Below are 72,089 nucleotides of genomic sequence, written 5' to 3' on the forward strand. Positions count from 1 at the left end.
GGCGTTTGTATATATCTCGACATGTTCGGTTTGATGAACAATGTTTTCCATTTTCAAAACTATTTCCTTCTTTCGCTACTGCCTCTTCTTCTAGTTTTTCCTCTTCTATCCCAATTGTTTCTTCAACTCCTGATTGTAATTTTCCTTCCTCTTCTTCTTCTCCCTCTGCCACTCCTCCTTTAATATCCAATCCTTCTATACCTGCTGCACCTATGTCTCCTACCAGTCCTATTCTGCCACCTCCACCTCTATCTCCACCTCCACCTTCACCTCCTCCAAACTCTAATGTTCCAGTTTTAGAGACTGCTCCTTCTCTGCCCCCTTCCAATACACACACTATGGTTACTCGATCCAAAAATGGGATATTCAAACCCAAGGCATTTTTTAGTCAGTATCTGGAAATTGAACCTCCTACAGTCAATGAGGCTTTACATTGTGAACACTGGCGGGTAGCTATGAAAGAGGAATATGAGGCTCTTCTACGTAATCAAACGTGGTCTCTAGTCCCTCGCCCCATTGATAAGAAAGTCATAGGATGCAAGTGGGTTTATAAGATTAAACGAAATTTAGATGGCACAATTGCTCGCTATAAGGCTCGTCTTGTAGCCAAAGGATTTCATCAGGCAGCTGATATTGATTACACTGAAACGTTTAGTCCAGTTGTGAAACCTATTACTATTCGGGTATTACTGACTCTTGCTCTCTCTAATGGTTGGTCTTTGAGACAGGTTGATGTCAATAATGCATTCCTTCATGGTTTTCTTTCGGAAGATGTCTTGATGGCCCAACCATAGGTGGAAGTTTCTGGTACTGTTCCTTTGGTTTGCAAGCTCCATAAAGCTTTATATGGGTTGAAGCAAGCACCACGGGCGTGGTTTGATCGACTAAGTCAGTTTTTACATACTCTGGGCTTCTCTAACTCTCGGGCTGATACCTCACTTTTGGTTAGACATACTGCTTCCTCTCATTGCTATGTTATGGTTTATGTGGATGACATGATAATAACGGGTAGCTCTCAATCTGATATTGATAGTCTTGTGGCTGCTTTGCATGCTCAATTTTCTATTAAGGATCTTGGAATTTTGAGTTACTTTCTGGGCATCGAAGTCTCATATCCTGAGGCTGGAGGATTATTTTTGTGTCAATCTAAATATATTTCTGACCTCCTTCATAAGACAAAAATGCATGAGTCCAATCCAATTGCTACACCAATGATTAGTGGCAGTGTTTTGTCTGCTTTTAAAGGTGAGAAATTTGCTGATCCGCATTTGTATCGTAGTACGGTTGGAGCTCTACAATATGTCACCATTACACGTCCTGAGCTGGCATATAGCGTTAACAAGGTGTGTCAATTCATGCATGCTCCAACTACTCTTCATTGGCAAGCAGTTAAATGAATCCTTCGTTATCTTAAAGGTTCATTTGATCATGGACTATATCTTCGAAAGCCTATTGATCTTCATCTTCTTGCAGATTCAGATTGGGTGTCGGATCCTGATGACCGACGCTCCACATCCGGGTTTTGTATATACTTGGGAGGCAACCTTATTACTTGGTCTTCGAAGAAACAACCTATTATCTCCCGTTCCAGTACTGAGGCTGAATTCTGAAGCCTAGCACATGCTGCTACTGATTTGATATGGGTTCAATCCTTATTTTCTGATCTGCACTTGTTTCTTCCTCGATCCCCTACGCTGTGGTGTGATAATCTAGGGGCTGTTCACCTCAGTGCAAATCCAATTCTCCATTCCCGAACCAAACATGTCGAGTTGGATATATATTTCGTTCGGGATTTGGTTCTTCAGAAGAAATTGCTTGTTTGTCATCTCCCAGCCTCAGCTCAAGTTGTAGACTTGTTTACAAAGCCTCTCTCTGCTGCTAGTTTTTTGCCTCTTAAATCCAAGCTCAATGTAGTGTCTCCTTGCTCCATTGGCTTGAGGGGGTATTAAGACAGCTCATTAAGTTGCAAATTAGTTACTGAGAGGATAGTTTAGTTAAATATATCAGTATGCTGTTATGAGTTTAGTAATTCTGTTTTGAATAGTTTGGGAGTCTCTGTATTTATCAAACTATATTTTGGCAGAAGGATATAAATACTTCTGCTTTGGATCACTAAAATAAGATGAGATTTATTTTGTGATCATCACATGAGAGTATTTTTTTTGTCTTATGATATGATTCGAATATGGTGTGACTTAGGATTGATTTCCATTTTTAGGGGACAAATATGGTGTGACTTAGGATTGATTTCCATTTTTATGGGACAGATCCATCTTGAAATGTTATATTTCTTCTTTATTTTTGTATAGTATTTTTGTCCTCTCTAATAAATTATCAAGTTTTCGAAATTTGATTATTATTCTTTTATATAATTTTTAATTTAAATTCGTATCCTTAAACAAAAGTTCCGGATCCGTCCGTGGTCAATGAGTCGATGACCATTTAATCGAAAGGATTAGATTGGGACCATCCTGCAGCCAACATTTTCGACCTGAAATCAATAGGCTTATCTGCGTTGAGGTTTCCGGCAACGATAGTGTTCGTCGGAGGGTTCAATCTGTTCAATGATCCGTATAAACGGTACTGCTAAGGATGAAGAAATGCAGTATCAGAGAAGGAGGGAAGAGAGAGACGAGGGAATGGAAAAACATGCCACATCAGCTAAAAACAATATAAGAGGAGTAAATATTGTAATATCATATAAAATTTGTCATCTTACTATTGCCACGTCATCATTTCGTTGGTCACATTAATGGACAAAAGTCAAAGACCAGACTCTTAGTTTTTTAAATATAGGAATTAAATAGAAACATATTCCTAAATTCATTTATAAAAGTAGATTAAATCATAAGTTTATTCTCTAAAACTTGGAGTATCGTGTTTAATAGATTTTTGAACACTAAAATTGTCTAATAAAGACATGAAACTTTATTTTGTTTGTAGTGGATTTCTAAATTTTAAAATTGTACATCAGGTGTCTAAATTTTCAATTTTGTATTTGGTCTATAAATAATTGGAAAGTAAGGAATCAGTCCAATAAATCCAAAATTCACTAGAACTTTAAAAACTTACTAAAAACTTTTTAAAAGTGGATGTAATTACTTTTTATATTTCAAAGGTGTAGTCATGCTAAAAATTTGTTAATTTGATTTTTAACATGTTAATTTTATTCGAATCTAAGAACATTCTTTTTTGATTGATCTAATAATAATAATAATGTAATATATAACGAATAATTCACTCTATTTATTTTAACAAAATAAATAATCATTTATAGTGCACAAAAAATTAATAATATATATTGGTATTACATAATTTTTTTTCTTTGAGGCAACATGCTATTTTTTAAACAACTTATATTTTATAAGAAATATAATTAAATTGATATTAAGATTTATTTTATTATAAAAAAATTGCATGTGTATTGCAACGTGGCAACAAACTTCCCAGGACACCTATAGCATGGGTGTTTTTTATTAATAATGTTAATAATAAAAGTTATTTTAAAAATATTGTATTTTAATTAAAAATGTTTAAAATATGGTATGTTTTGAAACTTTTTTTAAAAATACAGTAGTTTTAAAAAAGTGAAGGGTGGTCAGAGACGACCAACCAACATGGTCGTCTCTTCAAGAGACGACCATGCAACGTGGCGCCACGTAAATCTGTTTTAAATTTAGGAGGTGGTCGTCCATATGGGATGGTCGTCGTCTCTACATCCGGTCGGTTCATTTTTAGAAAAAAATAAATAAAATTTGTTATATTATATATTATTTAGTAGTTTAAATATTATAAACTACTTAGTGGTGCAGTGGGTGTACTGTTACCATAATAACATGGTACATCCACTACACCACTAAATAGTTTTTTTAAAAAAATTTACGTGGCGCCACGTCTAAACAAAAGACCAACCTTCTGTTTTTTAAAACTAAAATATTTTTAAAATAAGTTTCAAAACCTACAATATTTTTAATTAAACAACTGTATTTTTAAAATAGGTTTCATTTGGAACAATATTAAAAAAGAAAAACCCCTGCAGCATTACCGAAAGTTAACAATTTTACTATTGCCTATTGGCATGTTTTCTTTGAACATGTGATATACTTTTTTTTTTTCTTTTTGGTGGTTGACTTATTAAATATTGTGACAAATAAGAAAAATGGCTACCTTTGGTAAATCCAAGGACATTTTGAGAGATTAAGCCAAATTATTGCATAGAATGAATTATAAAGACTAAAATTATAATTAAAAAGCAATTTACAAAAAAATAATTTGAGACTTCTAAAATATTAAAAACAAAATTATTAAATTATATATTTAGCATAAATAAAAATTATAAAAATAAAAGAAAGGAGAAATTCGTGTAAAGAAACAGAAAATTGAACATTTATTGCTCTAATAAATTTTTTTCCGTTCAACATACTAGGGCAGAGATTAAAAGTTCTGGTGTTTTAGTTAATCACTCGAGCTCTATTCAAATTGGTTTTATAGATGACTCTTAGAAAGCCCTTTAGCCTCATAAAAAAACGTCTAGCTGTTTTGGAATTTATAAAGTCCAATATAGTAAATAGAAATATAAAAATTACGGTTGACCCATGTTTTTTTTAGTATAACATGTAGAGGTGAGAATTCGAAGTTCAGTTAAATTCAAGATAGAGGTTGACCAATGTTGATATCATAGCTCCACGATAAAGAAAAAAAAAAGAAAAAAAAAATTAAAGCTTTCTTAAAAATGATTTGATTTGTTGAACAAACAGCGTTTGTCCACTTATTATTATTTCATTTAAATTAATTAATAATATAAGTGATTATGTCTCTCATAATTTTGGGTTAGGTGCATGTCTTAAGATGGGTGGGGAACAGTTTGTGGAGAAACTTTTATTTAAATTTTTTTAGTATGTTGAGAAACTTTTAATTAATTTATATTATAAATTCTTGTTAGGTCTCATGGAGGCGAGGTTCATTGGAGTGTTTTGAGCTCTATACCATACTAATATACATAATGTTTCAACTCAAAATCAATTGACTATGAGAGGGATAATTTATGTCTATTATAAACTCTTGTTAAGTACTCATCTTTTTAATGTGGAATCTCTTGGATAATCTGTATACTATTATTGGATAATTTAGAATTTTATTTTGTTCAAAGTTAATTAATTTATCATTGATTATAAATGCCAAACTTGAACCCATAATATCATAGATTAAAATGAAATATTTTACTTATTCTTTTATAACATTATTATAATCTTTTTTTATATCGTTGAACAAATCCATTTGCAAACATTCCACTGCCAACAAAATAATGAAAATTTGGCATTCTTTATTTCTATTCAACAATGTACAAATAGTTCTGTTAAAAGATAGAGTATAGCTCAACGGTAATTAGCATATATCTCCAACTAAGAGATTGCGAGTTCGATCCTCCACCCCACATATTGTACTAAAAAGTCTATTCTTAAGAAATTTCGAACCAAACTATTTATAATTGTTTAACCATAAAATCCTAAAGGACACGTCATCCGATAAAAACAGAGTGATTACTTGTTTTTGCAGGTTCAATTCCACGAGTGTTCTCAGGATTAATTGTGACTACCGATCATTTTTTGGTAAGAACAATAATTACTTCAACAAAGGATGTGGAAGCTTCTTCAAAAGAAGAGTTTTTTTATCTCCATCCCAATTCAACAATAAAAAAATTCGAATCAATTGGAATACTTTGTGTCAGAAATTTCTTGAATTAGTTTTGTTCGAATGTTCACTCCAAAATGTTGTTGAACTAAACCTGAATGTTTAATATCATCTAACTAATAAATAATTCCATTGGTTATTGGTAATAAATTACTATTAACAACATCACCTAGGAGAGAGATTTATAAAAGATAAAGAAAAAGAAGACAACGATCCAAAAATATCTCTCCAAACTTGTCCTTTTCAATAATATATAGTATTAAATCGGCATAGAGGCTTAGAATTTAAAACAAAAAACAAGCAAGTGTCGGCAAATATAGCAATGATTCTAAAGAAAACCATCACATATTTATATATATATATATATAGCTCACAACTGTACAAAAGGAAGCACTCTTGGAATCATTTGAAAGACCCTGAAAAGAAAAAAAGAAAAAAAGGTATAGACTTTACTCGTCATCGGCCTTCATCGACTTTAATTGAATGTCCAACATGAAAATAGTCAAATTGATTAAGATATATATTTTCGATATAGATGTTCAAATCTTCCAATCTTACGTATTGTTGAACTAAAAAATGGTCCGAAAAAGTTTAATTCGATGTCTACAACATAATACGAGGCATTTGATTGAATGTGGTTTGTTGGTTTTGTTTAGAGTTATTCAACTCTTCAGCACATCGTAATGTCCTCTCTATGTGGTAACCTCCTCCAATGCTAACTTCTCTCTCTAAATGGCAACAATAGCTCTCAAACACACTCACATTTACATGGCATTTGAATCCCATCATAAACAAAAAATCCAGCTCCAACTGGTTCATCTCCTTCCTTGTCAATCCCCCAACTCTAGCAAAGTATGAATTTCTGTAGTTCCTGTTCCAAAAACATGTACATTAAAAATGTTAATACACCACTCAGCCCAAAAACTTCTCTCCCTTTTAAGTACTTAAATTAATTCAAATCCCAACCAGTGATAATCAATATAAACGGGTTTTTTGAGAATAGTCCTTTTGGCCAAAATTCAAATTTTCAAATCCTCCGACCTAAACATTTGTTTTACTACAACAAACAAGACTGATTCAAGACTGATTCAGTTGAACTATCTCAAGTTGGCACTAGATACAATGAGATCATCAAAACACTTGAATTCAATACAAAACCCCAGAAGCTGAAGCCTCAAAAAGCAACATGAATCCAATTTTAAAGATCCCAAACCATGAACAAAACACAGATCATATATAAAATAGTTAAAAACTTACATGTCTTCGACATATTTAGAGGCGACCATGATGGTGGTAATAAGCAGCCTATGAACATTCCTAAGAGTGATCCGAAACTCAGGATTGAGCTGACAAAACCTATCAATATAAACATAAGCCACAACGTAGACAGAAGGGCCAGCTCTGGTGTAGCAAAAAATTCTTTCCAAGTACGACTGAATCGACATGTCGGGAGCCTCACCGGAGTCGAAAACGAGCGCCGAGTGTCGGCGGGAAGCCCATTTGGATTTGGTACAGTAGTTTTTGGAAATCCGATGGTTCCGAGCCATACTCCTCTCGATAAGGGAAGAAAGAACAGTGATCACTAATGGGGTTTCGGAATCTTGGCCGTAGGAATAGGAGTAGAGGTCAGATCGAAGCTTTCTTGGGGAAATTATTGCTTCCGACTGGGAAGAAGAAGAAGATGATGATGATGAAAAAAGTGCCATTTTTTTGAGAGAAAATTGAGTTAATTTTGATGGGGATTTTCATTTTGGGGTTTGAGGGAGATTTATATATATATTAGAGATTAAGAGTTTGATTTTTTTTTTTTCCTTTTCTTTAGGAAGGTGTGTGGAAGGAGAGGGGAGGGATAATATCGAGAAATGAGATACGAGTGCCGGCTGTTTGGAAAGACAAAGTACAAACAAACACAGCTAAGCTTTTATGAATTGAATATTACTCAACATAAATGAGATCTCTCTCTCACTCTCTCTCTAGGGTGTCGCCGACAGTGGTGAAAAGGGATGGTGAAAAAGGTCTTCTTTTCTTTTTTCTTTAGTTCCAGAGATGATTCCAATCTCGGATTTTATAATCGAGACTCGTTGTGATCAGTGCACGGCTTGAACTTTAGATCTTAAAGTAGATTATACATTTGTTAAGGATATCACGCTGAAAAGACAATAGATCCAACAAGAATTTATAATATGAGTGGACTACTATTTTATTGTCAATTAGTGTTGAGATAGAACCCACAAATATTGATATGGTATTAGAGTCTAAAAATTCAAACAAGTATCGGATAAAAAATGGGATTCCACTCAAATCGATGAGCTTAAAAAGTCAGGATCTTGAATGGCGCAAGCGCCATTCTCCAGAGGACTTAAAAAATATTGATTCATATCAATAGTTCACCAATATTTTTCTTGGCATTGTTAAATTACCAATCAACCCCATTAAAATTACTAGATAGGAATAGTATTACCGTAGTTCGAACACTGTTACTGTGATCTCAACTAAAAAATGAAAAGTGGATACTTCTCTCCGTAATTATAACGGAGAGAGGGATTGAGAGAGATATTGTAGAGAGGGCATTAATGATTTGACTCGTAAGACTAGAGATCTGTGCTGTGATTCCTGAGTGGAAATGACTAAAAAAATACATATATATGGTGGGGTTGGGGGTGGTACGAAGGTACCAGAGTCACACGTGCAGTGTTCTTCACTCCCTCTCTCACCATTTTCGAGTAATCTTGGTTTCTGATACTGCTGCTGCTGATGATCTTCTGAGCTGGCTGGCGGAAAAATCGCTGTTCCAAGACACGACAAAAGTCGGTCAGGTTGGTCAGGCAGAGGAAGGATGGATGCATGAACTACTTCTACTTTGTTTTCTTACTTTTAAGATTGATTGTGATGGAATGATTGGGAAAATTCATGTTGTTGTGTGGATGTTAAATGTCAAGATTTATGAATCAAATGAGTTTCTTTTGTTCATTTTCTTTTAACTGTATTTGATTTTGATTTTGAGCTTTTGGATGTCTTTTATTTATATTTGATTTTCAATTTGTATGACTTTTCTTTTAGTTGCATTTTTCTATTGTCTTGTGTATGTGTTTACTGTTTAGTGGCTATATTTATTATTTGGAAATTCCTGTTAATTGATTCTTTCATTTCAATTTGAGGGAATTGTGGTTTAATTAGATTTTATTTTGCTTCTTGTATCAATATTATTTGTGTTTATATGGAGCATAGCAAATTAGATGAATGTTCATTTGAAATTTGACTGTGTCGATTTTCAAACAGGACCACTTAAATTTTGTTCGATTTTTTAAAACTTAAGATTTCTATGCTTTGGTTATCTCACTTTAACTTTAAATTTTTACTTATTTTCAAATCACTATTTCTTTTCTCTCTTCCTACAATTATTCTTTTCTTCTCTCTCGAAACTTGTATGCTGCAAACCAATTATAAGGTCGAGAGAGAGGAAGAAGTGATTTTTATTAATATCACCACACTATCTGTACAACTTGTTTCTCTCGTATAAATACAAATATAAGAAGTAATCATACCGTTAACTTAACTAAACCAATAGATTTGAATAACCAATTGCAGTTACATAATCTTAATACACCCACTCAAGATGGAGTGTGTAAATTGCAAAGACCCATCTTGAACAAAAAAGACTGCAAAACAGTAGCGGAAACATCCTTAGTAAATATGTCGGCGAGCTGAGAAGAAGTCCGAACTGGAAGCAGTTTCAAGAAACAAGCATTAATACGATCATGAACAAAGTGGCAATCAATCTCAATGTGTTTAGTACGTTCGTGGAAGGTAGGATTCGAAGCAATAGACATAGCAGCTTGATTATCACAATAAACCAAAGCAGGTCAAGGGAAATCAATACGTAAATCCTTAAGAATATGACTGATCCAAATCAATTCACTTGCAACAGTAGTAAGAGCACGGTATTCGGCCTCGGTAGATGAACAAGAGACAGTGGCTTGTTTCTTGGATTTCCAGGCAATCAAAGAATCGCCAAGGAAGACACCAAATCTAGAGAAAGACCGCTGAGTGTCTAAACAAGCTCCCCAATCAGCATCTACAAAAGCCTTGAGCTGAAAAGTAGAGGAAGCACGAAACAAAAGGCCTTGCCCAATAGTACCTTTTAGGTATCGAAGTAAGTGATGCATAGTGTCACGGTCGTACATTTTTCAACCGCGCGGCGCCATGATCTAAGCTCGACCATGGCCAACCTTACGAGGAACTCTAGCCCCAATCTACTTTTCGCGCCCTTTGTGGCTTCATCGGACCTTAGACGAGGTTCTTTCTTCCTCGACTCGGCTTCATTTCACTTTTCCAACCATCTTGGTTCTCGGCCACTCGGCCGTCCCGCTCCTACGATGAGCCAGGACCTTACCGGGATGAGTTCTGACATATAACGAGGTCAGAACGAGCTTAAAACGCCAACCGGGTACAACCGGGACATTCTTGCCGCTTAACTATGTCAAAACTAGCTTATCGGACCTATCGGACGTCTCTAGGACCATTCCTGCCGAGAAACTAGTCAATAACGGGCTAAACGGCCTTACCGGGTACTGCCGGGATGATTCCTGCCGAGATCTGGACAAGGAATGACTAAACTTGGCAACCGGGATGAGTCTTGCCGCTTACCGGGCCAAGACTAGCTTTTTCTCACTTACCAGGTGCCCACCGGTACTGTAGGATGCCACCCCGAGCATCGAGATGTCATCGGGCTTCGCTGAACTCTTGGGCACGCATACCGAGAACCGACCCATGGACTTATATTTATGATCGGGGCCTTTCGGACATCCATCTATTCGGACATAATCGTGGCACGTCGACTCCCGCGGTCGTGCCTTGTCGTTCGAGCATACTGTACCGCATAACGACCCCTATGTGCAACCTCCAGCCCATGGGACGAGGCGCAATGCCGGCACACCCATGCCGTCCGACACTGTCCTTGAGATTCCCATTCTCGAAGGAAGACGCCCAAGACCTTGGTCTTGCAACGCTCGCCCACGCCATGACACACGCATGTGCCATGGGGTAGTTCACTTAGGCCACAGGGCCCAGGGGTGGTGGAGAGCTGACATCATGCCTCCCCCTAAGGTACATTCTAAAGGCATTCTTGGTCTGGCAGGCGTGTACGTGCAAAGTGGCGAGGAGTCACTCGCCAACGTAGAGCGCACGTCTGAACTCCGATTGACACGAAACTTGGCGTGCTTACATATCTCACTAATATGCATCTAACTCTAAAGCCGCTCGTCCAAACTCTCGACGGAACCCCGACTTCTAGGGTCGTGGCCCGGGGCCCCAACTGGCCCCCGTTGAGCTTGTCACCGACACCACTGACATCGCCTTCGCCTTGCATTCTGCATATGCCTTCTCTAGGCATTCTTGAGCACATCCATGGGGTGTGATAGGTGATGCACCATCCTCCTTGGTCGCATCACGACACTTCTCTCTCGGCCCTCAACATGGCTTGACGGGCGACATATGCATGTCGCCACCACTTGTCCACTACGTGGGCGTCACAACCTACTCTCCACTAGTATGGTTGTGACATTCTCCCCCACTTAAACTGTCATCGTCCTCGATGACATACTTGTGGGGTACAATCCAAAGATAACAGTTGGGATTATAACACATAGCAGCCAAATGACCCGTACAAGGTCGTTGAAGAAACTGACTACGGCGATGAACTGAAAAAGATATATCTGGACGTGATATATGAAGATATAATAAACGGCCCACCAACCGTCGATAAGAAGTGGCATCGTCCAACGAAAGAGGAGTACCTGAAGTAGCAGAAAGGTGTAAATTGGGTGCCATAGGAAACGAAGCAGATCGAGCACCAAAAAAGCCGGAATCTTCCAAAATCTGGGAGCAATACTTACGCTGCGACAAATAAATACCATGGGATGAACGAGGAAGTTCAAGGTCAAGAAAATACTTTTCATGTCCTAAGTCCTTCAGCTTGAAATGAGATTGTAATGTAGCTTTGACAGAATCAATGACATAAGAAGAAGGGTCTGTGATAAGTATGTCGTCAACATAAACCAGCAAAGCAACAAAGGAAGAACCAGAGCCCTGAGGGAAAAGAGAGTAATTGGCCTTAGACTTAGAAAATCCAGAAGCTAGAAAACTTAGAAAACCACTGTCTAGGTGCTTGCTTTAAGCCATATATAGATTTATTTAGCCGACAAACTAAAGGTGAATAAAAAGTCTGTGAATCACGATAATAACCCAAAGGTAAAGATATATAAACTTCTTCAAACAAATCCCAAATCCAAAAAGCATTGTTAATATCCATTTGTGCTAAGGGCCAAGCAAACGAAGCCGAAAGAGCAAGCAAAATGGAAGAGGCACACGAGACTGAAAAAAGAGTGCCCGAGCCACATTTAATAAATGCTGATGTTTACCTTCAACCATCGAATTTTGTTGAGGCCGCTCAACATGAAAATCGATGAATAGTACCTTTTGAGGCAAAAAATCAGTGAACCGGAGTTCAGGTGCGTTGTCTAATTTAAAAACCTTGATTACGTCACAAGAGAGAGAGGAAGAAGTGATTTTTATTAATATCACCGCATTGTTTGTACAGCTTGTTTCTCTCGTATAAATACAAATACAAGAAGTAACATACGGTTAACTTAACCAAACTAATAGATTTGAATAACCAATTGCAGTTACATAATTTTAATACCAATGCCTCCTCGACGACGCCGGTTTCTATTTTTCTTTTAATCAGTCGGACTGTGGAGTTTCTAGCTCCTTTGACTGGTGGCCATTGGGGTTCAGAATCGAACCCATTGCATAGTTTTCTCTGTCTTCCCAAGACCCAACTCTATTTTCTTTCCCACTACTTTCATTTCCCTAGATTTCTTCGCTCTATCCTTTCTCTCTCTAGCAGCAGAACGTACTATGGTGTGGTGGTGTGTACTAAGAAATCAATCTTCAGAAACAAAATAGGGTAAAATACATTCTTGGTTCGAAGACAAAAGTGTTAGTGACAGTTTGATCTCTGAACTTTGAAAAATATTTCTAAATGGTCTCTAAATATAATTTGGCCGTTGGTTGACTAACGAAAAAGATGACATATAACTAATTATTGCCTATTAAGCATGTTGACTTAGCAAATTATATTACTATTATATATCTATATATATATACACTTTTTGGTGATCACATGATGAGTTGGCATCTTCATCATCTTCCTCTCTATTTTTTCTCTTCTTCCTTCCCTCTTTTCTGTCTGGTGACCTTCGCCGGTGCTGCCGTCTCCTTCCTCTCTCTCTTCTTTCTTCCTTTTCTTACAAGGTTCTCTCCCACGAACTTGGCGTTGACTTCCGAATCTGCAGATTACAGAGCACCCCTCTGACGGATGAGGCTGGAACACATTGAAGGGAGAAGCGGACAGAACTGGAACGAAATGATGGAGCGTTTCTCCCAAAAAAATATTTGATGAAAAGCAACCATTGGAGCTCAGAATACTCTTCTTAGAAATAAAAACAAAAAAATTCTGGTTCCAAAATTGGAACACTCAAATAAAGAGAAAAATCTAAATCCATTTATAAAACGAGAACGGTGGGTTTCTGCATTTATTTCCCTTTTTTCTTTCTTCAACAGTGGATATACTCAGACCCAACTGAAACACCACAAAATATGTTACTAAGAAATCCACGATTTGAGGGACTGAATCGGACTTGTTGGGACAAACAATGTAACTATGCACAAAATAAAAAACAAAAGCAAACTAATAATATAATGAATCAAATGCTTAGTTTTATTCATTTGAAAATTTGAAAAAGGATGATGTTGTGCCTGCTATATAGGCTTACTGAAATTATTCTCTTAATGATTAGAGAATATGCTTCTCATACTACCGTTATTACATCAGTATATAAAGATTTCATATACAACTAAAACTTGTAACAGAATACAGCAATAATTAACCACTTTATAACAAATACAACTCATTAGTTATTAGTTACAACAATCACAAAAATAGCATATATTCGACCACTAACTCCACTAATAATAATGTAGTGCTACCTCATCATTCCACTAACTTAGTGTCATCATAATTGGTGCCACTAAGTATGAATCATTCCTTCAATAGGATTTGCACTATCGTCGAAAAATTATTGTCGGGGGTGGTTGATGTCGCGCCTGAGTATAGTAGTAATCTGGCGGAGTATGGGGGTGGGGTTCTAGATCTAGAATTAACAGAGAAGCAAGGCGGGGCGTTCTATATTTGGTACGAAAGGAGGAGTACTTCTCCCTTCGTTCCAACCTTCTCCCACGGAAGGTGCTCTCCAATCCGCAGACTTAGAAGTGGACGGCGTCGGCTATCTTTTTTGTCGGAAAAAACATGTAAGAAAGGAAGAAAAAAAGAAATGGTGGCACCGGTCAGAATGCCAGCATCGGCGAAGGTCACCGGAAGATGAAGAGGAAAAATAAAGAGGAAGAAGATGATGTTAATTCATCGTCTAATCTCAAAAAAAATTTATATATAATATTAATATAATCTGTAAGTCAACATGCTTAATACGCAATTAATTGTCATGTCATCTTTTCCGTTAGTCAATTATGGATCAAATTAACTCTAGGGACCATTTAGAACCATTTTCTAAAAATCTGAGATCAAACTATCAGTTTTTGAAACTTAGGAACCAAATAGACACATATCCTCGTACTCAGGAACTAAAAAGTATATCTTGCCCAAGAAAATATTAATTCCGATGGTGGCATGTGAGTTGGTTCTACTTGACTTGGCGGCGGTGGCAGAGGTAGGTTTTCCTGGTGGAAGAAAAATAGAGAGACGAAGAGGAAGATTGAAATTAAAGGTTGTGTTATGGGTTTCTAGCACCAAATTATATTTTCTTGCTAGCGTATGAAAAGCAGCGAGACTGAGATTGATTAAAGAGCAAGAGCGAGATTAGAGAGTGAGATGGAGAGGGAGAGCGAGAGCGAGCAATTTGGACGTGGAGATAGCGATGGGTATTCTAGCCATATTATTGTTTAATTGTTAGTTATTTTTTACAAAAATATCGCAATTTATATATATATATATATATATATATATATATACACACACCTCAAGTTGCTGGTTTGAACATGTATTTAATAAGTATCTCATGTTTCCTAATTCGAAAATGGTGATGGATTAAATATGGTGATAGATTTCTACTTAACATTCTACCACTCACTGTCAGCTCATGGCTAGAGTGCCTTGGGTGGGTCGTGTCAATAAGAGGCCTGAATAATTATGTAGCTTCAACATTTAATTATTTGAATGATGCGATACCAAGACCAACCATTGAAACAAATTAAACCATTTTGAACTAGTTAAACCATTTTGAACTTAAACCAGTGATGTTTCCGATGATAAATGCTGAGCATGGGACAATTTGGAAGTCATCTTACTGAAAGTCACACTCTCATTTAAAATCCTTCATGGAAGTGTGTGACTCATTTGAAATTCAAGGAGTGTTAGATGAAGTATTGAGACTAAAATTATTAAGAAAGGAGAATGATGAAGCTCAACTTAAGAAATTTTTTAATGTACTGAAGCAGCTTCAAATAAATATCCCGAAGCTCTGGAACAAATGCTCATCTATGTAAGTTCCTTAAAAGACATTTTGACAAACAACTTGACAGACATTTTGACAAACAAGAGAAAGGTTGGGAAAGTTGAAACTGTGGTCTTAACAAAATAATGTTATGATATTTTGAAGAGTAAGCTCCCCAAAAGCTATGAGATCCAGGAAGGCTTCAAAATTTCGTGCAATATAATGTATGTTGGCAAAGCTTTATGTGATCTAGGAGTAAGCATGAATCTGATGCTCCTCTGAATCTTTAAAGCAGCTGGACAAGGGAGAAGCACGACCAATGAAAAAAATCTATGGATTTAATCATCCTGAACTATGAAACAGACGTAAATAATGTACCCATTATCTTGGGTAGACCATTTTTACCCACGAGGCAAACATTGATTGATGTGCAGAATGAGAACTAACCATGCGAGTGAATGGTGAACAAGCTATCTTTAATGTGCTAAACACACTCAAGCTCGTTGGTACAACTGAAGAGCTTTTTGCCATCATAGCACATGAAGAGGGTGAAGGTAATGCAGTGAATAGGGACGATTAGATAGAGGAAATCCTGATATGGCGAAGGAGTACAATGAAGAGGAAGAAGGGAAGTTTGAACTCTTAAACACACAGCAACAGATCCTAGTGCACAAAAAAAAGTTGAAGTGATAGAGAAAGAGGCGTTAAAGCATAAGAAAGGTATAGGCACAACCCTTGCATAGAGTGAAGAAATTAGTCCAACATATGGCATGCCCCAAACAAGACGTGAAGAAAGTGTTGCAAGTTCTGAAAGGCAAACATTCATGAAATTTTCCAGTTGCGTAAGCTGCAGCAAGTGCCACCACCTTGGTTCGCTGACACAAGATTCCATCTCGATGAGTCGTTCATACTTAAACTGTGAGTGGAAAAAATTTTGAGAATAGACATGATAGAAGAAGAAGTGCCAAAAATGCTGAAGCTAGACAAAGTTGAAAAAAATGGAGAAGTCTGAAGGGAACTCTCTCTCATATATTTGGAGAATGCTTGGAGCCTAACGCCGAACAGAAAATTTTCAAAAAGGGGCTAAGTTTTTACTTTTACGTATTTATTCTCAGTAATTTTTATTTTTATTTTCCATTCTTGTTGTTTTTTCATATTTAATTTCATTTAATTTTTAGGATGCTACAATTGCGTGATGCCTAAATTTTCGACCGGCTAGCTCGCTTTGGCTCCATCGATTGATTCTTTGTTATGGTTATGGAATATTATTGATTTTTTGAATTTTCATGTTAGGATTTGGGGCAAGTAAATATTTTCGAAAATTTTGATTTTTCAAGAAAATATATATTTTTTTACCTTAATGGTAATATTGTGAAGGGATGACAATTAATGCCAAATTTTTTAAATGATTGACTTCTTTAATAGGCGTGATTTAATTTGTTTTCAAAATTTGTATTTCAGTATTAAGGAAATTTTAGGCGTTGGTAAGAACTCCTTCCTTGCTCGCAACATTCCTTTAAAACTGCCCTCACTTCCCAATGTATGCTCCACTTTCATTCCTTTATGTTTGTGAACCCCTCTTTAAAAATCAATGCAATTCATCTCTTATGCTCCAAATAATACGTTTAATCCATAACTAACTTATGATTTATAACTTTAAGATCATTTAATAATTATTTCTGTTTTTAGTTATTGGTTTTTGATTTTTTCATTAAAAAAACAAAAGCCATATATGTTTGATAACCATTTTTTTGTTTTTTTGTTTTTAAAAAACAGAAAACTAAACATGTTTGGTAACCATTCTATTCTTAAAAATTTTGAAAATTGAAAATACATATTAGAGAGAGAAAATTATATGTAGAGTAGGGATGATAAGAGTGTGGGTGCAAGTGAGGATGCTCTCCCCCATTCTCGTACTCGTGAAAATTTTTAATTTCCATCTTCACCTCGTTCTTCATAGATGTTATCGACAAAAATTATCGGTTTTATAATTGTTTTTAATTATTTTTAGAATTTAAAAAACAAAAAGGTATAATAAATATATATTAATTATTTAGAAAATGGAATCGGGGACAGGGTCGTGATATGCATTTCCTATTTTCGGGGCTTGATCGTGCAAAAATTTTGGTGATGCCTAATGTAGAGACATGAGAATACAAATTTAGCCCTATGTAAATAAACTTTTGGAAGATAAATTTTAGAGAGATAAATAAAAATATTTAGTAAAAAATTAGTGAAAGAAAAGTTTAAGACAAAAAGAGAAAACTTTTAGGGAAAAAAAAGTAAAGTAGACAGGACAAGATATGTTAAAGAAAAAAAAAATAGAAAGAAAGAGAAAATTATAGTGGGAACAAATTTAGAGATAAAAATAAGATTCAAAATATAATTTTTAGAGAAAACAAATAAATATAGAGATAAATAAAAATGACAGTGACAGAAAATTGAACGAGAGAAAAGAAGATATAGTTTTCAGAAGGAAAAATAGATTAGGAAGAGAAAGAAAAGTTATAAAAGACAAAATTTTAGAGAGGAAAAAGTTCGGAAAAATATTAAAATTTTAAAGAGAGAAATGAAACTGATCTGTTTAAAAAAAATAAATAATAAAAATCCATAAAATTGAAAAATGTGGAGAAAGACAAATAATATATATATATATATATTAATACAATATGTTGGGGAGAAGATTTGAACTCACGACCTCTTGGTTGGAGATATATGTTAATTACCGGAGTTATGCTCGTTTTGGCAATAATAAATACTCAAAATATGAAAATTTTAGAGAGAGAAAAATAAATTGTATTGAGAGAAACTTGGACAGAAAAAAATTTTAGGATGGAAAAGAATTTTTTTAGAGATAAATATGAGAAAGAAAAAAAATTCGAGTATTACAAGAAAAAAATCAGATTTTGAAAAACAGAAATCTATTTTTGAAAACTTTTTTCGTTGTTTTTGAAATTTACATATACTCTCAAAATGGGTTTTGAAAAACAATTAACAGAAAATTAAATTGGTTATCAAACAACGGCTGTGTTTAAAAAACTAAAATATAAAAAAACCAAAAACTAAAAATATCAAACGATCCTTAATTTTCCATTCAACATATTGTATGTTGTTGAACGTGAGGTGGAAAGGTAAATAATGATGTTTATGTGAGCTAAAATATAATGTGCTAATCAGATTGTCCTAGAATAAATCTCCTTTAGGCTAGAATGCACTCTTTAAATGCTGCAACATTCCCCTAAAACTCCTCATATTACTTTGCTTTTAGATAGGTGTAACATTTCCCACTACCAAGTCTTTTCTTTTTAACACTTTAAGTCCTTCACATTTACTTTTAGTTTTTGTTCAACTTAGATGCTTGCACGATACAAACCTTCAAAATGAGGTCTGTTTATGCAGGAATTTGCACAACGGTTCTACACGAATCAAGCTCGAACCCGGTCTCTGGTTCCGACCTGAACACTAGAGTGGGCCTGCACAAGAGGGCAAGCACTCCGACGCTCAAGTCAGTATAGATCGGATTCCTTATTTAGTTCGAGGTGAGATTCGATACCTGAGCGTGAAATGAAGCCCTCTATTTATAGGTGACGGATCCGACAGCACACACGACCGGCGGTTACATGTCTTTTCTCATATCGGACCTGTCGGGTTCCGAGCAGGTCGGTCCCCGGTCAGATCGAACTTTGGTGCCCACACTTAGTCTTTTATAATGGGCAAACCCGGACTCCTCGGCGAGGCCGAGGTGGACCTAAGCAATCCTTTTTTATCTAATTTCTTCAAACACTAATAGGGGTGCTCCACGTGTCTTGGGTATGTTTACCCCCAAACAAGGTCCAACCTTTAAACTAATCCTTTGATTTACTTTGGTCTAATGAAGACTGTTCACACAAACTGGAGAAATTATATTTTGTGGACTAAATATAATTTGTATTTGATATTGGGGGTTCGTACAATCTCTAATATTTATCATCTAATTCATTCCCTTGAATTCTTGGCGGCTTGTTGATCTTGATCGGCCTATCGACAGCTTTGTTGATCTTGATCGGCCTAATTACGGCTTTGTTGATCTTGATCGGCATATCAGCGACTTTGTTGATCTTGATCGGCCTATCGGTGGCTTTGTTAATCTTGATCGGCCTATCGGTGGCTTTGTCGATCTTGATCGGCTTATCGACGGCTTTATGTTGATCTGGATCGGCCTCTGGCTTGATGTTGATCTCGATCAGCCTCTTGGCGGCTTGATGATGTTCTTGATTGGCCTTTGGCTTGATGATGATCTTGATCGGCCTCGGGCGTGATGATGGTCTTGATCAGCCTTTTGGTGGCTTGATGATGATCTTGATCGGCCTCGGGCTTGATTATCTTGATTGGCTAGGCTGTTGATCTCGATCGTTGATGATGATCTTGATCTTCTTTGGCTTCTCCTTGATCTCCAGAGGGCAGACAGATTTTAATCCTATTTGTAGAGAGGATTATGATCCTGTGGAGGATGGAGGATTTTGATCCTTTGGAGGATGGAGGATTTTGATCGGAGGATTATGGTCCTGTGGAGGATGGAGGATTTTGATCCTTTGGAGGATGAAGGATTTTGATCCTTTCCAGGATGGAGGATTTTGATCCTTTGCAGGAATTTGATCATTTCCAAGATGGAGGATTTTGATCCTTTATAGAATGGAGGATTTTCATCCTGGAACTTTCCTAGATCAATTAGATGGTGAATAAACCCCTCTATTTATAGGGTCTTTCATGGGCCTTAGCTGGGCTTGGACCCATCTAATTATAAGTCAATTGTCACGTGACACAATCTCATTCAGTCAATTTATGTCACCAAATAGACATGACAAATCTTGATTGAACCAATTTATGTCATATGTGGCACAATCTTATTAGATCAACTTATGTCATCATATGTTTATAATATAATTTGATTGGTCGAATTCAAATACCCAATAATATGTGACATTGTCATTATAATCACGTGGCAATTTTTGATTCGCCGAAATTTATCAATCAACAAAGACATTGTCTATTTTAAGTTCGAGGGAGAGGATTTTATCCTTTCACACTTATGGGAGAGGTTTGCACCCGTTAAAAAAAAAGCATGGAAGTTGAGTAGTACTCATTTACATCAAAGATAAATCAAACAATGAGTATATAAGATCTTGTGAGTGACAGTTCTATAGCATGAGTTAGAACACAAACAAGTTCACCAATGGTCCCTTTTTTCTAAAAAACAAATCATTATCAGTAGAAAAATAATCATAGAGAGAGACTTATTTTTATTTGGGTATCTACTATACATCGATAGTGCTAGAGAAAGATTGAGTTTGGTTAGTTTAAAAAAGAGTTGTTGTAACTTGCCAGGTCTAAGATTTGGAATCTGGACTCAGCACCTAATTGTCTCAGCATTCCCCTACATCCACGAATCCTTTCAGCATGCTTTGTTCTCACTCACATGTTTCCTAAGAAAAATTCCTTAGGAGGTCACTCGATCAAGGATTGCTCCAAGCAAAACACGCTTAACTTTGAAATTCTTATGCTTGAGCAACCGAAAATGAAGGTGCACCTTGTTAGTATAGGTAGTAACTATCAATTCTTGTAAGCCTTTATGCTTCCATGATCTTAAGATCCCTTTCATTCAAATGTGGCATAGTTTATTCATGTACCCATCCTCTCTACACGGGTGTCACAGTTGTGATAAATTTTAAATGCAAAGTTGAGACTGACTAGAAGAGTTGTCAAAGTAGCTTGGCAGAACGGGCTAAACAGGAGCCCCAAAGAGGAAGAGTGTGTGTGAGAAAAGCTATTTCCTATTGACCAAGTAAAGAGAACTTGAGTCGGTGCATAGTTGTAAAGGAGGAAAATTTGCTAGGATAGGTTAAGAAGCCGTCTAATGGAAGTTAATGATAATGCTTGAGTCTATTTGAAATTTCTAGTGCAATGTGTGCGTGTATTGCTTGAGGACAAGTAATCAGGTAAGTTTAGAGGTGTGATAACTGTTGAAAAGAGTTAATAAATCTCCTATTTAGGCCATTGTTTTCCATAGAAAAAGAAATTATGGCGATATAAGTTAGTTAAAATAAAGTATTTCTGGAACTTGGATTGTATTGTATGATGAGAATCACGAAACCCTAGAGACATGTAGAAGACACAAAAAGGAAAAGAGACACTTGAGAAGAGTTTGAGAGAAAACCTACCTCCATAAGGGACTCCTTGTAGGTATAGATAGACATAAGAGGTTGTTTTGGTGGAGTTGTTATTTTCTTACGACTAAACATTGTCGAGAGCCAATTTTTAGTTCGTCGTAGTGGAGAACCCTTGTTTATTTTAGTTCTTATTCATGTTCTACTATTCTTTAGTTTATTTTATCAAGTAATCTAGTATGGAGCATAGCTAAACCCTCTACAATAACCTTTTCCCACGTGTTGCAATGATGTTGTAGTTTTGCTTTTATGCATTGTCTTAATATTTTCTTAATTTTGTGCTTATTCTTTAGTGATTATTCAACTTGATTAATTGCGTAAACCACAATCGTGCCTGAGAAGGGTAGATTTAAAGAAATGGAGGATTAAGAGATATAAAATTACGTAAGTTGATTGAGAGATGACTTATTGGAGTTTGTAAAATCTTATTGGTAGAATAATAGAGAGGGGAATTAGCTAAAAGAAGACATGGCGATATAACACTATTTTGGAATCACTCCATGGACGTTTGAGAGAGGCAGTACGTAGAGTTAGTTGCTCAAATTTACATTAGTCATTGTAGTTTATTAGCATGCTACAACACTTGTTACAACATATACGATTAGGGATTTGTCTAATTTGACCTTGCTCTCTTCATTGTGTACTAACATCATCTTTACTTTTGTTTGTTTCCTGTTATTTTTCATTTACCTTCCTTACGCAGAAACAAATATTTTTCCCAAACCCTATTTGTTTGAAGCATTTTGTGTTATAATCAATTTGATTCTTCGTTATAGAGTCCCTAAAGATACAATACTTAGAATATTTTCTATTAGTCATTGTTACGACTACATGTGCTTGTGCATAGATTAGCCTGTATCAAAAGTTTTGTTGAAGTATGCCTATTATTTTATGTTGAGAATATAATTGATGGCTGTGATATTTATGTCCACAGAGTAGCTGCACTGGCATTGTAAATATGTAATATTAATTTTTGCAATTTCTACTCAGCTTTTATGGGATGAGTCATAGATGTACTAAGTTCAAAATATTACTATTATTAAGATCTAAGTGATTCTTATGGCTATTGAAGAACACCCTAGTTGTGTTTGGTTTACCACTCTTTTAATGAATATGGTTTAGATTATGAATGAATATGCTACCTTGCATGAGAAACTTTGTAAATTTAAATAGGTCCATGTTTAGTCCAAGTGTGGTGGGGCATTAGGATTTTTCATTTCTTTTCCACTCTTTTTTTTTTTTTTTGGAGTTTTGGTAGATCTTTGGCTTAAGAAGATCGAGTAGTATGAATTTTAGAGGGGGTAAGAATTCTTGGGGAGATGTTTAGTTTGTTGTTAGGTTTAATACCTCCTTGGACGATAGTCTCAAAGGATTTTTGTAAATTTTCATTAGGAAAATATTTTGCTCCTCACTATTAAAAGGAATCTTGTCTTTACCACCATAAATATCTGACAACCAAGAGAGAGAAATGCAAAAACAAAAACTGTTTTTAAATCAGTGAGGAGCCAAGTATTTTCCTTTTGATTTTAAGCTCCTTGATGTATAATTAGTTTAGGTTTTTTATTTCAACTTCTTTCGTTGGACTGTCTTTTGTATGCCCTTACCTATTCGATAAAATCCTAAAACAAATCTCCCAAGTATAAACCAAAATGTTAAGGAAATATATTCCTTAATTGGGAGGAGCGGGCAGTAAGGAAGGTTGGCGCGTATGGGGCTGGGCAGACAGACGGGGCGCGTCGGCGCCGAGGCTGGGCGACACGCTAGGCATGCACGCATGGCGCTGGGCAGAGGTGCGCTGGGCTGGCGCTGGCACGGTGGCATGAGCATGGGCGCTGGGCCAAGACGCTGACATGTCGTGGGCGCGAGGCAGGGGCGCTGGCACGGGGACGCGTGCGGGGCGCTGGCACTTGGTGGGTGGCATGGCGGGGGTGACATGTGCGCGCGCTAGGCGGCTGTGTGCTAGCAGTATAGACGACAAGGCGTTGGCGGGCATGGGGCGCACATGGGTGTTGGTGGCGGTAGGGCGCGCAGGCGCTTGCTCGTGCAGGGGGTGTGGGTGCGCGGGCGGCTGGCATAGGTGTAGGCATGCGGTAGCGGGCGCATGGCAAGGTGGTTGTGAGGTTAGCGGCATGGCGTGCGGTAAGGTTAATGACAGGGTGCGCGGGGCAGGGGTGCACACGGATGGGCGTGCGTCTGGTGGTGCTTGCATGCTGCTGTCCATGTGCTTGGCAAGGCACACTCGTGCTATGGGTTCCTCACTTGTTCGTACCTTGATGAGACACCGATGCTGGATCTTGGTGCCTTCATTCCCTTCTTCTTGTATGGAGCCAATATAGCTTTGCACGTATTTTTCCATGGCTCCTTGAAGCTTTTTTGGTTCGAGCTCTAGTAATTGGTCCTTGTGGTAAGCTTGGTGGCTTTATGATCACATCATCTCCTCCTTATTGAAAAGGATTCGTCATCGAATCAAGTTCTTCACCTACATAAAAAAGAGTTAAGTCAGCAACATTAAAAGTGGCACTAACACCATACTTACCTTGGAGATCGATCTTGTATGCATTGTTGTTGATCCGCTCAATCACTCGAAACGGACCGTCTCCTCTAGGGTTGACTTTGGAACTTCTCTCGTTTGGAAACCGTTCCTTCCTTAAATGTACCCAAACCCAATCTCTCTTTTGAAATACTACGTTCTTCTGGTGTTGATTAACTCTTGAGGCAACCTTGTTGTTATTCTTTTTGATCATTTCCTTCACTTCCTTGTGTAGGGAGCGCATAAGATCCACCTTGCTTTCGGCTTCAAGACTAGCAAACTTGTTAGGTGGCATAGGTAAGAAATCAAGTGGAGTTAAAGGATTGAAACCATATACTACCTCAAATGGCGAACAATGAGTAGTGCTATGTATAGTTCGATTGTATGCAAATTCCACAAATGGTAAGCACTCTTCCCAATTCGTCAAATTTTTGTCTATTACTGACCGAAGTAAAGTAACCATGATCCTATTAACGACTTCAGTTTGTCCATCCATTTGGGGGTGACAAGTTGTTGAAAATAATAGTTTCGTTCCCAACTTTCCCCACAATACTTTCCAAAAGTGACTTAAGAACTTAACATCCCTATCACTAACAATAGTTCGGGGAATGCCATGTAACTTAACCACTTCTTTGAAGAATAAATCCGCAATTTGTTTGGCATCATTAGATTTTAGACAAGGAATGAAATGTGCCATCTTGTTAAATCTATCTACTACCACAAAAATACTATCCTTCCCTCTCTTTGACCTTGGTAACCCTAGCACAAAATCCATAGATATATCTAACCATGATGCTTCGGGGGCGGGTAAGGAAGCATATAACCCGTGTGGCATAGTCCTAGACTTGGCATGCTTGCATGTTAAACAATTTTCACATACCTTATTGACGTCATGTTGCATTTTGGGCCAAAAGAAATGTTCGGCAAGCATGTCCAAGGTCTTTGCAACTCTAAAGTGGCCCATAAGTCCTCCTCCGTGTGCTTCTTTGACAAGTAGTTCTCTCGTGGATCCTTGTGGCATGCACAACTTGTCTTTCTTAAATAGGAACCCTTCAAACATAGTATAAGGCTCACAAGTTCCTTCATTAGTAAAAATCTCAAAACGGTTAGCAAAACAAGGATCAAGAGCATAGATGGACTTGAGGTGCTCAAACCCTAAAGTTTGGTACTTAAAGTAGAGAAAGGAGAATACCTCCTTGATAGTGCGTCGGCCACTATGTTTTCTTTACCTTTCTTGTACTTGATCACGTATAGAAATGTTTCTATGAACTCCAACCACTTAGCATGCCTTCGGTTGAGTTTGTCTTGGCTCTTCAAGTGCTTCAAGCTTTCATGATCCGAGTGGATGACAAACTCCTTTGGCCATAGGTAGTGTTGCCAAGTTTGCAAAGCTCTCACCAATGCGTAAAGCTCCTTGTCATATGTCGGGTAGTTCAAAGTTACTGTGCTAAGCTTCTCACTGAAGTACATGAGAAGTACATGATCGGTCTTTGGTTTTGCATCAACACGGCTCTTATTCCAATGCCACTAGCATCACATTCAATTTCAAATGTTAGTTCAAAATTTGGCAAAGCAAGCAAAAGAGCATTACATAAACGAAATTTAAGAGTATTGAAGGACTTATCTTGTTCGGGACCCCATTGAAACTTCACATTCTTCTTGTAACGCCCCGTGTTACTCAGGTTAGCTTGCCTCGAGTTCCGAGAAATTTTTATAACAAAATAGATTTTATTTATTTATTTATTTATTTCATTTTGTTTGATTCATCAGTTATCTTTATTTAATTTAAGTGTGGCATCTCGGCTATTGTGCATTGCTACAGATTTAGTGGTGAGTTAGTCGCGTGTAGTTATTTATCAAATTATGGTTTAGTACGGATTCCGCTTTGTGACACTTGTTTTGGGCCATTGGACGAATTACGAAATTATATTATTGGCTTGTTTTAACAAGGAGGGTTTGGGTAAGTGGGCCTTAAACAAAAGGAAAAGAACCCAAGCCCAAAGGAGTTAAAAGTTTAAAACAAAAAAAACACTAGCCCTTGTTCTTTTTCTCTTCTTCTTCCTCCCTTTCCCTTTCTTGTTGAAGCCGCCGACCACCCCCACTCAGATTCTTCTTCTCCGGCGAGCAGCTCCGTTCAAGCGACGCGACAAACAGCGGTGGCATCGGAGTAGCAGGTGCGGCGTCGGGACAGCAGCACGGCAGCAGCAGCGTCGGGCTCGGGCAGCAGCAGGCGGCGGCGCATGGTGGCTGTTCACGGTGTTTTCCCTCGATCTGACAAACTCCAACGACTCGAATAGCTTAGATCCGGGAAGCCCGGTAATTTTCTTTGACCCACCCTTGTTCGAAGTTAGATTTGAATTACCCACACCTAAACGAAATCGATTTGGAATACCCACACTTAAGCGAAATTGTTTTGTAGTAACGGACATCAAATCGAAGCCGTTGGAGGTCATTTTGGGGGTTTTTCGCTGCTGTAAAAACGTGGACAGCAGTGTTTTGGGTGGTGTCCGGTGATTATCTTCATCCGTTCGAAGCCCGAGTTACGCTACCCACCCCTTTGCAAGCTAGATATAATTTACCCACACCTACAAGAAGTCGTTTTGCGGTAATGAGACCCTTTGAACCCTCTTAGAGTTGTTTTCGAAGGCTGAACAGTATATTTATATTGCTGTATTTTTCTGTTTTGTGCTTAGGTGTGAGTTCGACGCAAACTTAAAGACGTGGTTGTGTAAGTAGCACCAGGGGGCGAGTGCGTGCGTTATTTAGCGTTAACGGAATGGTTTTTTGATGCTGATTTTTAGCTAAAATAATTTAATTGAGCATGTAGGGATTGTTAGTTTTGATTTGTGAACTTCTAGTGATTTTGTTGCCGTCTTTCTATTATTGAACATTTATGAGGAAACATGCTTTCTATTCTTATTGTTGGAGGTGACTAGTAGATTCTGAATTGTTGTGGTTAAAAGTAACTGGCTCATGACGTTTTGCAAACATGTTGTAAATAAAATGCTCGCGTTGTTAAACTAATAATTAGTTTATATTGTTTTAGTTGTGAGCTGTTGGGTGGTGACTTGTTTATTACAAAGAAAAGCATGCTTGTGAACTGTGCAGTGAATTGGAATGAGGGAAATATACTTGTAGGTTGTCTTGGGAGGGCTAGTGAAGTGGTAAAGGGTGAAGGGTGAAGGGACGGGTTGGCAGTCCGTTAAACTATGGATGGTCTGATCTGAAAATGCATATGAATCGCTTGGAGGTTCAAAGCCTTGAGTAGTTGCCTTGGGAATAAATGACAAGGCCGAACGTCAAATTTCTGTAAATGAGTATTGGGGTCTTGGGGATAAATGTCAAGGACCAATACGCTGGGAAGTCATCGGTACCTTGGGGATAAACGGCAAGGATCGGTGCACAGTTCAGGCCTTGGGAAGAAATGGCAAGGCCGAACATCAAGTTTCTGTAGAGGAGTATTGAGGCCTTGGGGATAAATGTCAAGGGTTAATGCGACTCGAGGAGTTAGGCTTGAAGGACTAAAGTAGAGTGGTGCTTGCGAAGTAGTGGTGCTAGGGCTTGGGAATAAATGGCAAGGTCGAACATCAAGTACTGTAAAAGGAGGGGGGGCGGTATCTTGGGAATAAATGTCAAGAGCCGTCATGCCTCGAGAAGTTAAACGGGGAGTATCACAGGGGGGTGTAGAGGGAGGTTTAGTACTGTGGGACAATGGCTAGTGAATCATTGGTTGTAGTCTTGGTAGTTCCGACGTATGGTTGTTGTATGTAAATGTCAAGTTATTGTTTTTTATCTCTCGCTGTTTATTTAATTGTCTTGCTATCGTTTTATTTTATATGTCATGACTGTGAGCATGATTTTTGTGTTAGTTAGGAAGGGCTACTTACGGAGTACCTTATGTACTCACCCCCCTTTTTATCCTTATTTGTTTTCAGGTGTGAACAGGGTCGACCGCGGTGATGACGTGGAGAGGGCTTGACCGAGGAGGGATCACTAGTCGAGTTAGTGAGGATAGAGGGAAGGGTCGTTTGGTATGAGTAGCGTTGGGATTTATTTTATGGCTAGGTGTGGACCCGAGGAGCGATTTTGTTTTCTTTAGAACTACTTTTATTTTTTTATGGATGTTATTGTTAAATGCGTCACTGGTGTCGTTGGAGTTTAGGTGTACGCTTGTTTTATTTATTTAAGAATTTAGCCACTGAGGCGGGTATGAGATGTTTTTTTTTATTGCCCACGGAGGGCGAAGTTTCGGCAGTTTATAAAATTGATATTTTTGGTGGAATTATGGGAGTCAAAGCTTTATTTTATTTAAATTATTTCTGGGGAGTTGGTTATCTCGTGTTTAGAGTTAAGGCTAGACAGGTGGATTATTTAGGCATTACCTAGGATGATATATAACATTATGGGGCGTTACACTTCTTGACTAGCTCGTTGAGGGGGGAGGCAATTGAGCTAAAATCCTTGATGAATTGCCTATAGAATCCGGCTAGACCATGGAATCTTCGTATCTCACTTACACGTTGAGGGGTTGGCCATTCTTGACTTGCCTTGATCTTTTCTTGGTCAACCTCTACTCCTTGGCTTGTTACAATGAAACCTAAGAAGTTGACTCTCTCCATACAAAAGCTACAGTTGTTGAGATTAGCAAATAGCCTATCGGCCCTAAGGGTAGCTTGCACACACTTCACGTGTTCCACGTGCTGTTCCAATGACTAGAATATACTAGGATGTCATCAAAGTAAACTACAACAAATTTCCCTAGATATTCTCTCAAAAAATGGTTAATAAGCCTCATAAAAGTGCTAGGAGCATTAGTTAATCAAAAGGCATTACTAACCATTCATACAAACCAAATTTTATTTTGAAAGCGGTCTTCCATTCATCACCTATTTGCATCCTAATTTGATGATATCCGGATTTTAAATCAATCTTAGTGAACAATTTACAACCATGTAACTCATCAAGCATATCATCTAACCTTGGTATAGGATATCTATATTTAATGGTGATCTTGTTTATAGCCCGACAATCTACACACATGCGCCAAGATCCATCCTTCTTAGACACGAGTAAAACGGGGACACTATAAGGGGCTAAGGGATTCTCTTACATACCCGTGAGCAAACAACTCCTCTACTTGCTTTTGGATTTTTTCGGCCTCCTTGGGGTTCGTTCGATATGCTCGCCGATTGGGAATTTGAGATCCTAAGATGAAATCAATTTTGTGTTCTATTCTTCTTAAGAGTGGTAGCTCCTTAGGCATCTCTGTGGGAAACACGTCCTTGAATTCTTGTAAAAGCTTAACAAAAACACTAGGCAATGTATCTTGAAGTTCTTGAGTTAGGAGACACGTACCTTTGCACATAAACATGAGGAGCATTTGGTTAGAACACAAGGCTCTCTTGATCTCACTTGAACTTGCCATGAGACTTACAGCCTTCTTACCTTTTATAGGAGGTTTATTTGCTTCTTGTTGAATTTAAGCAGTCCTTTTGCTTTCAGCCTCCTTCCTTCTTTCTTCCAACTTCCTTTGGTCAATCCTTACTTCTCTTGGAGATAATGGGAGTAGTGTGGTTTTCATTTCGTTATTGCTAAATGAATATTTGTTGTGGAAACCATCATACCTTACTCTCTTGTCGTACTGCCAAGGTTGTCCAAGTAGCAAGTCACATGCGTGCATGGGTACAACGTCGCAAATTACTTCGTCCTTGTACCTTCCTATAGAAAAATGAACTAAGACTTGGTATTGGACCTTGATTTCCCCACTATTCATCAACCATTGTAGATCATATGGGCGTGGATGAGGTGTGATGGTTAGTTTTAGCCGTTCTACGATGTAGGTACTAATAACATTAGCACAACTTCCACTATCAATAAGGATGCTACAAGGGATGGTTTTAATAGTGCACCGTGCATAGAAGAGATTGTCTCTTTGCTCTCCCAAGGTGTCTTCCTTTGGTTGTGCATTGAGGGTTCTCTTAGCAACAAAAGTATATTTACTTGACGTACTTGCTTCTTATCCATAGATGGCTTCTTTCCTTCCTAGAATCTCCATACTACACAAGTAAAGGTTAGTATAAACAATTAAAGTTCACTCACTCCCTTACTTGTCCTCTCGGCTTCCTCTTCTTTGGTAGGGTCGATTTTGATGTGGATACCCTTTGGAGATGCTCACTTGAATGCTTGTGGCAAATCGGTCTTAGAACAAGTGAGTATAAGCCTACAAGCAACTTACAAAAATATCTTTTCTTTTTACTAGGGGCCAATGGTATAGAAGATACCAAAGACAAGACTCGAAAGAATACCAAATGATAGTTATAATGATACCAAATGATATTTATAAAGAATAAGGCAAGATATGAACAAGAGTGATAGGACAACCTTAAGCCTAATGCTCTTGGTTCTATGGACTCAACTACAATATGCAAATTGAAGTTAAAGCTAAGTAAAGAAAGAAATATGCAAATAAAATCAATGAAGTAAAAAATATACTAAAAATATGTACAAAACCAAATTGTAGTGCAAACACACACAAAAATATACTTACCAACAAAACAGTGGACTTTGTGTTAAATGGGGTAGCTCTAGGTGAGGGGTGTGTGATGTATACAACTCGGATGGGGCTCCAACCAGTAGCAAAAGTTAGCACAACAAGTGTACTTAGAGTGTGTAGGCTGCAAAAAGGTTTGGATTTCGTTGGAGGGGGCTGGTCTCTCAAAGAAAATTCTGGGGCTGCACAATTGGACTCGCTCAGGTGGCCCAGTGGGTTATGCGGTTTTCCTCTTTTTTTTGGGCTGTCCGAATAGGTCAAAATAATCCAACAATAATTTTAAATCAAAATATAATCAATGTAAGAATTATTTGCAAAAAAAAAAAAATTGATTTGGACAAGATTTGATAGCCCAAATAATTTTTCCAAAATCGTCCAGCTTCAAATTTGGAAAGTTCTCTGCTTGGACACCTTCTCTTCTTTTGTCGATAAGTTCTGATACAAACCTGGGATGACGGCGATCTATATGTCTCTAGAAAACTCTTTCAAAGACCTTTAATTTAATACCTAATTTGATTATATTTAGCAAAAAGGTCAGTAAGAGATAAATCGTCGAAGTTGGGACACTGCTTCTTTAGCGGCTGCAAGAATTCCAGAATGGATAGTATTTTTGAAAAAGCGATAACTCCCGAACCACTGATCGAAAATTATCGATTCTAAGCTCTATGGAAAGCTAACACATAGATATTTCGAATGACATAGGTTTCACTAAATGTTGACTTCTGAAAAAAAGTTATGTATATTTAAAATTAGCTCTATGTTTATGCTCTCTGCAGGCTTCTCTCAAAATATGTGGTTCGAAGAAAAATTGATAACTTTGGCTATAGGGCTCGGATTAAGGTGAAACTTGGTTTGTTGGAAAGATTTTGAGGTGCAAAACACAAACAAATAAGTTTCGAATACTTTAAAGTAAATTTCGAAATAAAAAATTATGTTGCAAGAATGATAGACAAAGTTGGCTCGCAGAAGACAATGAACAATGAAACTTTTTATGAGATTTTTTTTTTTTTATAAAGGAATGTAAAGGCAAGACTAAAATTTAAAGACAGAAAATAAACATATATCCCGGTCTAGAGCCTAAGCTCTGATACCAAATGATACGCGACAACCCAAGTGTATTAAGCTACTCGAGCCACAAGTCACTTGAATCTAATCGTATAGTTGGTTCAACCCGAAAGGCCAAGGTTAGAGGGATTACCTTTACAGTCGTTACCTTGAGCAGACAAATGACTCACTATGCTCGAGGTCGGAAACACTTCACGAGTTTGATGACTAATCAAACAAGCATGCTCCGAGGGGTTCTAACACGAAGGCCTAAGTTCAACCACACAAAGAAATTCGAGATTTGAGGGGGGGGGGGGGAGTTTGCAAGAAGCAATTGAGAGAAACACTCACTTTATTTTATTCAATTCGAAAAGTCTAAGTTGTTCAAGAATGAAGGGGTACAAGCCTATAGGCCAAGACCCTTGGCCTTTTAAGGGAAATAACAAAATTAAAAAGAAAATTAAAATTGATAAATTCCTAAAAAGTCTAAAACTTGCCTAAAAGTGAATTTAAATTTGATAAATAGGACAAAGAAATCAAAGATAAAATCATAAAACAAATCTCCCAAGAATAAACCAAAATGTTAAGGAAACATATTCCTTAATTCGGAGGAGTGGGCAGCAAGGAAGGTTGGCGTACATGGGGCTGGGTGGACAGACGGGGCACGCGCGTGCGACGGCTGGCCGGCACGCTAGGCATACGCGCATGGCACTGGGCAAAGGCGCACTGGGCTGGTGCTGGCATGGTGGCATGCGCACGGGCCCTGGGCCAAAGCACTGGCGTGTACGTGGGTGCGGCGCAGAGGCGCTGGCACGGGAACCTCTACTTTTAGTTTTTCCTCCTTTTTTTTTTTTAATGGATCTTCTTGATTATGATATTTCACTTTGATAACACCACAAATATCTTCGTGGACCTAATGACATGATAGCTTTGTATATTGCACATATGATATATCTTAAATTTGAATAATATACCAGTGCACTTTAGATTGAATTATTTCTTCACAACTTGTAGGTTTGCCCTTTATTTTAACCTTAATACTTTAACTCTTTAACGTCAATTTGGGCCGTGAGTATTATTATTATGTTATCATATTATTATGTTATCATAGAAAATACTAGAAATTCGGTCTACCGTGACGTTTTTTTGGAGTCACAAAAATCTTTCGTGACGTTTTTATTGGCGTCACGTATACGCCCATCACAAAAGGTATACGAGACGTTTAAAAAACGTCACCAAAATTAGCACACGTGACGGTTAATTAGCGTCACGAAAGACATGGACTTCCACGACGTTCATAAACCGTCATGTAAAATGATTTCGTGACGATTATAGAATGTCACGGAAAGACCTTAAAAAGGGTAGGAGAGGTCACGTGACATCCTTTCGTGACGGTGCTTCACCGTCACGAAAATTGTATTTCGTGACAGTGTTTACACGTCAAGAAAAGTAAATTTGGTGACGTTTGATAATCGTCCTAAAAAATATTTTGGTGACGATTTAAAAACATCACTAATGATTTCATTTTGTGACGATAAAAAGAGGGTCACTGAATACGTATTTAATTTTGATTGTAGATGTCGAGGAATATAAATATCATATTGTTAAATTGTCGTTCGAACACACAAATATATTAATTTACCATAACAAAGTTGAAATATATTAAACATGAACAAGGAAGCTAATATATTAATTTAGAATGTATTAGTATTCTCAAACACAAATTACATAATTACAGAATTAAACTTGTTCTTTACACACCAACCCCAACAACGATGCTCAGCCACCAATTAGTTGCATTTCTAATTGTCGACATCTTTGGGTTAAGAAAGACCTAATGAAAAAACAATACCCAAGTTAGATAAATGATTAAACAAAAACCAACCTACTCATCAACATTCATAGTCTTCCTTATCAACTTATTCGATAATATAATAAAACAACCAACATAACGACCAAACAGAAGAAGCGCGATTCAAATAAACGACATGCCTACACTTTTTCTACATCCTTAAATTACATAGCACAAAATATCAGTACAATCATCCTGTAAGGAAAGTATCAATATGATATGATAACCAACAAAATGATCAAACAAAGTTCCAACATAACTGAAGAGGTTACAATAACAAAAATAACCGAACACTTATTCTATATCCTTCAGCAGCATAGCACAAAATGAACTTAAACAATATAACACAAACTAGCTAATATAGCAAAGGGATTGTAAACATACATTCCTCGTCTATAATCAATATTCAGTATTTCTTGTAAACGTACTCAATAATATAGCTATAGTCCCAACATATAACAAGTTCGATTCATAAGTATTTAATATTCAAATGCTATAGTATGAATGATGACGAAAAGCTTAAAATAGCTTACCTTTGTTATGATGGAACTTTGAATGAAACGGGCACAACATGCTTCAGCTCACCCGAACGCAGTTCGACAAGCATTTCTAGTGCGAAGATTGCTCATGTCATATAAACCAATAATAAGCAACTTAGGAAAATGAGTTTTCTAAAAAACTTGACATAAACAATAACATCCAAACAAAGTTTTAAATAATACAGTACCGCATATGCGTTGAGCTACGAAGCCAACCAAAAATTTATTGTCTGACAAAATAGATACGTCAAAGTAGTGTGTCTAACGAAGTAGTCCTACCAGAAAATTTAAATATTCAGATTACTCTAAGTACTACACCTTCAAATGAATAAACAGTGATATAGTTAACAACTCACACCAAAGTTTTTCTCTTCGTCATGAAAGTATAAGGTGGCCGGCATTCCAAAAAATAAGCGAGACAAAAAGTGTTGCTACTAATACATCAACCATGAACTCGAACAATGTGCAAGCAAAAAAGAATATTATATGCAACATGAGTTCATGGTCGGCCAAAAAAAGTAAATACACATCTTATGAAAAAGTAAGGTAGGACCCAACATACTCGGCCCACTCCAATTCTTCTAATAGATTCGCGTACCCCTTTCGTGACAACCTGTGGTTGTACACATGCATTCCCCACAATTCTCTATTCCGTTCACTTAAAGCCTTTATAATAGTGCATAAATTCGTATCAGTGTTAGATGCATCTGTCTATATAAATTAAACAAAAAGTACTGATATATATCATCACCATCAGATTCCCACACTTCAAACAAGGACATCGGATGGAATTAGAACCATTGGCATGACTCAACCCAAATTCAATGAATGTCTGAACTTCCACTTCATACTCTCTGGACAATCTATTTTTCTTCATCCATGACTTATCCATTTCACTACTAAAATGTTGACGACAGAAGATCAATAAGACGTGCGTAGCATAAAAAACACAACTTGTAAATATTAAATTCCAAACGTTTATTACCAAGACCGCATCATTAATCAAGAAAAAAAGTAAAAAATGTCAATATAGCAAGCTTTAAACTCAAACAAAGAAATCCAACATCCATTTTCAAGCTTTCATGGGATCGTTTCAAACATTAAACCAAAACAGCGCCAACATGCTTTTAAAAGAAAATGAATCGCAACATCGAACGATTTCGGTTTCTAGCAGAAGCAGATCCCAACTAAAACTCACTAACATACTTAGCATAGCCAACAAGGTTATATACATCGTTCTTACAAACTCATGATACACTCTCCACACAACAACCATGCAACAGTTCATTCTCAAATCCACTGACAAACTTAGGATAGCCAACAAGTTTCTACATCATTAAACAATTTTACCATATCTCCCAACACAACAAAATACTTTCATAAATGTACCAACAGAAACTAAATGTCAAACCCTATATGGTTAATTAAGGAAAGATAGAAAGGGATAGTACCCAAAGATTGACGAAAAGCGCGGTGGTCAGCCCTGATGTTTTCTACCAGTGGCAACTATAGGAAGCTCAACAACTTCACGACCAAAGATTCTAAGAAGACTAGCCGATACAACTAGACGACGAGTCCAAAGCTGGAAAACTTTAAGGTCCAAAACTCTCTAGTTCAGAAAGACACCAAGCTGCAAAACAACAGACATCAAGTTAAGTTATATAGAAAAGTAAAGGGAAAAAACGCAAAGTAGGTGCCTCCAATATGAACAAAGCTTTCACTAAATTCAAATCTTATGCTAGAAAACACATTGCTTTCAAATTTATGAGCTTTGCTTCCCTGAAAACGAACAAAGCTTTCACTAAATTTACAAATTACCATATTCCCATGTTACTTGAATAGAATTTATATTTGCTCCTTGTACTAAGCTAACTATGTCTCTCCAAACCTTTAATGTTGGCGTCAACCATTTTTCGATCTATAATTGAATAAGGGTGTCTGCATTTTCTTAATTCAAAAGTCTAAGGCATTGCAAATCAAGCAGAACAAGTAAGAGTCAACCATTATTATTAGTTCAACAAACACAAAACCAATACAAATTTCAAGTAATAAAACTTTCCAATTCTCACTGATCATTAGCAAACATCATTTTATGCTATATATTTATGACAACAATTAATTTAAGATAAGTTAGAGCATACAAGAGTTTTTGAGTTCAAATATGATGCTGAAATCATAATAGAGAAGCAATTATTATATAAAACAATCATCATCTAAAATTCTTAAACCATAAGAAGTGTTTCATTAAAAGGCAATGTTATGGAAAAAGAAAAGGCAATGTATGGAAAAAGAAAAGGGAAAGTAGCGTTGAAAAAAAAAAGTAAAAAGAAGACAGAGGGATCCGTGACATATCACAAATGAGTGAAAGAGCAAAATGCAAAGAGAGGGTATGGATACAATTGTCATATTTTTATGCTAAGTGTTAACCAAAATAAGAAATACATGGCATGGATATATATATACATACATTACGGAGTGACATATATATAGTTCTCAAGTTTTAATCCCACATAAAAATCCCGATATGTTTAAATTACTCTCAAACCATTAACTCAAAATTACAATATAAAATAGAAACATGCATATTCCTTTTAGCTTAATTCCCACAACTGAGGGAATGAAAAAGGGAAAGAAATGAGGAAGAACAAAGAAAGACAAACAAAACTCTTCTTCCAACATATAGAACAAGGTGATCAAAAATCACATTTCACATGAAATCATTAAAAAAACGTATGGAAATAATTTGAAGAACTATTGAACAGCTACACGAAACAAGCAAGCAAAAGATAAATAAAAACAAGAAACAAATAAGTATTTCTCAAAATAAACCTAGCTAAAAGCTTCATGCCTCTTCTTTATGAATTCTATTATACTTGGAAAAGTTTCATAGTAGCCAAATTAGAAAAACCCGAAAAGAAAATATAGCAATAATTATAATAAAAATCAAACTAAAATCATACTAAAAAACAAGCATAGTTTTTAAGATCAATCAATCATATCGAAACGAAATTTAAGGCACAACTTTCTACAATTCCAAAAAGGCATCATACTCATAACAAAAGAACAACTAATTAAATCCAACACACTAATGTAACAACTTTACTTATATAACAAATAAACTAATAAGTCACTTATCGACGCACCAATCATAAAGAAGTTAGGTTTCATTGAATATTTTATATTTATAGCAACAATTAATCAAATCAACAACCAATACAAATTAGTTCACAACGTACCTTAAATATAAGCAACAATGAAAGCCGGAATGCACCACGAAGTGAAGAAGATTCAGCTCAAGATTGATCAAAATAACTTAAAAACAAACCTCAAACAAGTCACAAGTTATTTTCTGTAACATTAAAAAAAAATTAGGAATAGTGATTAATCCAGTTTAATGAAAACCATGTTAATAGAAAGAATTCGTACGTTCTTAAAAAATTGAAGCACATGTGAACTTGGTTAAAATTTCCAGGCTTGAGATCTTCTCAAGAACCATTGCATTATTATCCAAAGCTGCACAATTTTTTTGAATTTTCTCACACAAAATTAACTATGAACTTAAATAGGGACACATCTCGAAAGCTTCTCAAGTCTTTAATTAACCACCGAACTTCTTATTTAGGAAAGAAAATAAAATAAAATAAATTAAGCAAGCTGGAAGAAATAGGAAGAGTTTAAATAGGAAGATTTGTATAATAGTTAAAAATATGGGTATCTCTAGATTCCAAGTTAGCAATGAAAAACTAACTATCACACCTACACTATGCATACAACTAATAGGCTCACCAATAAATTACACTTTACGGTCTCAAACCAATGCAAATATGTTTCATAATTACTAAATTATAGTCATCGATTAAATCTTCAAAGTAAAAGACTTTAACATGATGAATCAAAAGTCCACATCAATTACCTTTTTGTGCACTTGTTTCCATTTTGTGAAGCAGGTACACAAAGGATTATTTAGAACCATAAAAGTTAGTCTAACAATGGATGAGATACCATGAAGAAGTTAAAAACTAATCTTCTTAAGGACAAAACTTGCCTACTAATTGCCATTTTGGAGATTTTCAAATGTGTTTCAAAAAAGAAAAAGTTTTTGTCTCTCCTTCTTTAGAGTCTCAACTCCCCTATATCAAAATCTCGAGAGTTGTGTCAAAATCTCAAGAATTGGGTAGCATTGTATAACTCTTTTTTAAATATAGACCTTTAAATACATGCAATACAAAGATCATTGCAATCAAAATTGTCAATCAATTAATGGGGCAAAGCACGAAAGAGTCAAATGGAGATAGAAATTTGTTCATGAAACTAAATAGAAACTAAATGCAATGGGACAAAGCACCAAACAATCAAATAAAATATTTATGATGAAATGAATAATTACCAATTTCAAACGTAAGTTTAGAAAAAGCAGAGCAACCGGGTCCATCGGTGAGCCAGAGAAGGAGAGAGTCGGAGTCTACAAAATAGTGAAACAACTGGACTTCCTCCGAATCCCCCACCCCACGTATATGTAATTTCAAATCCAACAAAATTTCCCCTTCCTATTTCTCACTCAAACCCTAGAGAGAAGCATAAGAAATTAACTAATCTGGTTTCAAGTACGAAAGGAGGAGGAAAAATGTTTAAAGAAAATATTTACTTCACGAGCGACTGACGGCAAGGAGCGGCGGCCACAGACAGCGGATGGCGTACAACGAACCAAGAACGACGATAATAGGGAGAGGAAAGTTAATTTGGAGGGTGGGCGCGAATGAGGAAGAATGGTGGAGGGCGAAAAGCAGCAGCCATGGACGGTGGACGATGGATGGCGGCGACAGTGCAGGGCTACGAACAGACGAACGGCGAGGAGTGACTGTGCTTGGGCGATGGCTATGAAAAATCGATTTGGGGGGTGGGAATGAATGAGAGAGAGAAATGAATTTGGGGATTATTTTTAAAGCACCATCCCCCACGTATTTACCAAAATCTTTAAGTTAATTTACCTCTTTTTCTCTATTCTTTTTCTATACTTTGTAATTAAATTTGAAAAAAATAATTTGTATTTTCATTTTTCCAAGATTTGTAATTTCAAATTTCAATCCTTCGTATTGAAATTATAAGCATTAATTAAATCTTTTTCGATGGAAGAAAAAAAAATCTATGAAATTTTCTTTGTAAAATTATCTTGATTAAAATCCTTCGTCTATAATTCATTAAAATTCTCTGTGTAAAATTCGTTAACTTAATTTATCTTGGTCCAATAAAATTAAACTTAAATTCTAATTAAATCCTAAATTACCCAAAAATAGAACCCTAAATTTAGAAAATCGAGAGATTTAAATTATCAGCTTAGGAGAAAATCCGACGGGAAAATCCAAAAACACAAATTAAATCTTAAAAGCAAACTAACGCGAATGCGAGTCGTTACATTAGGGTGAAAAAATAATATAAAATAATGGAAATTGACTCATTCCTAAATATGTTTTCTTTTAAAATGAAATAGAAATACAAAAATAATATTTAATTTTAATGGGATTCAAAATTTACTTAGTGAGAATTTCTACCACCTAAATTTTAGGTTTTTAAGTTTTGTTAACTTAAATTCTAACAATGCCTAAAAAAAATAATATATTCCATCAAATTAGCTTCAAAGATTTTAAGTTAATTAATTATTATTTTTAATCTATTTTCACTATATTTTTTAGACGTCACGAAAAACCAACTTTTTGACTACCATTTCGTGACAGTTAGAAAAACGTCACGAAAATTAAAAAATTCGGAACACTCCGTCATTTCCCACAAAAAACGCACCTCAACCTTTCGTGACAGTTTTTAAACGTCACGAAAACGCAACTTTTTGACGATCATTTCGTGACGGTTAGAAAAACGTCACAAAAAGTCAAAAATTCGGAACACTCCGTCATTTCCCGCCAAAAACGCGCATCAATCTTTCGTGACGTTTTTTAATTGTCATGAAAAACCAACTTTTTGACCACCATTTTGTGACGGTTAAAAAACGTCACGAAAGGTCAAATATTTGGAAATCTCTGTTTTTTTCGTCCAAAAATGCATTTTTTGCCTTTCGTGACACATATTTTTATTTTGAACAGTAATTTACTATTCATGAGCGTCACGAAAACCCAATTTTCTAGTAGTGCTTGAACTACTCTAGGTGGTAGAAGTTGATATCCCTTTGAAACTCAGGTATAATCCGAGGGGAAAAACAAATGATAAACAATAAGCTGGGAAGCCTAGTAAGTGGTAAGTTAATTATTCATGCAAAACTCTTAACATAAACAACTGGAATTTCAAACTCTTTAAAACAAACTTCAAAAAAACTGGAGTAATAAACTTCATGACAACTTGAGTAATTAAAACTCAGTAAACTTTCCAATAATAAATTTGTAAAAACTATTTATTTCTAGGCAAATAAAAAAGGTAGCGGTTCCAAACCCAGGATTCGAAATTTGGATTTGGCCCAAATCGCCCTAGCATTCTCCTACAACCTAGTTACGCCAACTTCTCAACCTGCTATGAAAAATGCATTCTATATACATATATATTAAGAAATCCTTGAGAGTTTGACCTAAGAACCTTGCTAACAAAATAAGACCCATAGAACTCAATCCCAAAAACAAGTATGGAATGAACCCAAGGAAAAGTTATATTGACAAAGCAACGGGGAGAATTTTCTTTTAAGGAAATTCTCAAAGATGGCTCATTAAGGGAAATCTCATGGGTATCTGGAATTAATTTTATCATGAGGTGTGATATTCCAATAATTATTATGCTAATTGAGCATGATTTGTTGCTAATTGATGATCATGAGAGAGGAATCTGTTTAATGTTGGGTCATTAGTTTGATCATTTCCAATATCCTTCCTCAATCTAGAGTGCATTTCATGTACTCCTAGATTGGTTCTCAATTCCTTGAAATGAGAATTTGGGGGGGTTTGGTAAATATGTCAGCTAGTTGCTTCTCTAATGGTACATACTTTGTTGTGAGGAGACCAAGGCAAAATTTTCTCTTACAAAATAATAATCAATTTCTATATGCTTCGTCCATGCATGAAATACTGGATTTTTGGCCATATGAATGGCACTCATGTTGTCACAAAAAAGTTACGGTATTTTGAGTAGTCTAATTACAATGTCTCTTAGCAAGAAATTAATCCAACTAAGGTTTGCAGTGGTGGTGGCCATAGCTCTATATTATGCTTCAGACTGGATCTTGCAACTGTTGATTGTTTCTTTGAGTTCCATATAATGCAGTTTGATCCTAGAAAGATTCAAGAACCTGATGTGATTCTTTTTGTGTCTGGGCATCCATCCCAATATGCATCACAAAAAGCATACAAGTTTAGGTTACTATTTTTTTTGAAAATTTATTACATACCTTAGAGTTCTTCTAATGTATCTGAGAATTCGTTTCACTACCTTTAAATCTTTGAGTTTGGGTTCTTGAAGGTGTTGGCACACTTTGTTTACTACATAGGTGATATCCGGTCTAGTGAGAGTTAGGTATTGCAATGATCTTACTATACTTCTCTATTCAGTTGCATCCACTAAATTGTTGTCATTAGTTGATGTTGTGGTGGTTGTGACTACCACGGGTGTGCTAAGTTGAGAAGCCTCCATCATCTTTGCTTTGCTAAGATTCCTTGTACATATTTTGATTGAGACAAGAACAGTCTAGTAGGTAGTTGAGTAACTTCTATCCCAAGGAAGAAGTGAAGATCTCCAAGGTCTTTCAAGGCGAATTCTATGCTTAGTTGATTGATTAGTTTCCTATCTCCTTTGTGTTGTTACCTGTCAAAATTATATCATCAACATAAACAAGCATTAACATAAGAGTTTATCCTTCCTTAAACGTAAATAGGGAGGGACGAGCATGTAAATCCAATGTGAAGGAGATAGTGTGAAAGTCTTTTAAACCATGCTCTTGGGGCTTGTTTTAACCTATAGAAGGACCGGTTAAGTTTGCAGGCCAAGTGTGGTTTCGCAGTATGACAGAATCCAGGTGGTTGTGCCATATATACTTGTTCCTTAAGAAATCCATGAAAAAAGGCATTTTTGACATCGAGTTGCCTCAAGTCCCATCTAACAGTAATAGTTATGGCTATGATTAGTCTAATGGTTGTTGCTTTAACTTGGGGGGTGTTCAAAAAACCCGACAACCCGACGAATCCGATGAACCCAACCCAAACCGTAAGGATTGGGTTGGGTTAGATGAAGGTTTGAGTTGGGTTGGGTCTCGGGTTCAACCTTTAAAAATTCGAGTCAACCCAACCCAACCCGAATTTATGCATATTATCTATGTTTTTTTAATTATAAATAATATAACAATATCTTTATAAATATATAATATTCTTTTATCTTTAATCTCAACCCTCCATTATTTTTAATCATAGCTAGCCATTGATTTTAGGTTAGAGTTTTTTTCATCTTTTCAATATCACTTTCCCTCTTCATTTCTCTCAAGTTTCTCTTCTCCATTTTCTTCCCTCACTCAAGCTTCCCATCGCCATCGTCCTTCGTAGCTCCCATCATCGCCCGCCTTTGGAGCTCACGTCGCCGTCTCAGCCCGTCGTCATCGCCGCCGACCTTACCCTCTCTGCCATCCGGCATTATCACGAAAAGAGCCCCGGTGAATGAGGTTTCGGTTCTTCTACGTGAGCTGTTTTGTACCTTTAAGGTTAGAAAAATATACGAAAAAAAAATAACAACCCGACAACCCAACCCGACCCAACCCGAAAATTTTGGGTTGGGTTGGCCATCGATTTTAGACCCGTCAATTCTCATATATGGCCAACCCGAAAATTTTGGTTGGTCTCAAAAATACCCCTAACCCGACTCAACCCAACCCGTGAACACCCCTAATTTGACTACTGGACTAAAGGTTTCTCTGTAATCTACTCCTTTTACTTGAGAATATCCTTGGGCTACAAGACGTGCCTTATATCTTTCTATGGATACATCCTCCTTAATTTTTGTCTTGAATATCCATTTTGATCCAATTATGTTGGTTGATTGAGGAGGATCAACTAGGTCCCATGTGTGCTTTGTAGGTTTTTGGTTCACTGGTAGGATTAAGAGCTAGGAAAGCTTTGTGGCTTATTTGGTTCTCCTTGTCCAAAGGTTTAGTTTCTTTCAGATGGGAATTTTCTCTAAGTCTACTTCTTGTGACCATAGAATGTATTGATGAGGCTTGATCCTTGAAAGCTTTTTTTTCAATTGCTCGACTTCTATTTTGTGGTTGTTCTTGCCTGGAGTTTGACTGATTTGTTGCATTTGTGACTACAAGAGATGGAAAAATGTCAATAGTTAAATTTTTACTTATATCTAACAGTTGAGATACCTGTTGTTTGTTTAAAACCTGCATTTGGAGTATGTGACTGGAGTTTTCCTCATTATTTGGAGTGTTTCCAGATGCAGAAATCTCATGTTGTTAATGGCGATGGTGGTTGAAGAAGTTGTTGGGCCATCTATATTTTGTTGTCTGGATGGAGGGGTGGATTGCTCCTCTCATGAGCAATCAGTAGACGTAGGTGACCATATGTTTTGTTCTTCTCCATCTTGAGTAACATATGGTGTTGGCTCATCAATCAGTTTGTGTTGATTTCTTTTGTGGTTTAATTGGTTCGTCTCTTTGCTCTTTGTATTGGTGTTGATGGTTGATCCTCCCCTTTTATTGTTGGTGTGAAACCAATCTTCAAATCCTGTATATTCATAAACAACTAAAGAGTTTTCCTCTTTATTTTTGTTAGTTTTGATTTGTTTTTCAAATGGGAAGGTGCTTTCATCAAATATTACATGTCTTGATATGTAAATTCTATTAGAGGAACCATCTAAACATCTATACCCTTTATGGATAGGACTATAACTTATAAAAATGCAAGGATAGGTTCTCTTTGATAATTTGCCTTTGTTGTAATCTCTTAAGTAAGGAAACTTTTGCAACCAAAGACTCTAATTCCACTATAATCAGGTTCTTTTCCAAAAAACTTAAAAAAGGGGGAGTTTGCATGTTAATGGATTTTGATGGTATTCTATTTATGAGGAAGACATCAGTAAAAAAAACATAATCCCAATAATTTAAGGAACGTGAGATTGAAATAGGAGGGTTAAAGCAGTTTCTACAATATGTATATGCTTCCTTTCCACAACTTCATTTTTTTAGGAGTGTGAGGACAAGAAAATTGGTGAAAAATACTAGGGGTGTAATCGGTTCGGGTCGGGTCGGGTTTTGGGGAAAACCGACCCGAACCGAAACTGTTCGGGTCAAAACGACCCGACTCGAATTGAATTCGGTTTTTTTTCCTTCTTCTTCCTTCCTCCTCCTCCTTCTCTTCCTTATCCTTCTAACCCTACCGTTTTTCCCTGTTTTCCATGAAACCAGAAACCAAAAAAAGATATCCAATTATTTTTTGTTTTTTCAAAAGAAATACAGTCTTACATTTTTTTGGGTCAATTTTTTCCTTTTTTTTCAAAAGAAACTAAAAAGGAGGGATGAAATCAACGTTTTTGTTGAGAAATTTCATATGGGTATTGTTCAAAAACCCCTAAAATCAACAACAACCTTTGATTTCCATCTCCCACCTCAAATCCTCTGACCAAAACACCTCCAACGTCTCAAACAAGCTCACCGCCACCTCCAACGCCGCGATTTCAAGGTCTCCGATTCCCGCCGTGTGTCGCCGCCGGTAGAAAATGTTGCTTACCGCCGGGATTCGTTCAAAGAGAGAGATAGGGAGGGAGTAAGAGGAAGGGAGGGGGGCGGTGTGGGTTACCTGTGAAAGACTGAAAGTGAGGGAGGGAGAGAGAAGATGGGAGTGAGAGGTAGGAAGGGGGCGGTGTGAGTTGTGAAGTGAAGGAGGGGGAGAAAAGAGGTTATAAATATATATATGACCTAATTTGATTAAACCGAACTTCGGTTTGGTTTGCTTTCGATTCGGTTCATATTTTGTTCAAACCGAACCGACCCGAAATGCTTCGGTTCGGTTTGGTTTTTCGGGTCAGTTCGGTTTCTTTCACCCCTTAAAAATACCTTGTTGTTCAAAAATTTCCTTGAATGCTAAAGAGGTGAATTCACCACCACCATCACTTTGGAAGTAATTAATCTTTCTTTTCAAATGGTTTTCAACAAGTTTTTGAAATTTAACAAACCAAGAGAGGAAATCTGATTTTTTCTTTAAAGGATACAACCAACAAAATCTAGAGAAGTCATCAACAAAGCTAACATAATACTTGAAATTTTGACATGAAGCAATATGAGAAGGACCCCACAAGTCACAATGAATCTTCTCCAAAGGAAAAGTACTTATTTTATTGCTAGATTTAAAAGATAACTTGCCGGTTTTACTCATTTGACAATAATCACAAATAGAGTTATGGTCTTTCTATTTAGACAATTTCGAAAGATGAGAATCACTCAGATGCTTAAGATAAAGATCATTGGGGTGTCCCATTCTCATATGCCACAAAGAATAATGGGCCTTATTGTTGTTTGTAGTGGTTATAAAGACTTGGAAGGCTTCTTGATTTTCCAAAACAAAGCCATTAGCATTAAAAATGATGAGCAATTGTTGTATAAAGCTAATTTACTCACAGAGAGCAAATATTTTTTTTTTTTAATTTCAGGAACAACAAGCACATTATTTAGTTTAAACTTGTTTAAACTAGCATTAATAAAGCCATTTCAAATGTGAGTTATCTCAAGACCTTTACCATCTCCAATATATAATTGTTCATTGCCATTGTAAGTTTTAAAATGTGAGAGCAGCTTACCTGTATCATTCATGTCATGGGCAAAGGCTCCTGAATCTGTCATGGGCAAAGGCTCCTGAATCTGCAAATAATGCTGGGTCAATTTGTTCATTGAAGCTTAGAGCAACAAAGGCCTTGGTAATTTCCTCGGATTAATAAGATTTATCGAATCTATTCTATCAATCCAATGCTTAATGGTTATATTTTCCACATATCTGACATTGAAGGTTTCTATCCTTGGAATTGTTTCATTGAGGAGGCTATGTCTAAATATTTTGAGGAGAATGATTTGCATTACAGGAGTCATTGGTGTGTTGTTGAAAGCTCCCTCTTCCTTTTTCCTTTGAATTGAAATTTCTTCCTCCTCTTCCTCTAAATCTACCTATTTGTCCAAGAAATGCTTGATTTGATCTATTTGACACGTTTTTTCTTCCTCCGGCTCAAAACTTAGTTGAATCTCATGATTTCTCAATGCAAGTACAAATTGATTATAAGAGGGATATGGTGGTTTTGATAACATTGCAAGTCTAAAATGTTTATACTTACCTCCCAATCCTCTTTCTAAGTGGAATATCTTTGTAGTATCATCCAGGGGTTTTTTCATGGCAAATAGTTTGTCACTAATTGCTTTAAATTTCTTGTTGATACGCGACAACCCAAGAGTATTGAATTACTCGAGCCACAAGCCACTTGAATCCAATCGTAGAGTTGGTTCAACTTGAAAGGCTAAGAGTTAAAGGGATTACCTTTGTAGTCGTTACCTTGAGCAGACAGATTATTCACTATGCTCGAGGCTGAAAACACTCCACGAGTTTGATGACCAATCAAACAAGCATGCTCCGAGGGGTTCAAATACGAAAGCCTAAGTTCAACCACACAAAGGGATTCGAAATTTGAGAAGGGGTTTGCACAAGGCAATGAGAGAAACACTCAACTCAATTTGATTCAATATTCGAAAAATGATGTCTACAATGAGGGTTACAAGCCTATTTATAGGCTAAGACCCTTGACCTTTTTAGAAAAATAACAAAATTTAAAATGATAAATTCCGTAAATGTAAAGAACTTGGCTAAAGTTGAATTTTAAAAATGATAAATAAAACAAATAAATCAAAGATAAAATATTAAATCAAATCTTCCAAAATAATCCAAAATCATAAGGAAATATATTCCTTAAATGGGAGGAGGTTGCGACAAGGCATGACTGGCGCACGCGGGGGCATGGCTGGCACGGGTGGCACGAATGCATGGGCGCTGGGGTGGGGCGCGCTGGGCATGCGGCATGGTCACTGGGCGCAGTATAGGCGCTGGTAGGTGTGCTGGATGAGGTGCACTGGGCGATAGGTGGCAGGGCGCTGGTGCTAGCGATAGGCGGTAGGGCGCTCGCAGATCCGCAGTGTCCTTGAGCGTGCAGGGGCGGCAGGGGTGCTAGTGAGCGTGCGACGCGCGCGGGCGCTTAAGCATGCATGGGTATTGGAATATGGGTGCAGGCGGCAGGCATAAGGGGTGCTGGTATGGGTGGCTGGCAGCGCGCGCATGACATATGCATTGTGAGTTTGGCAGCATGTTGTCGTGCATGGCAGGGGCGCGCGCGTGCGGGGACATGCGTGTGGCGGTCTTTGCGTGCGTGTGAGGGTGGCCTCTCGATAGGCTTGTCCTTGAAATGAGGCCACTCGCTTGACCTCTCTTCTTCTCCACGCTTTCCCTTAACCCTAGTAGGTTCTTCATTCGCTTTCAAAATAGTCAAAATTTGTTGATGTGTCCAATGAAGTCACATTCGTTTGGGAGGTCTTTCTTCAAGCTCTTCTTCCTTGTTGGTGTAGGTGTGTTCTTGGAGTGTTGGGTTAAATATGATCACGTCAGTAGTCTTCCATTTATTGATTTCCTTTCTTCAGGTTGATCAACATCTCATTTTGATGTAGTTCATTTTCTTTTGTCAGGGTAAGCAGCTGCTCCTCGAGTGACTTCCAAACTTGATGTGAAGCCTCACAGCTTTCTATCATTGAGAGTACCTCTTCAGATAGGGTTCCTAACATCCATAAAGTAAGTAGACCATCATTGTTTATCCATACACTATGTTGAATGTTGGAAGCAAGTTCATCATTTCCTTCCACAATTTTTTATTCTGGTGGCTGATCTCTATGTAGATGATGCTCAATTCCCAAGTTTCTTATGGAAGGCAAGATCTGAGATTTCCACAAAAGTTAGTTTGTGGAGTTGAGTTTGATTGAAATCAAACTTGAGCATTGGTGAAATGTGAAGGGATGTGAATCCTGGAGCGAAAGCGGACCGTTGTTCGTGAAATTTGAGAAACAAAATCAAAATGTGTAAAAATGAAAATACAGAGGAAAACCATATCTTTGAACAACTTTTCTTCAACGATTTCCACCCAAACACCACCACCGTGTCTTCCTCGCTATCCTCTTGGGTCTCGAGAGCGTGCTTGTGGGAGCACCGATTTGGAATGTGAGGGAGAGTTGAGAGAGATCAAATTGAGAGAGTTGGGTGGGAGTTCTGTTCTGTGTCCCTTTTCTGTAACTTTCATGGGTTTTGCAGAAAACCAGTGACGTAAGGAGTTACCCCACGTCACATAACTCCCCCACTCCCCTGCAATAATGCAGGGAGTTAAATATTAATATTAATATTAATATTAATAATTAATATATAATATATATATAAGAATTAATTAATTAATTAATCATATTAATTAATAAAAGTTAATTAATTATTAATCTAATTAATAATTAATTAATATATATATATATATATATATATATATATCAAATAAATAATTAACCCTTAATTATTTATCACATGAATAGAATCATATTCTATAACATTTCTCTCGTATAACCTATAGTTTTAATGTACATCTTATGCACATTATTTTTAACCTATAGTTTTAATATGAATCTTATTCATATTAAGTTTATTTGAATCTCATTCAAATAATTTCTCTCATAATATATAGTTTTAATTTATAATTAACTATATATTATAATGTATCAATATACATATAATCCCTTAAGAAATTTGAACAGTTCAAATTCTTCCAAAAACTTGATCCTCGTTTTACCCGTTATGAGCTAGCAAAGAGACCTAATGGACCTACAGATCCGAAGCTCCAACGATAAGAGATTAATTGGTCAAACTCATTGACCAAGTTAATCAACATTGGTTAACTACGGGTCACTCCACTAAAGACCCGCAGTTGCACTCTTCTCACTGTAGAATGTTTTCGTGTCCATGGATATACGACCACAAATGACGAGTCAATCCTTCACGAGTGCTCGTAACTCAAGTTGGGTCAAATTACCGTTTTACCCCTGAGTTACATCTTACTCCTTAAATACCACTGCTCCTCTAATGAACAATCCAGTTATGGTCCGACCAATAATCGGAAGTCCCTCTCGGACCAATGAGAGGGTGGGGCCCCTTGTTCAAGTCCCGGAGTCAGCATTTAAGGGAACACTCATCTACTCCCCTAAAGTCGGAGAGGAGTGAATTCCATCTTGTGAAGTTATGTTCCCAGCTCCCCACTCGGTCTCGTCCCCAAAATGATAGGAATATTGAGTCTGCATCTCGGGCCACTCTCACCCATACAGATCAAAGGACGAGCCCTCACGGGCAGGAGTTCATAACTCACTCAGGATTGAGAATGAGTTTTCTGGTCATCCTAAGAAATAACAATCTATTAGTTAACGGTGTTACATCTAAAGATTGCCTATTTCGTGGTCCGGTCTTATACAAACTCATTGTATAGGATACCCCCACTCGCATGTCTCCACACGAACGACCTGGATCGAGTCGTCTGTAACCTTTACAGAGTGGGTCGTATCCATAGTGTTGCCAAGATAAGGTACCCAACCTTATCCATATACTATAGATCTTTTAGGTTATTCACGAGACATTATCCACTTGTATATCAGGGTATATCAAATATATACCTCGTATATCAGAGGTATATCAAATATATACCTCGTATATTAGGGGTATATCAAATATATACCCAGTATATCAAATATATACCCAGTACATATATTGTCCCGGTTACACTAAAATAACCTCGGATGTTTAGTTTATTGGATTTTGGACAATGCAATGCTATCAATTCAACAACAAATTTATTGAATAAAATTTCATTGAATATACATTTGTTTTTACACAAAATACAAACTACGAGTTTAGGGCAACACACCCAACAAACTTTTTGAATGAACAACTTAGTTTCAGTTTTGGCCATGAGTAGAGTTGATTTCCAACAAGTGTTTTCTTCTTTTCTATTGTGCAAAATAGCTCTGATACCATAAAATAAAACAAACAAGTTGCTGCAAAGAAACTCAATTCATTCTAATTGCCCTCAGTCAAAGAAATACAATGGACAAATATAGACATTTACACAAAAAAACTCACTAGGAAAGAAAACTAATAAAGGTAAAGTAGAAACCGATACAATAGAGAAGCATTACTGTCTGATGCAAGCTTTCCAAAGAAGTAATGTTATATTGACAAAGCAACGGGAAGAATTGTGTTTTAAGGAAATTCTCAAAGATGGCTCACTCAGGAAAATCTCATGGGTTTCTGGAATGGATTTTATTATAAGGTGTGATATTCCTTCCATAGCAGGTGGAATTTGACCCATGATATTGGCAATAACTACATGTTAATTGAGCATGATTTGTTGCTAATTGATGATCATGAGAGAGGAATTCGTTTAATGTTGGGTCATTAGTTTGATCATTTCTAATATCTACAACATGAAATCTCAAGGTTATACATAGTCATCCTAGCAAGTCATATGAAAGGTCTTAAGAAAGTGGAAAGACTAGTAACTTACAAGAAATGAAAAGACATGTAAATGGAAAGACATCACTTACAAGAAATGAAAAGACAAGGAAATGAAAAGGCTAAGAACAAAAATAAATTCAAATATCGTCCATAAAGACGGATGTGGGTGTTTGACTTGGATTTTGAATTGAATGAGTTAACTTTGACTTGTCTTGATGGACCTGACTTTGACATCGACCAAGTTGACTTTGACTTGTCTTAAAAACACTTAGAAATGCATAACTTGCACCAAATTGTAGTGAATAGTTTCAATATCTTGCACATCTTCCTTTAATTCTCTTGTCGAGTTAACGATCACACTTGAACACGAAGTAGTAAGGCTTGTTGAAGTTTCCTAGCTCTTGATCTTGTAATCGGTCCATGAGGCATGACAAAGGGAGCTCTTTGGTTCATATCAATGTAAAATGTTATTATTCAAAGATAAAACATGCTAGAGAAAACTAAACACCACATATGTATCCATATTTTGGTCTACCTACGTAGAGTAATCTCAATATGCTCAGCAAAATAATTATGATCTACAAACACAGAATATTCTCAATATGCATGACAGAATAATTTTCTCAACGAGCGGAGTCAAATGGTCCCAAGACCTTTCTAATTATAGCTATACTTTAGAAACACATTCACATAGCATACGGGTAATCACCTGGATACAATAACATGATTGTTTGAAAACTACTTTCTACTTTCCCATAAATGTCCTAACTTTCTTAAAACATTTATAAATTCTTTCTTTTTAAACAATATTTCGTAAGGCTCTAAAATCATTTATGAAATCTTTTTCTAAATAACGTTTCATACACTTCAAACACTTCTCTAAAATCATAAAACACTTCTAAATAACATTTTAAATGCTCATATAAACACATTTTCTTTCATTTTTACAGAAATGCTATAACATACCTAATATATATTTTCTAGAAATTCTATAATAAATATCTAGAAAATATTTAATAAAATAACCACTCATAAATTTTTCTGGAAACCCTATAATAATAAATAGTCAAAAACATTGTATGAAGTAACCACTCACAAATCCAAAGAATGAGGTATATTTTCAATTTTCGTTTGACCTAAAATATCAATCCAAAACTAAATTAACTCAGGCTTTAATTCAATACAAACTCAACATATTCTATTTCAAACATAAATAATATTATCTTCAAATTACCTCATATATCCAATTTAATAACTCATTCTCTTTTCCTTAGAAACTCATTTCTTCTCTCTCTTACTACCTTACATGTGGTCCCACAATTTACCAATTTTATTTTTTCTTCCCTTCCAACTTCTACGTAAAAGCTCCAAATTCCAACAATTTCATTTTCTTTCATATTAATTTTTAAACCAACAATTTCATTCTCTCTCTTCCTTGCTTCTTCATCTTCATTTTCTATCAATTTCATTTAGACCCAACTAAGCCTTTAGAAACACCACAAAGTAAATTCTTAAGTTTTTTTTTTTTTTTGCCTTCTGTAATTATTTTCATCCCTTTCAACCGAGAATTACCAAGCAGCAGTTTCTCCCAGCTTCTTCCTTATTCTTCCAGATTTCACTGCATCTCTCCTCCTTTTCTCACCTCTAAATCCACCATTACAATACCAACACTTTCTTCATAAAATTTCTACCCACCCATAGATAAAACTTACCTCGTCCATAACATGGATTATTAAGGCCAAAAATTTATTTATTTAACTCTTCTAACTGTATTTTTGAACAAATAATATGATTGAAGAATAAGCCCACAGCTAAGTTCCAATTTCCATTCTTTCCAAGCTTCTTTTCACAAATCCCATAACCTCAAGCATAATTACTAACAAATTTCACTTCTTCTAAAAAATCTCAAAATCTGCCCAAACCAAACGTGAATCTCCCTTTCTCCTCACTTCTCCGCTCCAACTCCCTTCAGTTCTTTGTTTTTCTTTTCTTTTATTTTCTTTTATTTTATTTTCTTATCTTTCTTTTCGTTTCTTTTTTCTTTACCACATGTCACACACGTGTCCTCCGTTTTTCTTTTGTTTTATTTTCCTTTTTCTCTTTTTTTTAACCCAAAATAACAAAGGACCAAAGTGCCCTTTAATTTACTCTTCCAAAATCCTATTTGTTTTAGTTTTTTCCTTCCTATGCTGAAGAACAGAAACGCCCTTACACATATATTATATTTAATGATTCACATTCAATAATGATGGATGAATAAATAATGGCAATTTTCTACAATTATAAGCATTGGCCAACATGAAAGGCGACCATCATTAAAGCGAAACAAGGATACTTGAAACAATGTTGGTTGCCTGAGTAACATTGTTTCCCTGTAATAGCCCAAATTTTTTGTAACGTTGGCTTGGTAAATACGACTATATAGCTATATTTTTGTTGAAATTAGTGAATTTTGGATAACTAATTATTCTTGTGCATTAATTTGTTAGGACCTGATTTTGTGCATTCCTACCTTTGTGTTAATGATTTAACAACCCTAGTACAAGTGTACACAAATCGTATATCAAGTGATAAAAAGATCGTATCCATAAAGAATGAATAACTAAGACCTCGTTCGGTAACGATCCTATTTCTTGTTTCATAGTTCTTGTTTTTAGTAATTTTTGAACTAGAAATAGGAATATAATTGGTAACAACTTCTATTTATTGTTTCTTGAAAAAAAAGTAAGAAACAAAATTATATTTATTTTCGTTACTGTTCTTATTGTTAATTTTTTTTTCCATGAAAATGTTCTATTTTTTAGTTGAAATAATATTTAGTAGATATAATAATGTAGAAAGATATAACAAGAAATAAACATTTAAACTCTCAAAAGCAAAATTAAAAACAATAATAATATTTATCCTTTAAATATTGTCCAAATTTGATTTTCAATGTCGTCTAAAACTCGAGCCATTCGCCTTATGGCAAATTTTATAAATCTTCAACAATCAATGATTCAATGTTATAGTCATTGAAGAGATCATCTTCACAATCATTTAGTCTAACATAATTGTAAATAGTACAACATGCTATTAGTATATATATTAGTATATATCTTTTTTGTGTCGACTGGGTAAGAAATGAGTTTGTTTAAGAAAATGGAATTGAGCTTTCAACATGCCAAAACAACGTTTAATAACATTTCGCAATGAAGAATGTTGATAGTTAAACACCTCTTCCCTACCTCGAGGATACCGTCTCATTTCTCTAAAATCTCGTAAATTATATCTTTGATCGCAATGTAGTGCTAGAAACCCAAGCATATTTGAATATCTACACTAAAAAAAAAAGATACTATAGCTCATGAAAAATGCTATAAAAGACTTTTTATAGCATTTTTTTAGAATCCTGACAGGCGATGCTATTAAAATTTCACGACTTTTGATACTTTTTAAGGGCTATAACGGACACTATAATAAATTAATAAATTATTGCATATTTACGTTACTATGTTAACCTTTCATAGTGTTTTTGTTTGGCGCTATTATATATTTAGATAATGCTTTATCCGTTCTATATTGAACCTGTAATAGCTAACGTTTTGTTCTATCTTAAACCTATAATAACTAATTCTTTGTGCTATCTTAAACCTATAATCGTTAATTTGTTGTGATATCTTCAACTTATAATAGCTAATTTTTTTATGCTATTTTAACCTATGACACCTATTTTTTTTTTGTGCTATAATATGGTATATACAACTAATGAATTGCGCTATCATAAACATGTAATAACAAATTTTCCATACTATAAAATAGTCATTATAGTTCAAATTTCGTGCTATCTTAAACTTATAATAGCTCTTCATTTGAGCTATTATATTGTACGAATAGTGTTTATATTACATTATTATAAATATCTATAATTTTTTCCAATTGCAATATATTATGGTCAATAATTTTTATAGCATTTAGTTTTGCTAGGTAAGATTTGTATAGTTTGATCAAATTGAGTTAAGAACTTGTTTGTAGTTGACTAAACCTATAAAAATACTATACTACATATTAAATATATCATCACATCCCTTTTATAAATAAGTTTCATAATCTATTACATCATAAAATAAAGTATTTAATAGTTTACAATTAAACAAAGTTACATAAACCCATAGTAATTTCTAAGAAAATGAGTTCATATATAGAATTACAAACAGGTTTACAAATAGGTTTCATATAATAAAAATAAAGCAGTATGCAGTACAAAAGAAGTTGTCATCTTTTGCTTTGATATGATTTCTCATTCACCTACAAACATATTTTAAAAAAATATAAAATAATTTTGTGAACATTGATAGTGAAACAAAATGACAATATTCCTGAGTAAATGCACCTAAGTATGTCTAAGAAATGTTCATGCCAATTATGTGGCCATGCCACTGTACAACCCATAACTCCTTCAATACACGTCATTTCTGAATTATATCTCCACAAATATGCATTATCTTTCTTTCACACATCAACCCAAACTTTAACGACATATGGTCCAATAGGAACATGATGAACGAGAGCAGATGGATCATGGGCGACTATCTTTCCCGAGCCATACCAATCTAATAACTTGCACTTAACTTGAGTATTATTATTAATACTCTTTAGATAGAAAATAAAAAGACAATGCAAGATAAAATAACATGATGATAATTAAATTAATACAATTAATTACTCATCATATAACAATAATAAATTTACCCATGGAGAAGTTGGGAGAGTATATTGATTATTTGTTGGCGTACATGTATTAGAAACTCCATCACTTGGTACGGGCTATAAGAATTTGATATAGAACATAAATTTTAAGTAAAGTAAGAGCAAAAATATCATATATTTAAGATAACTTAATTAAAAAAATATCTCATTCCTTTCAAAACTTGACATCATACCTTTCATTTCCATCATATCCTTTTGCATCTTGAAGTACTTGTTTCCAAGTGCTATGTACTTTTGACATTTTTGAGACAATATTGATAGTTTTGAACGAGTTACACAAAATTCAAATGCTCTGACATAACCACGATCAGCACCAAGAATTTTATTGAAAGCATCATCATATGTGTGCTATTTGGAGAAGTTATTATCTCAACCTTGTTCAATATGCTCAGGCAATACACAGACAACGGTATAATAAAGCTACAATATGATTGAGCTAATTCACTCGGCATATAATGTGATTGATATTCTAGATGACATAGGACGACCCTCTAGAATGATATCATTAATGTATTCTTCACTACGATATTCATTGATAACCACATCAACTTATTGTTTAAAATAGTTCTTTAAAAAGTTAACACACTTATTAGTTAAGTAGCACATTACAGTACACCGTTCTAGTTTACTTTGTCTTGTACGTACCCTTTTAATGTCCACTGCCTCTTTTTCAAGCTCTAACAAAACTTCCATAACAAATATGTTGGATCGGTATGACAACCCTAAAGAGCAGGTGAATATGGTTTAATTAACAAAATGTAAACTTTTAAATAAATGGGTCCAATTTAAACAAAAATAATACACTTTTTGAGATATGCAATTTTAACAAAGTAGTATGAAATAAATTCTAAGGCAAACAAGAGAAACGTAAATCAATCAATAAAATTCTAAAATTAATTGCAAAAATAAATAAGAGAGAGGGTTAGAGAAATTTGACACCGCGAATTTTTATAGTGGTTCGGCACAACTGTCCTACTCCACTTCCCAAGCACCTCTTGGGTTGTAAAGTGAAATTCTGACTCTTTCCACGGTAGGAGTCAAATCGGTACACTGTCCTTCTTAAGAGTAAAGTCGATCCTCTCCACGGTGAGGATCACACCGTTACAATGAGTTGAAGATTTTGAAACACACTTACAAACTCTCAAATAGAGTGAATGTAAAAATTTGAGCTCACAAAAATTCAATCCTCACAACAATAAATTTTTCTCACAAATAAGATGAAAAGAAAAATTGAGAACTTGGAGAGATTAGCAAATGAAAATTTTGAAATTATGGAGGATTGAAAATAAGAGAATTGTATGTAATTTTGAATGATGAGTTGAGTTTAAATAGAGGGAAGAAAATAGTAAAAAAAATCAACTTTAATTTTCGACCATTAGATCTTAATTATTTAAAATGAAGGGTTGAGATAATTTTGAAAAAATGAAATAAGAATTATATATATATATATATTATTAATATATATATATATATATATATATATATATATATATATATGAAATAATGTGACAAAACAGTTTTGAGTTATATATATATATAATTGTCCATGTCATCTTCTCGGGTATTTTTCCTTTCTTATTTCGATCGTAACTTCTCTGTCTGAACTTCGATTTGGATGATCTAATAGTCGTTGAAATCGTTCTAACGAGCTCTACACTGTGGACACTTTAAAATACTAAAATTATCAATAAATAAAAATTAAGTTTGTTATCATCAAAACATTAATTTATTAATTAAAGTAATAAATTTGAGATTAAGGGCTAAAAAGCCAACAATCTCCCCCTTTTTGATGATGTCAAACTTCCAAAGAAAAATACATAGACATTTAATAATCACCATAGTTAATCCAAAATATCATACTTAAAAACCATTCAAAGATTAATTTCTCCCCCTCAATTGATACATCCATGGATTAATAAACCAATAAATCATGAGACAATTTTAGAGCCAATTTTTCTTAAACTTCTCCCCCTTTGGAATCATCAAAATGAACAAAAAAAGAATTAATAACATAAAAAGCTCCCTCTAAAAATATGAACACAATTTTGCATAAATGCTCCCCCTATCAATATGCATTTAAATAAAAATAACAAATACAAAATCAAGATGCATCACATCAAATAATACCAAGCTCAAGTCTAATTTTGCAAAAACATTCTTCATTTAAAGGCTTGGTAAAAATATCCGCTAATTGATTATTTGGGCTTACAAATTCAAGAGTAATATGACCATTTTGCATATGCTCTCTTATAAAGTGATGTCTAATATCAATATGCTTAGTCCTAGAATGATGTATAGGATTTTTAGTCAAATTTATGGCACTTGTATTATCACAAAATATAGGCACATTTTCAAACTTTAATCCAAAATCACAAAAAGTTTGTTTCATCCAAAGAATTCGAGCACAACAACTAGCAACCGCAATATATTCCGCTTTGGTAGTAGATAAAGCAACCAAATTTTGCTTTTTACTAAACCAAGAAACTAAGGAACTACCAAGAAATTGGCAAGTCCGACTAGTACTCTTTCGGTCAAGTAAACTACCCGCAAAATCTGCATCGGAATAACCTATCAAATTAAATTCAACATTTCTAGGATACCACAAACCTAAATCAATAGTTCCAAACAAATATTTAAATATTCTTTTAACGGCATGCACATGAGATTCTTTAGGACAAGATTGAAATCTATCACAAACACATACACTGAAACATAATATCAGGTCTACTAGTGGTTAAATAAAGTAAAGAGCCAATTATACCTCGATAAGTATTTACATCCACACATTTACCTTTCTCATCCTTGTCAAGCTCAGTACATGTGCTCATAGGAGTTTTGACAATTTTACCTTAATTGAATTTGAACCTTTTGAGCAAATCCCTTGTGTATTTCTCTCGACTTATAAAGATACCATCCTTTAGTTGTTTGATTTGGAGTCCAAGGAAGAAGCTAAGTTCTCCCATCATACTCATCTCAAACTCATTATGCATACATTTAGAAAATTCTTCACACATAGAACGATTAGTAGAACAAAAAATAATATCATCCACATATAATTGCACTAAAAGCATACCATTTTCTTTAGACTTAATAAAGAGAGTAGTATCAATTTTACCCATTTTAAAACCATTTTCAAGAAGAAAATTACTAAGTCTATCATACCAAGCTCTTGAAGCTTGTTTTAAACCATAAAGAGCCTTTTTCAACTTAAAAACATGATTTGGAAAATCAAAACTTTCAAATCCCGGAGGTTGTTCCACATAAACTTCTTCCGTAATATAACTATTTAAAAAAGCACTTTTCACAGCCATTTGATACAAAATAAAATTCTTATAAGAAGCAAAAACAAGTAACATTCTAATGGTTTCTAATCTAGCAACGGGTGCAAAAGTTTCCTCATAATCTATTTCTTCTTCTTGATAATAACTTTGAGCTACAAGTCTAGCTTTATTTCTAATGATATTTCCATTCGCATTCATTTTATTTCTAAAGACCCATTTAGTCCCAATTATAGAAGCATTAAAAGGCCTAGGGACTAATTCTCAAACATTGTTTCTTTCAAATTGATTTAATTCTTCTTGCATAGCTAAAATCCAAAATTTATCACTTTCGTCATCTTTAAAACTTTTTGGTTCAATTTGAGAAACAAAAGCAATGTTATTAAACATATTAAGGGAGGAATGAGTTTTCACACTTTGTTCGGGATCACCAATAATGAAATCCTTAGGATGGGATGGAGCATACTTCCACTCCTTAGGCATTGATGAACAATTGTTTACCTTATTTTCGTTGATGCTCACTTCTTGCTTACTTGAAGCAATCTCTTTGCTTTTGTCACTAACAAGTAAATCTCCAAATTTTCTTTCTAAAGAATCACTACAAAAAGAATTATTAGAAACAACGTTGCAAGATTCATCAAATACCACATGCATAGATTCCTCAACTACCAAAGTTCTTTTTATTGAAAACTCTATAAGCTTTACTAGTAGAGAAATAACCAAGGAAAATACCAACATCCGTCTTAGAATCAAATTTTCCAAGCTTTTCTTGTTATTCAAAATAAAGCATTTGCAACCAAAAACTTTGAAGTACCCAATATTTGGAATTTTGTTATGCCAAAGTTCATAAGAAGTTTTATCTAAAGAAGGTCTAATTAAAACTCTATTTAAAACATAACAAGCGGTGTTAACGGCTTCCGGCCAAAAGTATGAAGGTAAACCATACTCATGCAACATTGACCTAGCAAATTCTTGCAAAGTACGATTTTTCCTTTCAACCACACTGTTTTGTTGAGGAGTTCTTGGAGTGGAGAAATTATGAGAAAATCCATTTTTTCCATAAAAATTGTAAAAGCATTACTATCAAATTCTCCTCACGGTCACTCCTAATTTTAGAAATAAAAAATTCTTTTTCATTTTGAACTCTTTTGGCAAAACTAGAAAAACTTTTTAAAGCATCATCCTTATGTTTTAGCATCAAACCCAAGTAAATCTTGAAAAATCATCAACTATAACAAAGGCATAATAGTTCCCTCCAAAACTAGCAATTCTAGAAGGGTTAAGTAAGTCCATTTGTAATATTTGTAATGGTCTTGTAGTAGAGATCATATTTTTAGATTGAAAGAAGACTTAGTTTGCTTACCCATTTGACAAGCATCACAAACTTTATCCTTTTCAAATTTAAATTTGGGAAGACCTCTAACCAAAGAATTCTTGGAAATATTTGAATTTAAGTGCATGCTAGCATGTCCCAGTCTTCTATGCCATAACCAAGAATCATCATGCAAGACCGATAAATATTTATCACTAATAGGACAATCATTCAAATCAATACTATACACATTTTCATCTCTATTTCCAACAAACAAAACTTTTCAATCACTAGCATTTTCAATGATGCAATTCTTTTTATCAAACACAACTCTAAATCCATTATCACACAATTGACTAATACTAAGTAAATCATGCTTTAAACCATCAACCAAAAGTACATCTTCAATCAAAATAGAAGATTCATTACCTATACTACCCTTACCTATTATTTTACCTTTCTTATTATCACCAAAGGTTACAAAACCTCCATCCTTTTTGGAGAAAGTGACAAACTTGGATTAGTCTCCCGTCATGTGCCTTGAGCAACCACTATCCAAGTACCACTTACTTTTCTTGGAAGCTTTCAAACAAACCTACAAATACAAGGATTTAAATTTGATCCTTTGGTACCCATACTTGTTTGGGTCCTAGAAGGTTAGCATTAACAAACTTGGGGATCCATTTCATTTTGGCATTTTTATTGAAAGCAGAAGATTTAGACAAGTAACAAGAATAAGATTTATGTCCATACTTGCCACATGAAAAGCAAACAACATTATGCAATGAATTATCTTTTACAACAAATTTATGCATCCTACTTTTCTTGGTAAAATTCTTTCTTGGAGCATTGTGAAACTTTGCCCTTTGAGAGAAATTTATTTTAGGAGAAGTAGTTTGAGCATATTTTAATTTAAAGTACTTGGGTCTTATATGACCTTCAATACCACAATAATGACATATAGGCACAAAGCTAATTTTAGCATGGTTAGATACAACCTTAGGAGCAACAAGCTTAGGAATATTAGGAGATGCTTTAACAAAAATAGTTTTAGAACTTGAGGGAGTAGAGCATTCATCACTTGCATTTGACCAACTGATAAAAGTTTTAATTTTATACAATGCTACAGTTGTCGAAATTTTTTTATATTTTGTACATCTTTTATACAATAGAGCATTTGCCTCTTGTATGTTCTGAGAATTTCTTTTTTTCCTTCCTTGATGTATAAGGGTCAATATTGTCCTCATCTCTTGTATGCATGCTCTCATTGAAGTTGTCATCTTCAGACATAAAAACATCAACTTCATTCTCAAATTCATCCTCCTCATCTACTTCACCATGATGGTACCAAACATGGTATATATTAAGATAAGTACAACAATTGTTACCTTCAATGTTAGTTGGTAGTTTGTAAACGATGACAGTTAGGATTTAATGTCAGTCTCAAAAAGCTGGATCTTTAATGTCAGTTTTGAACCGACATAAAATATGAAAATATGATATCGGTTGCCAAGCGACATCAATTGTAAAAAATATAAACAAAAAATGAGAAGGCATAGGGATACGATATTGGTTGACAAATGACATCAAATATCAAAAAATACATTAAGCAAGAAAAATGTGTATGTTATAGCGTTAGACCTTTAATGTTGGATTGTAACTGTCATGAAATATGTGCATACAATGTTGAGGAGCGACATCAAATGTTGAAAAAAAAAATAATGAAAAATAACAAAAACGAAAAAAAGGAAAAATAATTAGAACCCTAAATTTCTCGCTATCTCCCACCTTCACCATCGTATCCCAACCATAGCACTCCCTCCTCCTAGCTTCCTTCTCTGGCAAACGATCTCATCGACGACTCCTTACTACAGTTCGACCCACATTCCTCGATGGTGCGACTTTAGCACCAACAACAAACCCCATCCGATGAACCACAAATAGCAACATCTCTCCAATGGGTTTCGGTTTGAGTGGTGGTACTCCTTCGACAACACTCCCTGCACGAACAGGACAAATCTTCGCCACTACATTCTTTCTCCTGTGCAAATCGTCTTCGTAGTTTCTCCCTTCGTCCTCTTGCACAAATCATCTTCACCAATATTGCTTTACTAATTAGCTGCTGCCAACGCTAGGCTTGTTCTGGCAAGGTTTGTCTATCCGTTCGTTAGGATTTTGTTTCTGTAAGATCCAAAATGCTGAAAATAGCTATCTTGCATTTTACATTTTTACTTGGTTTTTATGCTTAGCGTGAAAGGATAATGGAACAACTATTATGTTGATAGTAACATATTCAGTGGTGGTAGTGATGTTGTAGATAAAATTTGATAGATCTATCTTGCAAATTCCTCAGGCATTATTTTCTTTCTTTCTTCATTCTTATTTTCTTTCGTTCCCCCTCCTATTCTCTTGTCATAGTTGAAGTTGTGTATTATATTGTGAATTTCACTTCTCAACATTTGCATATGGGATTTTCTGATATGTCTTATAAGTGCTACTTTTATTTTATCTTTCATGTTTCAAGTCTAGTAATGCAAGTGTTAATCGAACGAGTTTAAGAGAATTGTTTCAACTTCGATGTATCAGACAAGATGTACATAGTTGTCTTTCACAATCAGAAATATTTGTTGGTAATATTTTTATCCCTTCTCCAGTATTCATTTGTTCATATTTTTACTTTCTTTCAGGTACAAATTTTATTTATGTATCTTTATTATATTTTGTAAGTTACTTGAATACTAAAACCATAACTTTGAAGGTAGCTATTAATTTATTTATTTATTGAAGCATAAAAATTCCAAGAAACTCCAAAACATTTAACTCATAATCCCTACATTTATCGCTAAAAGAGCTTTGAAGAAAAAAGAGGAGAGGTATTCCCTAGCTTTTGAGTACAACATACATGCATTCAGGTTTTAAACTTTATTATACAAATTTGTTTTAATAATAAATAGAAAATAATGAAAAGATCACTTATTATAAGGGGGCTCAAGACCCCCTCGATCCTCCATAGATTTGTCCCTGGATTAGGGTATTGAAGCCTTATACGAGGCTTTTAAAAAGTCCTCTAACTTAAAATCATGATTTAACGATTTACCTTAAACTTCCATGAAAAATGCACATTTATTTTGATTCTTTAATCATATATTATCTAATTTTCGTCAACATTTGAAAATTTCATCATATATTATTTGAAGTGGTTGGATCATAATGTTGTACATTATTTATTTATTTATTTAATTTGAAGGTGGTTGAGATGGAGCCGATGTATGGAAATCACTTGAACTTAAACTTGCAATCCCTTAATAAATAAACTTAGTGTAGTAGTCTACCAGCTTATAATTATGATGTGAAACATTCACGTGGTTTGCTAACTAATGAAGAATTATTCTAATGCGCACGAGATTCACCAAAATTGTTTCAGGGACTTATTAAGTATCCTATTGCTACATTTATTGTAGGGAAGGTTAGCAAAATTTGAGTTACTTTTTTCTTGTTCCTCTTTGCATTATATAATACTTTGTACTTTGAATCTTGGGCTATTATAATCGTGTAGAGTTAAGGCTTCTAGACTATAGTTGTGTCAAATCCTTACCATATCTCTCATTGCTTCAACTAGATCTTGGAATGATATTTCAAACTCTTTCTTGTAAGTTTAGGATATTTTGAGTTCAGTGATGTTACTTGTATATTGTAGGTTTTGTGAAATTTAGTTGAGAATTGACTCAATAACTTGCTTTCTTGTTTTTTTTTGGGGGGGAGAGGAGAGGGTAAAAAGTTGAGGATATTTACTGTTATTTGTACATTACAATAAATATCACTTTATATCGTATTTAGATAAAATATTTTTTTAAAACTGATAAAAAAAGTGGGTTGAAAAAGGTGCTGAAAGATTAAGGTAAAAAAAAATTAAACTCCAACTCAGACACGCACCACTATTTGTTGAAAGTTGAAAAAAAGTTATGACGTCTCCTCCATCCTCTCTTGCCTTTCCCCTCTTTTCTTTTTCTCCTCCCCTCGTTTACGATTTTTCAACCTGCTGGATCGGGATTGAAATTTTTCTTTCCATTGTTTTAATTTTGGAATAGCATATCAGTCTTCCATAAATAAATGAATGCTTCGACAAAAGATTTTAGTGTCTTACAATCATAATCACCTAAGCGAACATCTGTTGGAAGAAGATTATGTTATTTGAGTACAAAACTAGAATGTAAAGTGGATGAATCTCTTACGGCTCGAATGAGAACTATTTAATAGAAATATATATACACACAAAGAAAAAGGGGTCTAAACTTGGTAAGTCTTTCGAAGGAAAAGAAAGTCGATTGTTCGTCCTTTCCATATGTTAGCTAAAATGATCCATATTTGACCTGCTGCATAAGAAAAACAATTAAGTCTATGGATCCATATTTGAGAAGGATGAAAGGCTATTATACGAGGAAATAAATATGTATATTACCTGGAAGGAAAATAAAATGTTGATTTTGAAGCACGAGACTATCTATCTAGCTTGCTGATTTGTGCATCTATTGGCGAGTTGACTATTGATATTGGTGAGTTAGCATCTTCATCTGATTCAGTGATTTTACAGGGAAATTTGGCCAATTGGCGGTGTATAAATTTGTTGATGTTTTAACCACCTGGTATATATATAAGTTTGTCGATGCTTCTTAATTATATTATGATGAATTCTAAATTCTCATTGTCCCTCTATACACAACTTGGGGACGTTACCATTTTTTCTGTGTCATGATTTACGTAGCACAATATTTCCATGGATTGTAACACTACAAGCCTTAGAGCCTTTCACATGTGGTGCGCCAAAGCAAGTACCGTTCATATGTTTCCTCAGATGCGGATGAGCAATCAAAGGTACATATTAAGTATAGTTTTCATCACTTTAGCTAATTAGTTTTTATATGTAAAACTTTGAACCATTTGTACATTTCAATATGTGTTGGTTATATCAGTGAGCGTGTTAGTTGACATTTTGCTCATTTTGCTTAATTTATCTTCTTAATGAAGCAAATTATTGTTACTTAACGAAATAGAGATTAGTTTAGGAAATTTGTATTTAAATGTTGTGAATATTGCTAATCAAAATATGTTAGATGAGGAATGATGTGCATTGTGGTTGCCAAATTCCATTGGAGGTGTATTAGGATTTGTACGTGTCATTGACATTCATGATAATATAGCTTACGTGTTAGACTTTTTGCACCTTACTATTAAGGAAAACATTAAATATATTGTAAATACGTAACTATTATCTAATTTTTTAGTTTACATTAATGTGCAAGATTGATGACTTATTAATTTATTTTGATTTTAAATTTTTATAATGTATTTAGGGTCCTGAGAATGTTTATGGCACATAATACTATTACACAAGGTAGGAACAATCCTACTTAGATTCTTGTACGAGTAGGTACATAAACTATATTGCATTATATTATTATTTTCTAATAAGTTCTAAAACTTATCATTTTTATATATGTATAGTGTCCATGTCAATTAGGATCGACAGAGTGAGTGGATATTACGTCATGAAGAACATTCGATAGATAATGCATAATTCAAACACTCCAATAACTAATCTTGTATGTCTCTCATGCACACTCAAAACTCAATGCTACTTTTCATATTTGAAATATACTTATATTATTTATATTTTTTTACATGCGGTTGAATTCAAAAAAGCCGCATACTCAAGCAAAACTTGATGAGGTACATGATTAAAAGGCCGGATTTGTTGCGAACTATGCTTGGATGGATATAGTAAATATAGTTTTATTACGTTAGTTTTTAATATGTAAAACTTTGGTTCTTTGAACCATTTATATATTTCAATATGCGCTGGTTGTACATCAATGAGCTAGTTAAATACATTAAAAAAAAGAGCTAGTTAACATTTTGCTCAGTTTGTTCATGTTAACACTTTTAATAAATCAAATTATAATTTATTTAATATATTAGATATTAGAGAAGAATTGATGTATATTAAGGTTGATGAATTTTATCGAAGATGTGTATTAGGATTTCTAATAATTGTATTCGTGTGTTTTGGTGGTTAGATTGTGTTGGAGTGCCTTATAAAAGTATTGTTATTGGACGACTCAATATTGTGTAGTGGATCGGTGAAAGTATTGATTATATAGTTTTTTTTTTTTTTTTGCTGGAAATGTCTTGATAGGGTTTATAGGTATCTTAGTATATAAAATATCTTTTTTGTTTTTTCAGGTTTTTTTAAAAATCAATGTCAGTTTAGAATTGACATCGCAACTAACTATCATTGTAATTATTCATTATTATTGGTGAACAATGTCAGTTACAAATGAATAATGTCGGTTACTAACCAACACTATTTGGACAACTAATGTCATTTTCAAGCTGACATGGTAGAGTACTTGACATCGTAACCTACAATAACATCGGGGTTAATATCGGTTGAGAACTGACTAAAGTAATGAAATCGAACACCTACTATGTCGGTTAATTTGATGTTAGTTAACAACCGATATTGTTTCGTAAGGCATCATACGATATGGTGACACCCAGATTAGTATCGGTTGTGGAACGACATCTAATATGTATAATATCAGTTGAGAACTGACATTACAGGTCAATTTCGTTGTAGTATATGTCGAGTCTATTCCCTTAATGACTAAGTGCTCATATACGATTTGGAAATCAAAATGTCGCATATTCCTATAGTATTTGTAGTGACATAACACTTTATTGGGACCTGGTTTCATTTTCTTCACTTTTGGTAGAAAATTTCATGCTCTTGCTATGTACCCTTCAATAACTCTAGAAGTCCAAAAATTCAAATTGTGTTAAGTTAGCATGAAATAATTAGTTTGAAGACTAATATGTAGTTACTACTATTTCCATATCGATTTAAATGCACCCAATCTTTATTAAACATTGTCAAAGTGTTGGTAACATAAATGGTAGGATTGATTGCCAAGTCCAAAATTTGATGACAATCACTATGGGAGAAAACAAATTGTCAATTTCCATAAATAGCTCATGACTCGAGAGTACAAAAAGATACAGTATCCAACTAATTTAGAGGCTTTCGAACATGTTTTAAGTCTTGTTGTTCATTGAATACTTTGGAAGACTAATGTCACATCTATATCAAAGAAATATTTTGTCTTATGAAAGCTTTTAGGTTGTAGGCAATGCTTGGAAGTTCTTTTGGCATGTAAAACTACTTTCTTACTCAATATTAACATATTTGGAAGTAGACGTGAGCTTGTCATGTCATTCAAAGTGTTTATGGATGTTTAAAAGTGTTACTTTAAGAATTTGTTGTGTTTGGTTAACATTTAAAAGAATGATTTTAAGTAATTAAAACCACCTTTTTTTTTTAATTAAGAAGTGTTTTACTCAATGAGTGGTTAGTCTAAAAGCACATTCCAAATAAATGTGCTTTTGAAAAAAAGTCAAAAGCACTAATATTCCTTTGTGAAAAGCACTTAAATAATGCTTTAGGCCAAGTGCTTGATCCAATAACACTTTTAGAAGTAAAACTCCAAACATCAAAATTATTTGGTATTAAGAAGCTTTTACTAAGGTGCGTATGATTCAATTACTTTTTGTTTTTTATTCGCTTCTAAAAGCACTCTCGTTTGATACTAAACAAATCTAAATGAAAACGCTTCTTTTAAAAGCACTATCATGAAATCTTACAATTAGTCCTATATCGAACAAAGTTAATAGATATATAAATAGTAATGAAACAAACTGAATAGAGAATCTATATAAAAATATTATTCATTTCAACTAATATATATAACTGTGTAAATTTTGGGGAGTGGATAGTTGGGGAGATATAACTACAACACTATATATTCATGAACAAAATTGAACCAAATAGAAATTGAGCTTAAGACGCGCAAATTTAGTGCAATATACGATAAGAAATTACCATGTCACACTTGACTTTGATGCAGTAAAGATATAAAAGATGAATTATGATAAATCAAACATATATTATGAGTTAAAATTATGCAGAAGATGCGGAAAATAAAATAAAGCTCGAAGCCAAAGTAAAGCGAATCAATATCACTAGGTCAAATAGAACATACCAACTACTAAATGACTACCAATTAAGATTCCCTCTCATTAGTCTCCCAAACAAAACAAGCTTGAAAATAGACATGTAGATCAAAAATTGATTTCAAACATAGATAATACTAATATATTTAATTACTTCATACCGAATCTTCCTCAAGATGCAGAAATGGTCTTCTCTATTAACAAAAGCCTGAAGTCCAAAACTCAAAGTGAAAAGAAAATTAAGTTGCACGTAAAGCAATAGAACCAACAGGTAATTGTTTGTTGAAATTCACTCATAATGAGATAATCAACTGTACTAACAGTCCCATATCATGAGTATATGTGTAAATCACTTCCAATGTTATTCTTAGAATCTAACCATACATGAACGAAACAATCATCTAAATTCATAAAAAGATAGTCAACTCCTAAATTTGGAGGGGAGGGAAAAACAATGGAGAAATGATACAATAAAATCATCTTTTTAACTACAGTTTGAAAGGGAAAATAGTGGAAAATAACGATATAAAAAAAATTGGGAGATGATAAAGAATACAAAGACATCTAAAGGAATGTCTATTCTATTCCTCTTTTTTTTTTTTTTCAGTGCAAGAAGGGGATTTTGACTCTCACACCTCAAAATTCTTCGAGAATCTTCTTCATCTTGTCTAAGTGCTGAGATACAGAATGGAGGGTTCCTACCCGATTGTGGTCCGACATGTTGATGAGCCTGAAGCAAACAGGCTCCATACGCGAGTATGTGAAGGCCTCACCAAGATACGCATAATGATTCGATTTTTGATCACCCATTGTTTGAAAACCGTAGAGTTTCCATTTCATTTCGATAGAAGCATAAAAGAAAAAAAAGAAAAAGCAGACAGGAACCGTGATCATGCAAGCAATGAGCCAACATAAAGAACTGCGCGATCCCATAAAGCGACTGCAAACATCTTCCAAATGGAAAGGAATCTGGAACGGCCAATTAAAAGGAGAGCACTAAGTTACTTACGTTATGGCACTTTCAGGCACCATTAGCTCACAAGCTATATGTCGGAGTTCTAAATTACATAGAGTTCCTGATAGAAACTGACGACTCCTTTAGAAGAACGAAGTTAATTTAGCTCCACGTAAGATAGCCAAAGTACGGTTGAATAATCGACATGATATATTTGCTCACATTATGGGCAATGTGGCTTCTTCATCATGTTGTTCCATCCTTCAGGGATGTTCGGTAGGTGTCCGGGCCTCCTAAAAAATTCGTTTCATCCTCTGCTTTCTGTGGTGGGCCAACCACTGATGCGGATAGAGGGTAGGTGACGTTTATCTCTTCAGATTGACTCACTAACTTACGAACGTTCTTTGCGAACAAGTAGTCCCCAATAAAACCAATCGAGGAACTTCAAACGACCAAACGATTGAATCCAAAACTTTTCTGGCGGATCCTTCCGCGGCGAGGTACTCATGTGTGATCGCAGATTCCACGATAGCTGTCGTTCTAGCTTGATCCCGTTAGTCGATTTTTGTAGCAAATTTTATTTGTTTTTTACCGCTTTGGGATGTCGGGCTTTGTTTGAACACAATCAACGAAGGCCTTCCCATTCACACAAACCTTTCGATGACTTATTGGTTGCCTTGCTTGAGGAACTCGATAAGGCTTTTTTATGTCCTTTTTTTTAGGTTGGGTTGTTGGATACGGGATCCTCGTAGTAGGCTGGACCAACATCCAAGCCGTTGCGTGATAGTAGCGCACAGATGCCAGCGGAATGATCGGTCGGACAAAGGCTAGGGCTGCTTTCTTCCCACCACGTGCCTCTGTTACAACACGGTGAAACGAAATGGTTTGAATAAAATCTGTGGACAGAAGTTCTATAATCGAGACCAGAACAAGAAGATTTTCTTCAACAGGTTGGGTTTGTAGGAGATACACCCATCAGAATGCCTCATTGGTTCTGCACGAAGCCCTGTTAGCATCTCTGATTCGAGATAAGGGATTACTCCATCGGGTCTTTTTGGTTCGGAGCCGACCGGTAATGGACCTACTTACCTTGCTTGTGGACTTGCTGCGAAGAATCACGATCTATGACAATTTGAATTTCAACAGAAGGCTAGTTCAAGTCATCTCATTGATGTTCATCACCTGTCATAACTCTTGTTCTTTTTATAGCCTACAAAAGCTTTTCCTCGGGCCAGACGGAGATTGGCCCTCGAGGGGTCTGGTCCTATCCGACCCAACCCCAGAACATCGAACAGCCAACATGCTTTGGACAGTATAACGGGGAGAGGGGGAGGTGTACTCCTTGCTTCTGGGGACATTGATCCGAAGCTTGAGTAGGGTCCATGTGTCATTTTTCTTCGCTACCATGACGAATCAATTGATTTAATGTAGGCATCGTTCTTTCCTTTGTCCTTCCCTCCTCTTTTTGCCCTCTCACTAAATGATGAACCTAAATATATTATGTATTTCACTAAGATTCTTAATTTTAGAATCTATCATCGTCATCTTTAAAACAATGCTAGAAAGAATTAAATTTTCTCTGCCACAAAGTTCGAGCAAGAATATAAAGCATCACTTTCCATAAACTATACTGTAAAAACAAGAGACATAAATGGTAACAACTACAAACAAGTGAAAGAAACTAGACAAAAAAAAAAAAAGCCATTACCTCTAAAAAATAATTATAAATTACCTCTTAGAAACCAAGTGGTAACATAATTCATCTGTTTTTCAAGAGAGGAAAGGACCTCCAACACCTATATAGCATTACCAAACAGGGAAGATTAATCGTCAAACTCAACTAGATACACGCACAAACCTATATAGCATTACCAAACAGGGAAGATTCATCATCAAACTCAACTAGATACACGCACAAAACTAAGCCCCTGTGTGACCTAATCCTTTCTTCAAAGAAATCATTTCATTCATCTACACGAGCTAAAAAAAAAAATCAAACTACACTAGTTTTCATGAAAATGTGAATAAGAGTCTAGTATGATGGCCATTTGTTAAGAAAATAAGAGTACCTCTAATTCATCTGAGTGACTCGGGGCCAATCTTCATCATTTTCAGTTTGAGTATCTAAGGTTTTAGAAGACTCCATATGCTTTACTGATCCTCCAAGAGAGTGGTGGATCCATGATTCTATGTAAGGAGGGGCACAGATACATATAAACATAATTGAAAAATATCAATTTTATACTACAATTTGGCAATGTGTAGCAATTTGCACTCTAGAATTGGACAATGTTGTAAATTCACCTTGAATTTTGAGGTGTGTCATACGATTTACTGTTCCACAAGTTTTCATTTGAAATTTTCTTGAAAAAAATAATCTCATGTGTCAAATGAATCGGAAAAAAAATTTTTTGGTATAAAAATAATTGATAGGATTTAGACAAAATCAACATTTTGGTTGTTCTAAATTTATAAGTTTTGGCAGAGTTATTTAACCATAGATGTTGTGCATTAATCAGATAATCTTGATTTTTTTATCAAGAATTCGAACCACAAATGGAAGGGTGTGCGCACGGGTAGAAAGCCAATAGACCACATACATTTTTTCTACCTTGGTTACATACTAAATATTATTTAATTAAAAATGACCCCTCGGTCCCTTCTTAGATCCACCGCTGCTCCAAGATGGCCTGCAGAGTTAATAGAAGACATATCAACCATGAATATCATAAATGTAAGGTACAACATTTAATTTAACACCAACCTCTAGTAGTTCCAATAAAGAATTTAATATATTTTTGATCATGTGATCATAAATCTGAATATGTCACCTCACAATAGCCTTGTCTAACTCATAAATGAGGACTTAACTGGCCTGCCAACCGCGGCGGATCCAAGATTTTCATTGAGGGGGCATTACTTAAAATTTAGTAGAAATAATTTATGAGTTAGCCATCTCAAAATTCAATAACTGAATTAAATTATTAATTTAGTATATCATAATTTTCCTTACTAATTTTCATATTATGAATTGATGTATAAATAACTTTAATTAGTGACAGATCCAAAACTTTATATTAGAAAATAGTGATATCACTATTTTGATTATTAGTTTGTTGAATAAAAAACACGATGCATTTTTCTAAGTGATATAGAATAAATAAGGAAAATGAAATTTGAAATAATAAGTAGAATTTTTTATTTATAATAAT

At 35.2% G+C, this 72,089-nt stretch overlaps 1 protein-coding gene and 1 long non-coding RNA gene across 2 annotated transcripts; both read right to left on the minus strand.

Annotated features, from left to right (window-relative positions):
• Nucleotides 1-5,998: 5,998 nt before the first annotated feature.
• Nucleotides 5,999-7,546, minus strand: CYCP3;1 (cyclin p3;1). Its single transcript, XM_022302882.2, has 2 exons — nt 6,949-7,546; nt 5,999-6,562 (listed from the first exon to the last, which is right to left on the minus strand). Exons 1-2 carry the CDS (start codon nt 7,395-7,397, stop codon nt 6,295-6,297), a joined length of 717 nt encoding a protein of 238 aa, XP_022158574.1. The 5' UTR covers nt 7,398-7,546; the 3' UTR covers nt 5,999-6,294.
• Nucleotides 7,547-33,245: 25,699 nt separating this feature from the next.
• On the minus strand, nt 33,246-34,097 carry LOC148210410 (uncharacterized). Its single transcript, XR_015792324.1, has 2 exons — nt 33,973-34,097; nt 33,246-33,421 (listed from the first exon to the last, which is right to left on the minus strand). It is a non-coding gene; the product is annotated as an uncharacterized LOC148210410 (long non-coding RNA).
• Nucleotides 34,098-72,089: the final 37,992 nt, after the last annotated feature.

Source organism: Momordica charantia, assembly GCF_013281855.1.
Source record: "Momordica charantia cultivar OHB3-1 chromosome 7 unlocalized genomic scaffold, Mcharantia_2.0 BLBB01000007.1, whole genome shotgun sequence".
Taxonomy (NCBI): Eukaryota; Viridiplantae; Streptophyta; class Magnoliopsida; order Cucurbitales; family Cucurbitaceae; genus Momordica; species Momordica charantia.